At 50.9% G+C, this 69,913-nt stretch overlaps 2 protein-coding genes across 6 annotated transcripts; one reads left to right on the plus strand and one right to left on the minus strand.

Moving 5' to 3' along the window:
• Positions 1–329: 329 nt before the first annotated feature.
• VWA5B2 (von Willebrand factor A domain containing 5B2) lies at positions 330–42,879 on the minus strand. Its single transcript, XM_075004139.1, has 21 exons — positions 42,741–42,879; positions 41,232–41,393; positions 34,940–35,159; positions 34,130–34,284; positions 30,044–30,175; positions 29,373–29,497; positions 28,945–29,121; positions 19,497–19,607; positions 18,838–19,040; positions 16,110–16,224; positions 14,676–14,858; positions 14,263–14,461; positions 13,655–13,944; positions 6,032–6,257; positions 5,541–5,882; positions 5,328–5,465; positions 4,802–4,921; positions 4,153–4,230; positions 3,279–3,348; positions 2,807–2,915; positions 330–1,023 (listed from the first exon to the last, which is right to left on the minus strand). The coding sequence occupies exons 1-21, from the start codon at positions 42,877–42,879 to the stop codon at positions 361–363; spliced, it is 3,957 nt and encodes a 1,318-aa protein (XP_074860240.1). The 3' UTR covers positions 330–360.
• A 16,407-nt stretch (positions 42,880–59,286) lies between these two features.
• Positions 59,287–65,496, plus strand: LOC142018326 (uncharacterized). 5 transcript variants are annotated; one of them, XM_075004051.1, is made up of 4 exons: positions 59,287–59,476; positions 60,195–60,317; positions 61,064–61,289; positions 63,213–65,496. In XM_075004051.1, exon 4 carries the CDS (start codon positions 63,232–63,234, stop codon positions 64,414–64,416), a length of 1,185 nt encoding a protein of 394 aa, XP_074860152.1. In that variant the 5' UTR covers positions 59,287–59,476; positions 60,195–60,317; positions 61,064–61,289; positions 63,213–63,231; the 3' UTR covers positions 64,417–65,496. The 5 variants fall into 5 exon arrangements, with proteins under 5 accessions (XP_074860152.1, XP_074860150.1, XP_074860149.1 ...); XM_075004049.1 differs by having other exon boundaries at positions 59,288–59,476; positions 61,064–61,192; XM_075004048.1 differs by having other exon boundaries at positions 59,288–59,476; positions 61,064–61,134.
• Positions 65,497–69,913: the final 4,417 nt, after the last annotated feature.

Consider the following 69,913-nt stretch of genomic DNA (forward strand, 5'->3'; position numbering starts at 1 on the left):
AAAAGCATTTCTCCCCTTCTGTCTCCGGGCCAGTGGACTGCCCCAGCCACTGGGGGTTTGGTGCAGCCTACGAAGGCCCTGGATTGGAGGAGCACAGACCAAGGGGGAGGGGTGGCTTTATTTGCTTCCTCTGCACCTCACTTGCTTCCAAACCCCGGGCTGCCCGTGGCTGGTGCGTGACTGCCCCGGAGTAGAGCTGTGGGCTGCTGGGAGCTGGCTGCTGCAGCCGGTGGAGCCTGCCCCTCTCAGAGAACCATCCCCTGGGTGGCAGTGCAGGGCAGGAAGCAGCTGCAAACCCAGCCAGGTGGGAACCACACCTCTTTATTGGTGCTACGCAGAGCCCCAGCCCCAGCCTGGCCCTCACACGTTGCTGGGGTTGTAGCACAGCATGTTCAGCTTGATGTTCTCGTCCCAGTGGCGCAGCAGCAGGAAGAGGTGGCGTGCAGCCCCTTTCAGGGAGCCCACGTCCACTCCCTCAGGCAGCTGCTGGGCCCGGAGCCAGGCGTCCGCCTTGGCAGCCAGCAGCTCCCATTCCACAAAGAAGCCGGCGCAGCGATGCTCGAGCCAGGCCAGAGCCACTGCCGTGGCCCAGCTGGTGCTTTCCAGGTCCCCCTCATCCCCCTCAGAGCCCACCTCTTGCAGGCTGATGCTGGCCTCAGAGGGGGCAGGCGAGTGGTCGCAGGCGTCAGTCTCGGAGCCGCGCCCGCTGTCTGCCTGCGGCCAGATGCTGGCACTCGGGACCTCGGAGCAGGTGCTCTGCGAATGGGGCAAGCCTGGCTCTGGCGCCCCCTCTCTGGCAGGCTCCATGCCCTTGGGAGAAGGCTGGCTGGCCGCTTGCTTTGGGCCGCTGTCAGGGCTGCCTTTGGCAACCAGCGCCCAGGGGGAGGTGCATGAGCTAGGGCTGAGGCTGGCGCGGTGCGAGGCGTAGGGTGAGGCGCGGCGCAGGCGGTCCAGGGGGATCTGCACCACTTCAGAAAAGCTTTCTGTCAGCTGGAAGGTGCCCAAGGCCTGCTGCAGCTGCACCTGGGGACAGGGGAGGGCATTCCAGGGTGCTGGCTGGGGCGCAGCACGGCTCCCAGTCACTGGTCGCTCGCTGTCGGGAGCCCGAGATGGATCCTGTACCTGCTCAGAGGCCTCGGGGGAGTAGGGGGCCCCTGGCTGCAGCCGGGCAGGCTCAGAGGCACTGCTTTGCAAGGGGCCGGCAGTCATGCTGGAGCAGCTCAGCCCTGAAGCCTGGACTTTGTATGGATGACTAAGAATGGCCAGGTTGGACCAGCCCAATGGCCATCTAGCCCAGTGCCAGGTGCTCCAGAGGCACCGAACCAAACGAGCGCTCATGGAGTCACTCGTGCCCACGGAGGCTATAGGGACACCCAGAGCATGGCCGTGCACCCACGGCCTCTTGGCTCATTCCCACTGCTAGCCCCGGCCTCGGAGACCGTATCCAATCCTGTTTTGAACCCCATTATAGTTCTGGGTTTCACTGCATCCCTGGCAATGACTGCCCCAGGCTGACTGCGATGGGCCAAAAATCCTTCCCTTTGCCTGTTTTAAACCCGTCATCGGCTAACTGCACCGCCTGGCCCTGCTTCTTGGGTTAGTGACGGCTTTGCTCAATGCCCTTTGCCATCTCCCCACCAGGCCTGGACTGAATAGGCCTCGGTCCCATCCCCTCGTAGGCATCTCTTTTCCAAGCTGAGACGGCCCAGGCTTGCTAAGCCTGCCATGTGCGGCAGCCGTTCCAGGCCCCTCACTGTTCCCGTTCCCGGCTTGCTGAGCTGGGCTGCGCAGAGCAGTGTTTGAGGCGTGGGTGTACCCTGCATCAGTGTTGCCAATTGTATTTGGCCATGGAAACCTTTTAAACTCAGGACTTTTGCGAAACCCCAGTCCAGGCTCTACCCCTGAGCCCCCAAAGCCGCCCCCCGCCCCATCTCCAGGCTTAACCCCGCTCAGTTCCAAATGCAGCCCCAGGACTAACCCCTCCGTGGCGCTGGCTGAGGAGCCAACGCCTGATGGCCACATGCACCCAGCAGAGGGAAGGCTGGCATGGAGGTGTTCTGCAGGTGGGTAAGCCAAGCCACATCCACCAGAGGGGTGCGGCTGCTCGGGTAGCAGGGCAAGAGAGGGGCTCTCTGGGCTCCCTGCCCTGCTGCCGCTGAAATAACGGAACTACATTCGCTTGGTTTAACAGCCGGCTGCCTCCTGTTGGCCGTTAAACCGATTAACTGCAGCTCTCCTGTTTCAGCGGCGGCAGGGGAGGGAGCCGCAGAGGCGTTTTCTCCCGGAACTCTTACTTTCACTCCTGGGAAGCGCTGCTCTGTGGCGTTGTGAGAGGTTCAGGGTTGTTATTTCCCCTTTGCCTGAGGGTTCCTGCCACGGCGAGCCTGTGCGCAGCCACCGCACGCGGAGCGGATGTGTTCAGAGAACCACCGCTGCCCCCAAGTTCTCGGTGGCCAGCGGTCAGGGCCTGTGTAGCGCTGTGCCTGTGGCAGGCACGCCCTGGGGTGGAGCAGGGGAGGGAGGCTGTGGCAGCAGCGGGTTCCCCTGTACAGCGCTGAGACCTCCTTGTGGGGCACGCACACCGTGCTGACGGGGCTTTGGAGCCTCACCTATGGCAGTAGCACCCAGCTCTGCAGGAGCCCTGGCTCCCAGCAGCCCAGGCTGCTCCCTCTAGGTGGGAGACTGGTTTGATCGCAGATCCTGGGGCTGGCAGGGAAGGGAACCATCCCCAGCCCTGCTGGGTTGGGAGCAGCTCAAGGGGAGGCGCTGGGCTCAGCAGGGTGGGGCGGCCGCGCCGGGTCCTTACCAGGGGGAGGTAGTCGTGGATGGCACTGTCTTTGGAGATCCCACTTTCTGGGGCCAGGCACTGTGGCCGCAGCATTCGGCCATGCTCCCTGATTTTGCTGAGGCTGAACCTGCCGGGAGAAGAGGCGGGTGAGCAGCGCAGCCTGGACCCTGCTGGCAAAGCACAGCAGCAGGTGTGCAGCCCTGTCCAGGACACAGAACTCTCCAGCTCCTTCCTGCCAAAGAAGAGGCGACCGAGCTGCAAGGGGAATGCCGGCCTCTCTCCAGCAGGCTGCCGGGTCCAAGTGCAGGGTGGGCTGGCACCAGCACTGGGGGCAATTAACTCCTGCTCTGCCCGGCTTGTGGGAAAGGGATAGTGGCATGATCAACCCCTGGCGGGCTGGGGCCTTTCCTGCGGAAAGCAGGGTCCCCTCTCATGGAAAGGGCCCCCAGCTTGGCCCCCCAGCCCCAGCGAGCCAGTCTGGAAAGCCTACCTGGAGCCAGCAACATTCTCCCCGGATCTGGGGGATCCCACGGAGGTGGCAGAGGGACTGGCCACAGGACCTGGCACGGGGAGGGAAGGTCACGCACCGGACTGCACTCCCCAGGGCTCCCCGGCTCTCTCTACTCCCTCAAGCTCCCCACCTGCGAGGGAAGGGCTCAGGCACACTCGGAGGTAACGGGGCTGCAGGCCGGGCCCCATCCACAGGGCCAAAGCAGACTGGGCCCTCTCCCCAGCTGGGCCCCGCCTGGCCATTACTCCATCCCCACCAGGTGCAACACGGTGCAGGATGGGACATGTCTGACCCAGCCTGGGCTGCCTTCCCAAACCTGGCACCCCCCACCCCCACCAGGCGGCTGCAGGTCATGCAGGAGCTTAGGGAGGAGTCTGCTCTGGCGCAGCATCTCCGACGTTCCAGGAAACGGGAGCCACCTCCCCATCAGATGCTTCATCTCCACCAGAGAGCCAGCACCTCGGCGCTGCCTGGAGCGGGGCGGTCAGAGTGCAGCCCCTTCCAGCTGGTCCCGTAACCCCACAGGTTAGTGGCAGGGGCTGGGTCCCCTCACGTGGACACACCCCAGCATGGGACAGGGGGTTGGGGGAGCATCTAAGCCAACTGCGTTACACATCCAAAGGGCTGAGCGAGGTTCCTGGTGAAGCTTCAGGCTTCCCGCCGCCTGCTGGGGATGTGGCAGCAGCCGCCGGCAGGCAGGGCACAGCGGCTGCAGTGGAGGTGCAGAGGGCAGTGGGCCCCATCTGTCTTAAGTTTCCCTCGGGGGGTCGAGCAGCGCAATAGCGAGGCCCCCGTTCACCTGCTCTCCCTGGTCCCCCAGCTCCAAGCCAGGCTTGGCCACGCATGGACTCACCGTCGGGGCCGCTCTGCCTTTCCCAGCTGCAGGCAGCAGAGGAGGTGCTGACGGGAGACACCGGCGTCTCTTCGCGCTCTGGAACAGAAGCAAGAATGCAGAGATGACGCCAGGTGCCGGGATCCCGCAGCCCCTGCTGCTGACATGAGATCACAGCCGCCTTGGCTCGGCGCACGCGGGCTCCCGCTGGGACCCCACGGCAGCCGGAGGTCTGAAATGACGTCCTTGGCTGCGGCTCCAGCTCAGGCCCAGGCGGGGGCCCCTGGGGAATCCCAGCCCTTGCCGGGGGTTGCACTAGAAGTGCCAGCTATGGGCTTCAAGGGAGCACATCACCCCCGAGCCCTGTACGCTGCCGGGGCTCCCAGCTCAAGGGGGTGGGGGTGTCCCAGAGAGCCCCTCGTGCCTGGACCCAGGCTACTCAACTTCACCTTCCCCTCCTGGCTGAGGTCAGTGGCTGCCTGAGCTGACAGCCTCTGAGGTAGCCGCTGGGGGCTAGGCAATGTGACGAGGGGCCCAGCCTGAAATGGAGCCTGGCACGGCCCTCGCGAAGCCTCACTGGTTTGCTGGTCCCAGGGGAGCTGCATTGAGGCCGTTCAGGGCCGTGGGGCGGCGTGAGGGGGATGTTACCACGGCAGCGTTGCGCTGCTACCTGCAGAGACAACAGCATCATCCAGCTCCTCTGAGTCATGCCGTCGGCCCAGGCCCCCGGAGTAACTGCACAGGCGTCGGCTCCCAGCCTGGCTCCCTCGGGGATGGCCGGAAGGGCCCCCTGGAAAGACTCACACTCACCATGTGCTGCACCCCAGCCCAGGCAGCTCAGGCCCATATGAAGTGCCTAACTCCCTTTGCTCTCAGTGGGAACCAGGCTCCCCGGTACTCCGGAGGATTTGGGCCTGGCTTCCTTTAACGTTTCTCCCACACTCCGCTTTCCACGCTGGGCAGCTCCTGAGAGTCTAACCAGCCCCGCTCCCATCACCCGGAGCTGCTCTCTTGACACCACTCTGCGCCGGGGCCCCAGACACGTGAACAGGCAGGTGCATGTGGGGGGGCGTGTGCCAGCAGGGAGCCAGACAGGTGCGTGGATGGAGCCAGGCAGAGGCATATGTACACACACACGCAGGGGAGCCAGAGGCAGGGAGGGAGCCCAGTGCAAGGGTGTCTCCTGGGAGCCGCACCTGAACTGCGAACTTCAAGAGCCCTGGGCAGGGCCTCCTGGGTGGAGCAATCCACAGGCACCAGGCAGGTGTAGACAGAAGGTGTGTTGCAGGCCTTGCTGGACTGGATGGCCTTGAGGCGGAGCCTGCGGGAGAAACCTGAAAGAGAGAGTCCCCAGGTGAGGCTTGGAGAGGAGGGGAAGCTACAGGGCCCGTAGGGAGGGACCTACCCACCATGTTCCACCTCAGCTTCCCTCTGGGCCACGTTCTCATGGTCCCGGATGACGGAGCTGGCCGTCAGCTGGTGCAGCAGTTTGTCCCAGGCCTTCCAGGACGGTGGCGGTGGCTCCTCCTCGCCCTCCCCATCCCTGGCATGGAGCAGAGGCTCCAGGAGGGCGGTCACTTCCCAGGAGACGGGCTTCCCGGCACTGAGGGCATGGATCACCACCTGGCATCGCAGGGGCAGGCAGGCCGCCCCCTCACCCTCGCCACGCTCGGCCGCTGGCGACGCGCTGAAGAGATACGGGGGCTCCACCAGCGTGTCCCAGTCCAGATGGGACGGTGAGAGCAAGTTACCTAGGAGACAGCAGGAGCGGGGTCAGGGTCCGAGTGGAAGACAGCAGGCAAGGCCTTGTGCCACACTGGAAACGAGACTGCCCCGGGTGCCCTGCCCCATCCTAAGGAGGCTCTCCTGAGGCCTGGCCTCCTGCTGTGACAACACTCACTGGAATCTGCCAGGCTCCTCCGCAGCCGCTGCAGCTCCGGCCCGATCTCGTCCAGCTTCCCTTCCAGGGACTGGTTCCGCTTCTGGGACACCTTCTCCAGGGCCCCGCGCAGCCGGTGGACATCCAGCTCGCCGTGTGGGGACGAGAAGCTGCGTCCGGACAAGGCAGCTCGTGCCAGCACCTTCTTCCGACGCGCCAGCTCCTCAGAGCTCAGCGCCATGCATGCCTGAGCAGGGAGAGATCAGTGTTTTAAGGGCCCTGTGCCAGGGGGCAGAGGCTGAGGCGGGTCACTGCAGGGCATGAGCTGGCTCATCTCTCTAGAGTTGTCCTAACCCATCTCCATACAGGAACTCAAGGTGGACTGCTGGCTGGGACAGCTGCAGGCCAAGCCAAACCAACGGAGCTCAGAGAAGGCTATGAGGCAGCTCAAACACTCGAGATACACGCAACCAAGTTGTGCGTGTCTTGGGTTAACGTGACTGCCGCCCCGACACGTGGGAGGAAACCTGACTCGCAGCTGCCGTCCCTGAGAAGAGCGGTTTCCCACATGCTGGTCAGTTTCCCAGTCCCGCAAGTGGCGGGGAGACAGGAACCAAGCTGTCCCCTGGTTTCCAGCCCCATAACTCTGGGAGCCAGGAAACTGACCAGCCCATCAGGACTGGTTAGTTTCCCAGCTCCTGCAAGCCCAGGGAAGCCAGGAACCAAGCTGCAGCCTACTTCCTGTCTCCCCTAGACTTGGGCAAAAATTTGAGTTGCGCGGGGGTTGCAGGAATGCAACCCCCATGTAACTTGAGGTTTCACTGTATCTGGCAGAGTCTGACATGGTACCTCCCAGCCTTGAGTTCCCTGGATGTGCTCTAGCTGGCAACGGGTGTCGCAGCTGCATCCGGGGGCGGGAGAGGGACAGACCCTCTGTACAGACTGAACCTCAGCCCACAATTGAAGCACATCATTTTCAGGACAAGTGCGCTTAACTAGTTTTAGAGCTGCAGGTCAAATACTCAGCTCACCCTGGCTGTGCTCTGCCCCTTGCTGTTCTAGCCTTTTGGCTAGCACAGGGGTGACCAACGAGTTAGAGACAGAGCTAAACTAGTAGTGGAGAGAGCACGACGAGTCTCATATTATATAGTTATTTGTATTTATGTGTATTTATCTAGCGATACATAGATAACTATAGATTGATAAAGAAAAACAAATATATAATACGTGGCTCAATGCCCCCCCCCCAGAGCCAGGCACCCCTCAGCCCCCCGCCAACCCTGATTCGATGCCGTTGACTCACTGGGCTCTTTGTCAAGTGCCGTCCCTGCCGCCACGCACTTCTCCCACCAAGCGGTGTGGGGCGTGTGCATGGAGCGGGCAGACGGCACTCCCAGCACGCGGCTCTGAGGATGAGGCGCATTTAAAGGCTCAAAGAGCTGCAGGTTGGCCAGCCCGGACTAGAATGTAAACATACCTATCAAGGAGCAAGACTGAACAGTCTGTTCATTCGGGGCTGGCAGCTAAGCCAAACTGCTGCATTCCCAAGTTATTAGATAAAACCAATGAGGAATTGTTGCTTTGACATTGCTCTCATGAGATTAACTTGATGCTTTGACACTAGCCCCTTTTATTGTAGTGCGATTGCCTTAACGCTAAACAGCAGCACAGTCCCAGTGATTTTTGTTAGTTACTATACATATAAAACTCTGAAAAGCAGACACTATTCTCCCAGAGGTCAGAGCCTCGAACTATAGGACTCAGCCTTCAACTTCCTGAAAGGGGGCTCTAAAGAGGAGGGAGAGAGGCTGTTCTCAGTGGTGGCAGATGGCAGAACAAGGAGCGATGGTCTGAAGTTGCAGAAGGAGAGGTGTCGGTTGGATATTAGGGAAAAACTATTTCACCAGGAGGGAGGTGAAGCACTGGAATGAGTTACCTAGAGAGGTGGTGGATTCTCCATCCCTAGAGCTTTTTAAGTCCCAGCTTGACAAAGCCCTGGCTGGGATGATTTAGTTGGGGTTGATCCTGCTTTAGGCAGGGGGCTGGACTAGATGACCTCCTGAGGTCCCTTCCAGCCCAGAGATTCTACGATTCTATGACAAAGGCCAGAGATAACTCAATATGCCACCTAGTGGTGATCCATATGACCTGTCCCCTGTAGTTCTCACACTGAAGCTTCCCAGGAAGGGCACCTTTTAGAAATAAATTTGTATTGTGTTGTATTGATTGAGATGCTGATTACTTTTTGATAACTGTCCTTTTAAAACTTGGTTTTTGCAAGTTCCAGCTCTGCTCCAGAGGGCTCGCTGTCAGAAGAGCGGAAACCAGTTTCTGGAGAAAAAACAGAAGTGAGAGCCAGGAACTATTGGGAAACTCTGTTTGCCTGCAGAGCGGAACTACCCCTGTGCAGTGAGGCTGGGCTGCAGCGGGATGATTCGGACAGGTGGATTGTATTTTCTCTCCTCTACGGCTTTTGAACGACCTGGAGAATTTAATGGACGGGTCCCTAACGCAGGGGTGGCCAACCAGTTAAGAGACAAAGAGCCCAGATAGCAGTGGATAGAGGGCAAAGAGCCACATATTATATATTTATTTACTTTTATGTTTTACATATCAATATATTGATATATAGAAATACGGATCTATAAAAATAAATATAGATCCATAAATATAGAAAAAGAAATAGATAACACGTTGCTTCATGTCCTCCCCCTCCTCCAGAGCCAGCCCCCCGCCGCTGTCTCACTCTAACCCATTCAGCCAGGTGGTGGGGCACGTGAGTGGATCAGACAGCACTCCTGGAACGTAGCTCCAAGGAGGAGCTGCATATAAAGGCTCAAAGAGCCACATGCGGCTCGAGAGCCACAGGTTGGTCACCTCTGCTCTAGTGTAACTGGCAAATCAGTATTCGAAGGGCTCTGCGATGGGGTGGACAGGCGCCATAACAGGCCCACCCATTTGGTTTGTTTCAGAGTCACCTGCTCAAATTAAGATAGATTTGGAGAGCGTTGTAATTTGAAGCAGAATCCTTCAGCATACTGTCAGGAGTAAAACAAGGGCGCCTGTTGTCACCTTTCCTGTTGGTGATCGCAGTGGACTGGATTATGAGAGGACAGCAAATAGCTGATCAATGGGGCATTCAGTGGACACTTTTCAAACAGCTAGAGGACGTTGATTTTGCTGATGATGTCGCTCACCACCTGGCAAGTATTATGGGCAGAGATGAAGGAACAGATAAGGATATCAGTGCCAGAACAGGGAAAGCAACAGCTGCACTCAAGACTCTCCATCCCATATGGAGCCTACAAATAATATCTGTGAAGACGAAACTGCAGATCTTCAACACAAATGTGAAGAGTGTGCTCCTGTATGGATGCGAGACCTGGTGTACTAAAAACTCTTCAAATCACAAGCTACAGACATTCATAAACAGGTGCCTCAGGTCCATCCTTTACCTCAAATGGCAAGACTTTGTCACAAATGAGGAGCTTTGGAACAGAGCAGGACAAGAACCAACTGACTTTAAAATCAAGAGAAGAAAGTGGGGATGGCTAAGCCACACTCTCAGAAAACCATCATCCAGTGTCATCCATCAAGCTCTCACATGGAACCCACGAGGAAAACACAAAAGAGGAAGACCTCGGACAACGTGGAGAAGATCTACTGAGCCTGAAGAACAACTGGGGCAACTCCTGGGGTCGGCCAAAAGTTTTGTCCCAAGTCAGAGTGAAATGAAGGAGACTTGTAGATGACCTGTGCTCTGCTTGGCATACAGGGGTTAAGTACTCATAGTAGGAGTAGTAATTTAAAGCTGTCATGTATGTATTTTTCATTTCATCACAGAAAAGCAATCATGGTCTCAAGGAGATGTTGCTGTTTTGCCTGTTATCAGGAAGGGATCATCATCCCATAGGTTAAAAAAAATGCTTAAAATCCATTGTAAGATGCTGGAAACTGTAGCCCATCATTTTGATGCTTTCTCCAAAATAAACCAAAATACAACACACTTATCCAATACATAAGCTCCAAAAGGGATGCCTTAAATTTGACCCTAATCAGGTATTTATATTTATTAGCTGTCTTTTAATCATGAGCGAGCCAGGGAAGGGTTGAGCACGTAATTGTATGTTTCACAGCAGAAATTGTCTAGAAGAATTTAATACAACAAAGCAGGAGACCTAGACTTCTGTGTAGACTCTGAAAGCCAGGGCTCAGACTGGGAGTAGGCAGATGACAGTGGTGAAACGGATGAAGACAAAGAGTTATAAACAATGGGTGATGCACATGTAGGTTTTACTAGAGCTTATGGATTTCAGATAATGTGTTTTCAAGACCAGTGCTAGAGCCCTGTGTGAGATAACAGGGACCTCTGGTTTCATCTTGAGATGATGCCTGCCACATTAAAGCTATATAGAGCTCAGATGTCAGCCAAACTGAGGCAGTGACGCCCATCCACATTCAGTGCTAAGTCCCATGGGTGGCCTGAGCCAGGGGATATGGGGAGTTAGCCCTCTGTCTTGATGACAGTAGAGATTCAATTGGGGGAGTCTTGGAAAGGGTTGTCATGAATTTGGGAACATAGGGTAGGTGGCCTCCAACCATGTGACCTTTAAATCATTGTTGGGCTGTACTTTGCTATCATTCCTCTGCCTAGAGATTGCTGCAGAAGTGGCTTATGAGTATAGGTTGATTTCAGGAGTGGAAACGTAAGGAGCCATAGGCATATTTCTCTAGCCATGTTGTAAGGCATAAAGCCTACGGCCTTCACCGGGAATGAGACTGAGAAAAGCAGCAGCCCTTGGCTGAGGAGCAGGAATCACATCCTCATTCCATTTAAATCATGTTAAAACAGTGTAATACCAGCCTGGTAAGAAAGAGACCCTGTCCTGATGACCCCCAGTATCACCAGATAAAGAAACAGATTTTAAGAGGGTTAAAGAAAAGAAGTTCATAGGCAACGGGTCGAAAAACAAACAAAAGAAGTACTTCTGTACACAATGCAGTCAGCCTGTGGAATGTGTTGTGGGATGTTCTGAAGGCCAAAACCATAACTGGGCTCAAAAAAAAATAGACAAACACATGAAGGACAGGTCCATCAATGGCTATCAGCCAAGCTAGTGATGGACACCACCCCTTGCTCTAAGACTGTGTTTTTAGGGTAAATCTACACTTACCAGCCATCGACTGCAGCGTTTGATCTTCCAGAGTTTGATTTTCTTCCATGTGTGTTAAGATGCAGCAAAATTGAGGTCTTTGGGCTCAGCCATTGACCCTATCGTGGGGCGTAAGGGATGGTGGCACAAGCCTTAAGGGTGGGGAAGGATAGCTCAGTGGTTTGAGCCTGGGCCTGCTAAACCCAGGGTTGGGAGCTCAAATCCTTCAGGGGGGCCATTTAGGGATCTGGGGTGAACTGGGGGGTGGGAGGGATGGTGCTTGGCCCTGCTTAAAGGGTAGGAGACTCAATGATCTGCTAAGGTCCCTTCCAGCTCTGTGAGATGTCTGTGTGTGTGTGTATATATATATATTTAGCCATGGAATACACTAGGGCAGAAAGTCGATTCTGACACATCAATGCTAGCTAACACTAATGGAGTAGCTAGAACTGCATGTCAGAGATCAACTTTGTTCCCTAGTGCAGATCAACCCTTAAGCAGTGTTCTGCAGAACACTGGTCTTCCATGAACAACTCGCAGGTGCGGTGCGAGTGTTCAGAAAAATACACGGATGATCTATATCTTCTGTTCTTAAAACCAGATACAAAGATACTTCTTCATTGCTAGGATACCTGATTAAATGACTTCCCTTTGGTGTTGCTGTTTAGGTTGGTTTTTCTTTTTGGCCTGACAACGATTTTTTGTGAAGAAACTGTTCATAGGTGTTCCACATAAAACCATTATTGTTTGGTATTCTGTATCTCAACAAGTTTAAGAACCACTGCTCTAGGACCCCCTAAACTTCTGCCTGCCAGAAGCTGAGATGCGATGACAGCTGATGGATCACTCAAAATCACCCTGCCTCTTCACATTCTCAGCATGTGTTAGGATAAGGCCTTTTTCTGAAGCAGAGGGAGAAAGTTACACCTGAGCCTGAGGAACGGGCAAGAGGATGTGCCCCTTGAGTGTGTGAATGATGGAGAATTTTGTGTGGATAACAGGAGAAGGCTGTTAACTGAAGCTATTGCTCAGGGCACCCCAGGAAAAGCTAGGCTGTTAGCTCTAGGACGGGCAGACAGCTAATGTGATGGCAGAGGGCCGGAGAGTGTGTGCTTCTACCTTGAGAAATCACATTATGTTCATCTGCATTTTTGTAAAACGTAACAAGCTGTGTTATCCCAGACTGGAGGGTTTTACGTAACCCTAATGTTGTGGGGGAGCAGAGGGCAAGAAAGATTTGTCATTACTTGAAGTCCTATAACTAGCACAGGTGAGAGACCGTAACTGGTGCTGTAGTTTAAACACGAAAGCGGAGTGACCCTCCCTCACGAGTGCGCTGTAACTTTGGGGCAGCCAGCTACACAGAGACCGCTGCCGTCCCTAATGATTAGATTAAGCCGAGAAGGAACTGGTGGTGTACTGGGTATTCCTTATCTGATAATGAGATTACATTGATGGTTTGAAATTAGCCAACTTTATTTTAATTTGCTGGTTTCGTGCTAAATGAAGACTAATTTTAAGTGATTTTTATTGCAGGGCGGTTTTTAAAGGATGTAGTTGAGTTACCAAATTCCACCTGACTGGGAAACTGCCCTCCAGACAGCCCTTCTCCAGCGATCAGGGGCTAGAACGCACGGAAAGCAACATAGCTCAATAAACGACCTAGCAGTGGTCCTTAGAGCCTATCCCTACAGTCTTCACACCAGATTCAATGTTACGCATTGCTCTGCTTTCTGGCGATTGGCCAACTGGGGAGCACCACTGCCCCAAATCCATAGCCCAGTCGGAGCAGCCCTGTGCCACTGCCCAACCAGCCCCCTGTTCTTCCAGCCTGGTTGCCTCCCCCCGGGCAGCATGAATACAACCAACGTGTTGAATGCTGCCCAATCCCAACAGTGAAAAAAATGCCACTGCAAGGTACTAGCCAGCCCAGCCCATCTAAGGAAGGGCTCCGCAGCCGGTGTGCTGTGGCGCGCTGGTGTGCCTCAGAGCCGTCCGCCTCTCTGCACACGCACCCCACCCAATGGTGTGAGAAGGTGGCGGCTCCAGTGAGTTGCCGGCATCGAGTTAGAGCTGGGGGATGGGGAGCTGGGGGTGCCCATCTCTGGGGGAGGGGAGGGGGATTGGGTTAGAGCAGGAGGGCTGGGGGTGCCTGGCTCTGAGAGAGCGGGAGGGGACTGGGTTATATACACGGGCAGTGGCCTGAAATCACGAGTGCTGAAGTGTGCCACAAGGTGATAAACATTGCTGAGCACTAGTCTAGGGGATCCTTGTGAGCTTGCCAGCACCCCAGGAAACTCAGGCTCTACCATGGGGAGCCCAGGAGAACACCTCTGTCACCAGGAGAGAGGATTCAATCTCCGGCAGGGTCTGAGTGCGAGAGCCAGAAGAAACCCACACCCGTTTGTGAGCCGGGGCCAGGCAAGAGGAAGAAGCCTTTCCACTCACAGCACTCCCAGGCCTGGCCAGCCAGGGGCTCAGCCCACCTCACCTTGGTGCCAGCAGCCAGCCTGGCCTGCGGGAGCGGAGCAGATTTGGTGGAGGAGTCGCACAGAGAAACGCTCTTCTGTCCCTGCTGAGAGCTGGCTTCGAGGGTAGGGGCCGGCGAGCCACCCTCGGGAGCTACGTCCCATGAACCAGTGGACTCGCTGCTGGTGGAGCCATGGGACAGCAGGCCCTGGCTCCGGTCGGTGCTGATGGAGCAGTGTGTGAGCACGTACTGCTCCTGGATGTAGGAGGCCTGGTAAATCCGCTTCCAGATGTCAGAAACGGGATCCACACCTGCCCAGGAGAGACACAAGCAGCAGCCCTATTCTACTGGGGAAAGAGCTCCTCTCCGTCCCCACACAGCCCTCCCGCTTTACAGCCCCCGCCCCTGCCTGGCAGGGACTCAGCCTCTGGCCGGCTCTCTCCAGGGTGGGTACTGCAGAGCCTGGCGGGATATACACACACAGCCCCGTCTCCGCAAGAGCAGAGAGCGAGAGACCGGAGGGGTCAGGGCTCAGCATCCTGCCTCCACAGTGTCCCTCCCCCTGGCGCATCTCCTTAGCCACACCAGCCCCACTCCCACGCCCCCTGCTCGCTCGCTGCTCCACTCACTTTTCTCAGACTCCTCCACGCCCCCAGCAGAGAACTCCAGGGAAATCTCACGGGAAATCTCCTGCAGGGCATGGCTGATGTCCTGGCTCTCGCCAGCTGGGTACAGCTGAGCCACGTCCGGCTCACATGCCTCATCCTGGGACTGGAACGCTGATCCCACCGAGCCTCGCGAAAGGCTTCTACACACCCGATCTCTACCCTGGCAAAGCAAGAAGACAAGGCAGCTGCCACAGCCACAGACAGAGGCCGGCCTGTTGGCACCAGCTCACGGGAAGGGAAGAAATACACCAGCACGTGAGCTTCTTTGCCACAGAGCCCAGCAGCAACCTCCCTCAACGCGGCACCTGTCCCCTCCCCACTGCTGAGCATGCCTTGCTGGAAAAGCCTCCCCCCGCCACCAAGAGGGTTCTTACTGTCTTCTTGTCCCGGAAGCTGGCGATGTTGTAGAGGGTACAATAGCTGATGAGCCGGTCTCCGGGGTACAAGGCTGCGATTTCACTGGGCGACAGCAGAGCCTCCATGGTGTCAGGCACGTACCAGTCTATGGTGATGTCGCTCACAGCAGGCTCAATTGCCTTCTTCAGAGACTTTATCAGCTGAGCAGGGGGCAGAATCCAGACTCGTCAGCCCTCAAATGCTCACAGCCTCCCCTTCTATATGCTCCACTGCCACACACTCCCAAGGGGGCCCGAGCCCTGTGACCTACCGGCCCATGGCTGGCCATGAGAATCAGACGACTGACCGTGAGCCATCCAGAGCAAACAGCACATGTACTGGGCCTCCCAGACGCACAGTGCAGGGTTACAAGATAACACAGAAATACTGACAGCAGGAACCAAGCTAGAGTTGGGGAGGAGGCTAGATCTAGGGCTCCCAGGGCTTGGTTCAATGCTGAAGGCCAGTGCCTGGCTGAATCCAGGCCCAGAGCTGGCTTGGTGGTTCCCAGGGGAGCGCCCCCACCAGTGAAGCCTGGTCTTGGCACTAAAACATCTTTCAAAGTCATTCAGAGCGGAGGAACTTAATGCTTCTCCCCTACGCTTTCGAGAGCCCGCATCTGACAGCATTCCCGCAGCTCACTCCAGAGCCCAGTATATCACTCTGAGCACCAGCCGAGGTCCTGGGGCTGCAGTGGAGGCTGAAGGACAAAGGTGGGGAGTAGGGAGAGTGGTGAATGAGTGGCCATGAGGTTAACGCACTGGCCTGGGACTCAGGAGAGCTGGGTTGGATTTTTGGCCTTGCCACTCATTTTTGCAAGGTCTTTGGCAAGCTACCTATGCCCAGATCCTCCAATCCTTGAACGTTTCAGTGGAAGCGAGGAGCCTAACCACCTGTACAGGCCCGAATCTCTCTCCCACCCCTATCATAATACCACCTTGTCTGCTGGGGTTGTAAGCTACTTGGGGCAGGGACCATTTCTCGGTGTGTTTGCAGTTTATTAACATAGCATCTTAGCTACCTGAGACTGCACATCACTATGCGTACAGGCACCATCCTGCACAACACAACCCATCACAGCCAGGGCCATGTGGATGGGCACTGCCAGCGGGTGTGCCGCGTCCCCATGCTGCCTGGATTGAAGGGGAGCGCTCTGTGCTGGAGACCCATGGGCTCTCCCGTGGGCCACACAGCACACGCCACAAGCTGTGTGACGTGCCAAGTCCCCTGGTCTGTCTGCAAGCCGGGCACTGCAGACAGCACTGGTGGGAGCTTGGTGGAGGCTGCCCCTCTCTATGAGAGCTGGCAGCTGACGCCAGCACCATTCTATGCCCATCAGGTCCTTGGCAGACCTCAGTGCTCGCACCGCCACAATCAAGTCCAAAACAAGGGTGCAGAAGGAGGGCGCCTACCTTGGGCTGCAGCCTCTCCTCAGGGCTGAGGAACTCTGCTCGACCTTTGCTCACCTTGGCCAGGCCTCTCAGGAGCCTCCGGCAGGCTCCAGAGCCCAGGCCAAAGCTGAAACACCTGCAGGAATCAACAGAACTGCTTAAAGGCAATCCCAGGACTTGCGGGGGGGAAGGCTGTCTCTGAGGGGTGGGGGGAAAGCAAAGTGAAGCCGGACAGCTTCAGCAGTGTTAATGAGCATGCTAAGTACAACCCAAGCAGCAAACCTAGAAGGGCACATGACCCCATATGCCCCTCCCATGTCACCTCTGCTGAGGCCTCCTCTCAGACCCATCTGCCCTAGAAGGTAAGGTCCCAGCCTGAACGGAGGAGACTGAGCTGCCACACCCAGGTTGGCATATTTGTAGGTTTTCTTGAACCAGGTGTGATGGGGTTCAGGGGTCCCCAAGCTCTGCACCCCGGCCGCAGGCAGGAGTGACTCTCACTCAGCAGAACAGCAGGTTTATTAGCAGACAGGCCACCGCGCCTTACAGAAGAGTCAGTGCAGCCAGCAGGGACAGCCAGTCCAATCCGTGCTGGGGAGAGGAGGCCCCGAGGGGCCCCGGAGCTGGGGCCCTGCCCCCTCCTTTCTCACTCTCTCCCAGCCCAGCCTAACTGCTTCCCAACTCCCAGTTCCAATTCAAACCCCTCTGGCTCCACCTCCCCCTTTGTCTGCAGCCCAGAGCTGTCACCTGGTCACCTTGGTTAAGCAGGAGCTCCACACCCTGTGTGAGCCCCACACATACACACACCTATCCCCCACTACATCACACCAGGTCTGCTCTGGAGTCTTTGGCCGAGGAGGCTCCAAGACCCCTCTCCAGGGGTCTGAGGTCTGAGCTGGTTGGAAATGTTCCACTGAAAACTTTTTGCATGAAAAATGCCTTTGTTGTCGAAATCAGACCATTTAGAAAGACAGCGTTGGCATGCTGGTCCCCAGACGCAAGAGGACAAGGCCGGATTGTTAATGCTTTTGGAGAAATGTGTCACTTTAAAACAACAAGAAGTCTTGTGGCACCTTATAGACTAACAGATATTTTGGAGCATAAGCTTTCGTGAGCAAAGACCCGCTTCATCCGATGAAGCGGGTCTTTGCCCACGAAAGCTTATGCTCCAAAATATCTGTTAGTCTATAAGGTGCCACAAGACTTCTTGTTGTTCTCAAAGCTACAGACTAACATGGCCCCCTCTCTGATCACTTTAAAACAAAATCTCAAACCAACGAATATTCTGAATTTTCACTTTGAAATTTCAAAATTTGGTGGCTTTTAATTGTGTTCGCATTCGTATGTTTTGTACCATTCCTCATATTATTTTGTGACATCTGTCAGCAAGAATGCGTCACTTGCACTTCTGCTATAGACGTGTCATTCTATGGCATGCTATCAGAGTTACAACATCCTATTATTATTTCATTTTTAAAAATCATTAGAGGGCAGCTGCCCCTTTGTACTGCTTGAAACAGCGCATTTTCGTTTCTAAACCCAAGTCTCCTGTTTGTGTTTCTAAGTAAACAGTCTGATACGCTGACGCTTGAAGAAATGTAAAAATAATAAACATGACATGAAAATTACACTTAAAAATCAAAGCAACATTTCCCAATTCCTCCAAAATATTTGAACAAATATTTTCGAGATCCAAAAAACTTTCAAAACCCTGTTTTACAAGTAACAAAGAGAAATATGCCATCATGTGCCAACAATGCCCAGATGCTTTGTATATTGGACGGACTTCAAACTCTCTCAGACAAAGAGTTCATGGGCACAAAACAGACATCAAAACACTCCTGATCCACAAACCAGTTAGTCTACATTTTAATGGAGTGGGGCATTCTGTCAATGACTTAAGAGTTTGCGTCTTATTGAAGAAGAATTTTCAGTCTGCTTTGGAAAGAGAAACTGCTGAACTCTCTTTCATATTCAAATTTGACACATTAACATGTGGTTTGAACCAGGATGCAAATTTTCTGGGACATTATAGGGGCTCGTTTGCATACTTGGCTTAATCTAATTCTTGACTCCCCCCTCCCCGCCCCTCTACTGTCTGATTTTCTCACCTTGGTAATTCTTTTCTGATTTGTCAACTTTGATTACTGTTTTGGTTCTCTGCGCCTTAAATATTGAGTCTGTTCTGGTCTGGCTATGGTCTGAAGAAGTGGGCCTGTCCCAGGAATGCTCACCTAATAAATTATTTTGTTAGTCTTTAAAGTGCTACTTTCTTGTTTCACAAGAAATTCATTTCAAAATGTGGAGATCTAGTGGGAAACGGGAATTCGGAGTTTGGATCAGCGCTCTCTGAGCTGTGGTGGGGGACCGTTATTCTCTCATGAGTGGACTGGGGTATAACCAGGGCTTAAATTCAAAGCTCTGGTAGATATTTTCAAACCCACAGGGCTGAAGCCCCATGCCTTGGTGCACCCTGTGGGGCTTTAGCCCTGAGTCCTATGCCCCACAGCAGAAGCCTGGGACCCTGTGGCGGGTGCTTGTGGGGGGCTCTGGGAAATAGCCTAGGAGAATTTAAGCTCTGGGTATAACAGGACTGGTGCTGGACCTTCTGGTCATCCCTTCTGGCTCCAGGGGCTGCAAGCTGGTTCCCCATCCCTTCAGCCACCCTCTCTGCAGCAGATTCTTGCCCTGCCCCTCTCAAGTTCTTTTCCCTCCCCTCTCCTCTCCCTCCCCCCGCCACACTTCATACCTGACGGTGCTGGCCTGCCTCCTAATCAGCTCAATGACCTTGCCTGCATTGCTGACGCCGGCACCCATGAAGACAAAGAGCTGGCGAGCGTAACCGCGGTGAAGAGGCTGCCCCAGGATCCAGGTCAGAGCAGCCAGGAGGTTGGTCCCATGCATATCTGCCCGTAGCTTCTGTATGTGCTCACAGGCCAGTCTGAGGTTCTTCTGCTGACACAAACCATGTGGATTACTGGGCACCCCAAGCCCCCAGAATCACCCCCATATTCTCACTCCCTTCTCCGACGAGTCTACAACCCCAAAGGGCTATGCCCATGTTGGAGCAAGGAGCTGGAGGAGCGAGCACAGATCTGTCGGTCAGTGCCGCTCAAGCCAGGAGGGTTAGAAAACGTTCCGTTGAAAAGCCAGAAAAAAAATGATAGGAGTGTTAAACAAGCGCCCAAGGCCCGTGAAGAGGCATGAAGGGGTTGTGCTGCAGGGGTGTGCATCTGGGGGCTTTGCTCTTTGGAGGGGCTGGTCCCAGGGTCTGCCAAGGCAGGGAGAGGGGTGGAGGGGGCTTCAGATAGGGCTGAGTGAGGGAGATTGGCACATGGGGGCCTTAAAGCCAGGTGGTGATGGCATCTGGTCATGAGGGCCAGGAGTCCTCGCGTGCCCCACACTCACATTGCTGCAGGGTTTGCTTGCTGGGAAGAGGGGTTTGATGTGGGAGCCGAATCCAGCGATGTTCAGCAAGGTGCCTGCAGGGAGACTCTTCACTGCCACCAGCAGGGCCTCCTGGGAAGAAATGAGATATAACACACACTGCGGGTAAAGCCAGCAACAACGGGGGGCAGGGAGGCTGACAGGCTGTGAGCAGGACTCACCCTGCCCATGAGCACACACCACTCCCTACCCGGAGATCTACTAGGCTGTGAAACTCTTCCAGGGCAGGGGCCAAGAGCCCCACAGTTTGGAGTGTTCGGCACTGGACCAGACAAGCCACAGCATGTAGGCTAGAGAGAACACTCCTGCATCGCCCCCAGGGGTCTGCTCAACTTCTGACTTCTCTCATTGAGCACGGTCCCTGGGCTCCCTCCCTCTGTGGCACATGGCGGGAGCACCTGCTCTGCGGAGGCATTTTCCCAGCACTGGCGCTCCTGGGGCAACCGAGCCAAGTCACTTTCCTCCTCTGAGTTTCAGATCCCCCCACCGCCCTGGTCTTTATGGCTCAGTGGAGTGAGGAGCTCCCTGCCCAGAGGCCAGCACAGCAGGAGGCATGGAGACTACAGAGGGAGAAGCAGATAATGCACAGCTGAGGCTGAACTCCCAGGCAGGTGGGAAGAAGGCAGGAGGCAATGTGACAAGAATCCACAGGAAGCAGCTGGACCACGTAGGCCTTGAAAGGGAGGACAAGAACCTTGCGTCTGAGGCAGGGGAGAAGGGGAACTGGCCCTGGAAGGCTGAGGGGGGTAAGCTGGGGGCAGCGTGTCAGGTGATGCAGACGATCCTAGCCTTTGGAATGGGCTAGAGGCAGAGTCATGCGGGCATATTTCTGGGTAAATCCGATGCAGCATAATCTTAGCTGCTGAAGTGCTACTTCAGCCACTGAGGGTTTGTCTGTACTACGGGGAAGATCAACCCGTTGAGGGTCAGTCTTCCAGAATTCAATAGCGCACATCTGGTAGAGACACACGAAATCAAACGATCTGTGGCTCTCTTGTTCACCTCTCTTTGTGTGGACGACCAGGTAAGTCAATTGCAGGTAAGTCGATTTTAGCTCTGCAACTACCATAGCTAGAATTGTGTATCTACAATCAACCTACCTGACTAATATAAACCAAGCCTCAGTTACGGTGAAGCTGTGTACTGATGGAGCTGAACTGCCACGATGTATTTCTGCACGTTAGACCCAGGGCAAGGACTCCAGGATTTCCCACACAAGGCCATCACATCCTGCACCTGTTTCAGTCTCTCCCCCCAGGTAGGATAGCTCCATTTCCCCATGATGAATCTCAGTTTATTTCCAGCCCATTTTTCTAATCTCTTTAGGTTTTTTTATATCCTCTTCCTCCCTTCTCTGGTGCTTGTATCACCTCCTCAGTCAGCGTCAGCTGTGAACTTCATTAACATGCTGTTTACTGCTCTTACAGATCATTACAGGAAGATGATGAGGATTAATTAGCTCATGTTGATACAGCACCTTAACTAGATGAAACACTATGTAAATGCTAAGTGCTACTATCAGAGAGACAAGGTGGGCGAGGTAACAGCTTTCATTGGACCCACTTCTGTTGGTTGGAGCTCAGTGTAAACTCAAAATTTTCTCTTTCACCAAAACTACTACTACATAACCCTTGTACTTTGAGTGGAGCATTGGTCATCTACAAGTCTCCTCCACTTCACTCTGTCTTCGGACAAAACTTCTAGCTGACTCCAGGAGTACCCTGGTTGTCCTTCAGTCTCAGCAGATCTTCTCCCCGTTGTCCGAGGTCTTCCTCTTTTGCATTTTTCTTGTGGGTTCCACGTAAGAGCTTGATTGGGCTATGCTGGATGATGGTCAAGCCATCTCCACTTTCTCCTTTTGATTTCAAAGTCAATTAGTTCTTGTCCTGTTCAGTTCCAAAGCTCCTTATTTGTGACAGTCTTGCCATTTGCTGTGCAGGATGTTTATGAACGTCTGTACCTTGTAATTGGAAGACTTTTTAGTACGCCAGGTCTCACATCCACACAAGAGCGCACTCTTCACATTTGTGCTGAAGATCTGCAGTTTCATCTTCGCAAGTATTATTTGTGAACTCCACATGGGACGAAGAGTCTTGAATGCAGCTGTTGCTTTCCCTGTCCTAGGACTGATATCCTTATCTGTTGCTCCATCTCTGCACCCAACTAGGTGAACTGCGTCCTGGTCATCCCCTCCCAGTGCGCTGTTGTTGTTGAACTGGTTGATCCTCATTGTCCTGGTCTTTCCCTTCTTAATGCCCAGTCCAGTCATTGCGGCTGCTTTGTCTGGCATTATGACCTTTTCTTCCATGCTTTCATATCTGTGTGAAAGGGAGGAGACACCGTCAGCAGAATCAATGTCCTCTAGCTGTTTGAAAAGCGTCCACTGAATGCCTCGTTGATGGCCACCTGTTCTCCTGTGATTAAGAACAGGAAAGGTGACAACAGGCACCCTTGTCGCACTCCCATCAGAATGCTGAAGGATTCTGTCAAGACACCATTGTGAACCACTTGGTATGTTGAGGGTTCATACATTGAATGAATCAAGTTAATCATTTTGGAAGGGATGCCAGGGTGTTGCAGCAGTTTCCACAAAGTGTCTATCAACGCTGTCAAACGGTTTTTTAAAGTCTAAGACGGTTATGTACGGGGGAATTTTCACTCAAGCAACTGTTCTGTGATCACTTTGAGAGTTGCTATTTGGTCAGTACAAGATCTCTTGCTTTGGAAGCCGACCTGTTCTCCCCTGATCTGTCTATCAATCTCTGTCTTCAGCCTCTCCAAGAGTATCCTACTGAACACTTTTCCTGGAATAGACAATAATATGATGCCCCTCGAGTTCTTGCATTCCTTCAGGTTGCCTGTCTTTGGAAGCTTGACATGTGTGGAAGCCAACTTATATAGAAGCCATTTCTTGTTTCTTATTTCTGCACATACACAAGAGTTTGAACTTTTCCTCACCTATTTGGGAATGGCAGGGAAGATGAGCTAAGTGGAATGCATTAATGAACTGTTTGGATTTGGGGCTCTTACTCCCTAGTACCTGTTCCTCCTTGCTGATAACGGTTTTCTCTCTGAAAATGATTGATATTTCTCTAATTAATTGCTTCTGGCTCTGGACTTGTTTGTGTGAGGGTATAAAATACTAGAGTTAGCTGCATCAAGCAGACTTGCTGGACCTGGTTTTACTGGCGTCCATTTAGGCTCATCTGTTGCCTTATTGAATTCAATAAAGCTGTTTGTTAGCCACCTAAACACAGAAAAGTCTTTTCCTTCAACATATGGTAGCCACATTTCCAGTCTTGTGGGATCTTCTCAGTGTCCCAGATTTTCCCAAACAGATTACACATCATTAATAGTGACAGAGAAACAGCCAAGTTAGTCTGTATTCTATCAAAACAAAAAAGCAGTCAAGTAGCACTTTAAAGACTAACAAAATAATTTTCGTCATCACCTAATAAATTATTTTGTTAGTCTTTAAAGTGCTGCTTGACTGCTTTTTTCTTTTATTATACATCACGTTGACTGATGTCTCATTACCTGCCTTGATTGATTTTGTGGGGCTGTTGTCTGCACCAGGTGCTTTTCAGATGGGCAGTGGCTTTTCTGATTTCTTCTTTTGAGGTCTGCTGCTGTTAATTTGCAGAGGTATATTTACAGGTGGTAACTCAGGAGGTTCCACGTGGCCAGGGTGGTTCAGTAGCTTTTCAAAGCGTTTCTTCCATCTACTGAGCTGCTCAGTTGGTTTGTTCGCAAATGCCTCTCCTTATCCTGTACTGGCTGATTCACTGTATGCCGTGACCCAGTTAGCTTCCATGTGATGTCTTAGAGCTCTTTCAAGCTTTTCTGTCCTGCAGCTTGTTCAGGTTGTTGTGGAAGGTTTTCCACAAAAGTTCTTCTTGTCCCATTTTACAGCCTTTTAACTTCTCTGTTGGCTTCTGAATACAGCCTCTGAGCTTCCGCCTGTTGCTCTTGTTTTGCTGCTGTTGACTGATGTTTCTCTGTCTTTTCGTTCCTTCGCTTTTCTCAGAGTTTCTGCTGTGATCCATTCTTTGCGGCCCCTTGTCCTCCTTTCCCAATATTTTATTGCAGGTCCCTTTCCAGGCTGCTCTGGTGGGTTCCCAAATTTGCTCCACAACAGCATCTTTTGGGATGAGGTTTGCCAGAAGTGCCCAACCCTTGGACTGCTCCACTTGGAAACCAGCTCTCGTCTCTAAATCCTTCAGCTGCTCCATGTTGAATCTCAATCCCAACTTGGTCACTTCTGTGGTGTACCTCTTGAGCTTGAACTTGAGTTTTACCATGACCAAATGGTGGTCTGAACCTACACCTCCTCCTCTTTTAGCACTCACGTCCTGCATCGCTCTTCTGAAAGAACTGCTGATACAAACATGCTCAATCTGGTTTTCTGACAGATGGTCCAGTGAAACCCAAGTGGCCGTATGGATCCTTTTGGCCATGTCTACACTAGCCCCAAACTTCGAAATGGCCATGCAAATGGCCATTTCGAAGTCTACTAATGAAGCGCTGAAATGCATATTCAGCGCTTCATTAGCACGCGGGCAGCCGCGGCACTTCAAAATTGACGCGCCTCACCGCCGCGCAGCTTGTCCCGACGGGGCTCCTTTTCGAAAGGACCCCGCCTACTTCGAAGTCCCCTTATTCCTATGAGCAGATGGGAATAAGGGGACTTCGAAGTAGGCGGGGTCCTTTCGAAAAGGAGCCCAGTCGGGATGAGCCACGTAGCGGCGAGGCGCTTCAATTTCGAAGCGCCGCGGCCGCTCGCATGCTAATGAGGCGCTGAATATGCATTTCAGCGCTTCATTAGTAAACTTCAACATGGCCATTTGCATGGCCATTTCGAAGTTTGGGGCTAGTTTAGACACGGCCTTTGTGTGGAAAAACACTGCCGCCTATCACCCAGCCACTGAAGGAACGGAAGTCACTAACGCACTCTCCATTTTCATTCATGTTTCCTAGGCCTTTTTCTTCCCCATAGTCTGTTCTCTGCCTGTAGTTATGCTTCCAATTTTCGCACTGAAGTCACCCATCAAAATCAACACATCCTTCTTTGCTTTCTACTTCACCACTCTTTGTCGTTTCTCATAGAAGTCTGTTCTACGTTCCTCAGCTGCTTCATCGGTTGGTGCATCACACTGCACCTTCTGCACGTTGGTGTAGAATCTGGCTGTGATGACGCATGATGATACTGCTGTCCTCTCCATTAAAGCATCAGATGCCGCTCTTGATAACGTCAAGCCCACGCCTTCTGCGTGCGGTGAGCCTTCTTCTTCATGTCCTGAGTGGATTAAGGGTGCACCTGTTGCCAGGCATAGCTGCCCAGGTTGTGTCTCACACAGGCCCCAAACTGCAAGTTTGTACTGTTTCATCTCCGCTGCAATCTGTGCTGTCTTCCCCGCTTGACACATGGTTCAAACATTCCACATACCAAACTGGGTGGTTGTCCTGGGTGAGCGTAGAGCCATCTGCGGGACACTTTCCGTTCAACTCTCCTTACCACGCTTCATACTCTGCCCAAGCGGATTGTCAACTCCTCCCAAGACTTGCGTAGTTGTAGGTTTCTCTGGTCCATTCCTCATTGTGGGGAGGTGGCTTGTGTGTCTCAAGGACCAGGAGAGATATCCCAACGGGAACTGCAGCTCTTGGAAGGGTCACCTAAACTGGACAGGTCAAAGGATGGAGACCAGACAAACTAGGATCACCTCTCCCCGAGGTAAAGGGGGTTGGCTTAAGGCTAACAACCCTATCCGTAAAAAAACAAAAGTTACAGAAACACCTTCAGAAGTTGGTTCAACTAAATATACTACCTCCTGCCACCTGGTCTCTTCAATATCCTGAGAACAACAGGACTACAAACACCACTGAAGACAAGTATCACTTAACAGGCATCAGGGTAGCCCTGTTCGTCTGTATCTGCATCTGCAAAAACAATGAGCAGTCCTGTGGCACCTTAAAGACTAATAGATCTGCGGGTGTAGTGTGGTGGCTGTCCCACTGGGGCAAGGGAGAAGTTAAAACCAGGCTGGCGAGAGCTTGCTAAACCCCTCCAATCAGGGGGAGGCTCATAGGAAGCCAAACAGAGGGCAGCTTACTAGGACAGCCCTGTTTATAAGGAGCTGCTCAGCAGAGCAGAGGGCAGTTGGAGCCTGACAAGCAAGGTTGCAAGATAGTGATTTAGACAGACTGGGACACGTGGGTGGGCTCTCATTTAGAGCAGGAGCTATTAGGGCCACCACTTCCCTCCCTCCACCACTCTGGGGGTGATAGATGAATAGGGTAGAAGACCTGGAAGAATGGGGGGTGAAGAAAAGTGCACCCCTACGTGTGCTGTCCCTCTGCCCAGCACTCGACCAGGGAGCAGGGTCAGGCAGTGGAGTTCTCTCAGCTCCAGCAGGCACGAGGGAGTCCTGCTGTGGGTGCTTGGCCCACTCTGCCAGCCTGGTGCTCTTGCCATGGTCAGGCCGCAGGGGTTTGCCCCACTCTGGTGTCCAGCTGGGAGATGAGGGTTGGGGACTTACAAGCCACCATACCCCAACCTCTCTCCCTAGCAAAAGCACTGGGCAGGCTCTACAGCTGGAGCACAGATGGGCAGAGCAGGACAAGTTTTGCACCGTGACCCTAGACTTCAGCAGCAGCACCGGGCAGGCGCCTGAAGCCAGACCCCTCTCCTCTGCTGGAGCCGGGCAAGCCTCGGCACACCCTGACCCTGCTCCCCAGCAAGAGCACCAGACCGGCTGAGCAGAGCTGGGACAGGGCGTGAGTGGGCTTGGAGGATAACTGGGTGGCCCACACCCTATTCAGACCCACCTGTGGCTATGCCACTGGCACAGCACTGGTTCCCAGGGAGAACCACCTTAGACAGAGCCATGCTGGGCAGGCTCAGGGGAGTTGGAGAGAAGCTCCTGCTTGATACCTCTTCGGATGAGGACATTGGCATAAAGGCTGAGAAGGTGCTAGGCTCAAGGGGAAGTGCCCCAGAGAATACTGAGGGCAGCTAAGGGGAGTGAAGGAGAGCAGGACAAGGCTGCTGCCAAAGGGTCCCTGGGCCAAGATCCAGGGTAGTAGTTGGGCCTGGGTCCTCCCTTCCTCCTTGTACCACACTTTGCCACTAAGGAGCATGGCCGACACACAGCAGCTTGCTCCTGAGGCAAGAGGCTAGACTTCTGGGCTGCAGTTGGCCATGGCGTAGGTGTATCAAGGGAGGACTGCTGATACCTCCGGAAGTCGGTGGGAACCGAGCGGTGGGCACTACAGAGGGCAGTGTCCTAAAGAGGATGCCACAGTCCATGGAGCAATGTGAATCCAGAGCCAGAGGGTGGAGACAGCAGAGTGACAATAGGCGTGATGCTGGCCAAAAGGCAGCACAACAAATGGAGCTCATACCTATCGTGACCAGCAGGAGATGCCCTGGCAATGAGTTGACCCCGTTACAGTGGGCACAAGCCCGTTTTCAAAAGTCCTTAAGGTGCGACAGGACTTCTCACTGTTAATGAGTTAACTCAGGTCCTGACTACAACCCCTACAATCCCCACTGAAAACTGCCTCACCGCCATACCCAGGGCCATTCTCAGGCCTCCTTTGTTAGTCTTTCAGCCAGTTTTCAACCCAGGCACTGTTGTTCCTATCCAAGCCAATTAAAATTAATGTTACAAGCAAGATTTCATGGGGCAAAATCAAGTGCTTTCTTTCCTGAAGCTTCTCTCAATTAAAAACTGTCGTGACCCTTCCAGTCATTAATTCTGCTGTTCTGTTAGAAAAAGCAATCAAATGTTGCTTGATGCAATTTATCCTGTATAGTCCTCCCACTGCCACTTATTGCTTATGGTCCTTTTCCCCAATAAACAGTACTCTCAGAGGACATCCCATCATTCTAGCAGGGGGGAGAAGTCAGACATACAGGCAAGTAATAGCCAGGATTACTCTCCTGGCTTTTTTTAAAGACTGGTATCACATTTTTCTTCTGTCCTCTCATCTTTCCAGTTCTCCATGACTGTATAGAAATAATTCAATGATCAAATGGATTAGTCATTTTATTCTCCTAGTGTGCTGGGGTCTGGACCATCCAGACTGGCTGATCTTATAAGGTCACATTATCCAAGTACTCCCTCACTTGTTTTATCAACACTTCTAGATTTTCTCTATTCCCTACGCAACCACTCCCTCCTGAATAACTGGGCTGTGCAGATGTGTAAGGCCGATGTGAAGCAATCATTCCATAAGAGGCAGAGCAGCTGCAGGGCCATTCTGCAAAGACCTTTCAGTTCAGTTGCTATTTATAGTAGCCTATTCAGGGCATTTATGTAGCCTCACCCCCTGGACAGAAAGGAGATGAGATGATCCACACATCAGCAGATCCCCTGGTCACACCTCAGACTGATCCACTTCCCTCTCCCCACTCCTGTGTTGTGCAGAGAGCTTCACACACCTACTACAGGGGCCCTCTGCTTCTACACCTGTTCGTACAAAATGCAAAGTCCTCCTGGTTCCAAGGTCCAGGGGCTCTCAGAGGAGACAGATGGATTTGGCCCTGAGTGTCCCTTCCATCCTCATTTCCTTCCTTCAGTTTTTTTTTTCCCTGGGTAGCAAATCTCACATATCTGAGTCAGCACTGGTGTCATCCCCTTTTCATTTCCTAATGGGTCTCTCTCTCTCTCTCTCTCTCTCTCTCCCTTCCCCCTATCATTTCTCTAAAAGCCCTTCCTGTTAACAGCCTCAGGCTGCCTTGTCTTTTCGCTGTCGCAGGGACTGATGCTGCGCACTGTTGAGCGACCTCCTCCCTTCTGTTTCTCATAAAGGCCCCTCTGTGTGATGTCTGTCTGTCTTCCTTCCAGTCTAGTCTCTCAAGTCTCTCTGCACTGGACAAAGCATTTTTAGAAATAACTGAGTCTTGCCCCTCCAAGATATCCCTCTGCCCTACTATGGGCAAAATCAGGAGCAAAGGAGGGGTCTTACACCCTGCCAGATGGTCAGCAGACTCAGGCTCTGGTGGACTCAGTGGAGAAGCAAATTGCAGTCTGTCCTCTTCAAAGAAAATGGCATGACCCAGCCCCTCCCCACAACATTCAAATCCTGGGATTGCTAGTAAGTACCAGGGCTGGCCTCAGATGCAGCAGGAGCAGCACTCGATATCAAGGTAGCCGGCATGTTAAGCAGCTGATCAGTCAAGGAATTAATGGTCTCTGTGTCCTACTAATAAGGAGGAAAGAAGCCTGAGGGCTCTGCAGGACCTAATCTCTCCTTCCTCTCATCTAAACCCTAATGGAAAAGCTCGAGACAGGTCACTGATTCACCTGAGGGCTCAGAGCCCACGTGGGCACTGCTTGTTCCTGGCTTTCTTCCCCCAGGTGGGTATTATGCCCCCATACCTGAGCTGGGCCCTTTTCCCCCTGACCTTGAGCCTGCTGATGTTGAGGCCGCTCATGCTGTCACTCTGGTCGATGAGGAAGAGGATTTCCCGGGTGACGGTCTGGAGGTCGGTGGGCATGCTGCCCACCTCAGGGCAGAAGTTCAGCATTAGGACGGGGTTGTGGAAGATGTCTTTGTGGAACCGCTTCTGGACAAAGGCCACCTGTGAGCACGAGAGACAGGAGAGAGCTGGGTTCCTCAAGCCTGACTTCGCCCTGCCCGAGGAACTTCCGGCTGAGCCTCACGCATTGTTGCCCGAGGGTAACTGTATGTGCTGAGCCTCAGACCTCTCCTGGACCTTCTCCCATTCCAGTCCTGTCACTGGTGGAGACATCTGTCATTCCAGTCCTCCAACTGGCCGTGGCACACCCCCCTCCAGGTCCACCCTGCCAAAGACCCTCCAGGGCTGCTCACTTGTCTCTCCCCATCACTGTCCTTCTTGGCGATTCGTGTGTAATCCCGACGTCTCCTGATGTGCGCTTCATACTCCTGGTAGGTCATGGTACCTGCCTCGATGACCAGGTGAGGGTGGTGGGGCTCTGAAAAACATCAGAGAAGTCAGTGCTCCCGCCCAATAGCCCTGGATGACTGGCAGACCTCTGGAATCACGAGGATCCAGCAGTTGGGAAGTGAGGTGTTGGAAGGAGACCGGTGTCCATGAAAGGCCCCTTCCCTTAGGAAGTGGCTGCAGAACACAACGGGCCCCGGACATAGGCAGCTCTTCGAGGACTGTGAATCGTTCCAGATGGAAAATGCCTCTGAAATACTAAATATGTCTCTAATAAGAGAACTGGGGTTTAATCCACTGGCGGCACCTCCCTGTCACTAGGCGAGGCAGGGAATAAAGCAAAGGAGAGCTCTGCCATGCTTAGCACGCCTGCTACTTTCTCCATAGCACAGCAAGCTGGAAGGGTCTTGGACCTCAGGAACCAAGAATTTCCTGCTGCCGGTGCTCCTGTTAGGAGAGGCCTTGAGCTCCCAGAGCCAGTGCTGAACTTTCCCTGCAGTGCTTTCGGTACCCTAGCTGTGGGCCCCATGTTACAAGCATGCTCCTTGTGTAATAGGGCTTCACGTGTGCCTCTTACCGCAGGGGTACAAGATAATCTCCAGAGTCCTGTCACACTGGTGGGCCTCTGCCAAGGTGACACAAATGGTGGAGGCAGAACTGGCATAGGGGTTTGCATCAGCCCGTAGGGCATGTGATGGGCTCTCCAAGCCTGCAGGGCAGAGGAAGAATAAGAAGCTGAAGTTACAATTACTAAGGGGCTGGCACAGGTAGTGGGGAAGGCCCAGGGTCTGTTGGGGTTGACGGTATTCAGGCATAGCTGTACTCTGATTTGTAATGCATGACCAATTAAGGAGCCTAAATCTCATTGTCAAAGGTCATTTAGGAGACAAAATTCAATTGACTACCAATGGGATTTAGGCACCCATATCAGGTAGATGTCACTAGACCGTGTGGGCTTGAATCTTAGCTCTGGAGCATCATTGTGCTTCTATATGCAGCCCCCATCGCAGGACGCTAGGTCTAACCTGTGGTGCTGAGTCTCACAACCTGAATACAGACTTGGGCTTAGGTGAAACTGCTAAAAAAATAGCAGCGTAGATTTTGCCACTTGAGCTGCAGCTCAGGCTGTAAGATCCATCCCCCTCGATAGGTTTCAGAGCCCAAGCTCCAGCCAAGTGGCAACGTCCACACAGCTCAAGGCTGCAGATAGCAGTTCTGACTCACTAGCGCACGCAAGTTTTTGCAGTGTAGATGTAATCAAAGTCCCTGTTGCAGCAGCTGGGTGCTTCTTTTTTTTAAAGACTTGTGGCATTTTAAACTGGTTCTCTACTCCAGCCCCTGCTGTTCCTGCCCTGCAGAAGACATCCAGAGATATTTGGAGCAACAGCAAATAGATTATGATTACACCCAAAAAAACCTATGTTCAAAGAAAACAAAGGTTGCAAAGAAAAGCACTGAACCGTTAGGAGGCAACAGAACTCAAGTGGCTTTCGCAATCTGAATTCAGCTCCCTAGTGCACATGCATTATGACATAATCGTTAATTGCATGAGCACTTCCTAATTTTTCCAATGGACCCCTGCCTTATTGAGTAAATTAGATATTATTGATTATTTTTATCCCATTATTTGTTGCCCCAGACCTTACTTACTCCAAACTGCTCAAGCCCAGTCCTGAATTCAAAATGGTTCATTCTCTCCTGAACATTTTTATGATTCTCTCACTTTTGTGGCTGAAGCCTTCACAAGCTTTCTTTAAATTACCTTCCTAACCCTCCTATGGAAATAGGTGCTATCATGCCCATTTTACAGATGGGGGACTGAGGCACAGAACAATTAAGGCCAAATTGTCACATGTTCACGAATTTGTGGGCCCAGTGTGAGACACCCTGGCCTGATTTTCCAGGGTACCAGCACTTTATGTCAACAAAGCATGGCTCCAACAGCCTGCGGTTGCCATAGTGAGTACCCTGTGCATCTAGCCACAGGTGTCTTATTCAGGGCACCCAGAAAAAGGAGTACCATGCAATTAGTGGCCAAGCATGATTTAAGTGACTTGTCCAGAATCACCCAGGAACTCTGGTGCAGAAGTAGGGACAGAATATAGTTCTCTGAGGTGACACTCAGTTGCCTTAACTATGAGAGCATCCTGTCTCATCCCGCAGTCCCCTGCTCATTCACAACCCACCTTCCTACTTCATTCCCTGAGCACAGTCCATTCAGCGGAACGAATGAAGCTTTAGTCATCACGTGATTAAACACTGTACCACAGTGCATACACAAAAGGAGACAAACTGTTGCGTTTCAGCCTTGAGAAATGATGTATTTTTCCCTGGGCAGCATGAATGAAAACAAAACGTCCCTCAGCCCTTTAGTTCTGTTGTTCATGGGCTAGATCAGAAATGAGGATCACAGATGGAGACCCAGAGGAGCAGGCTTAGCAAAGAGATTGGACAGAGGGACAAAACATGGATTTAAACATATTTGCTAAGAGGGCCAGTGAAGGTTTGGAGGCCTTGCAGAAGGAGGCAGCACGTTTTGAAAGGGCTCGAAGGAGGAGAGGGTGGAAGCAGATGGAAAGGATCAGGAAAGTGGTTCTGTGCACAGCGGGGGCAGTATAGAAGAAAGCCACAGGCTATCTACTACGAGACCTCTGCCCATCCCAATCGGCCATGGCCTTCCTTGAGCATTCTTCCCTGTTCACCCTCACCCCACCCCAGCCCACACTCACCTGAGTGTGGCCTCCACTGAACCTGCCACTGGCTAGTCACCACCCCGTGGAATAGTCACAGCAGTGCTGTATAGCAATATCCCTCCCCACTCAGTACATCTGGAGAGGCAGAGAAGAGCCTCTCTGAGGTCTAGAAAGGACTGTGGGATGCTCCCAGTGGGGCTGGGACTCCTTGGCATTCCTCTTCCTGGTGCACCTCCCTCTCCTACCAGAGAGGAGCCTACGGCGCACTGAGCACCAGCCGACGCTCTTCCCAGATTGATGCCTGGGTAGGCTGGAGTGGAGCACCTCAGAGAGACAGATGGACCTTGTGCTGAGGTGAATGGGACTGGTTCCCCTAACCTCTCAGGCACATGCTCCAGCCTCAGTGCAGTCTCACCCCTTCCCCAGAGCTGCTCCTCACTTTCTTTTCTCTGAGTACAGGAGGGTATTGGCTAAAATAAAGAGCTCAGCTTCTACTTCTGTGTCCAGGCGGTGGAGGACAAGACCCCACCACGTGTGAAGCGAGTTGATTGGTCTCAGTCAGCTATCCCATAAATCCCTGATATCCCATTTGGGGACAGGAGTAAGTGGGCTGGCTCTGATGCCCTTGGATCCTTCCTCCTTTCTCTGACTCACCCCAGAGCTCTTTCTGTTATGAATGGTGTCCTTACATAACAAAGTGGTTGGGGTCCTCAGCTGACCCTTTCGGCTATAAGGCACTGGGACTGGCAGAGATGTTAATCGATTCCAGCTGGCTATAACAGAGTGACAGTAGCTCTTTGGCCTGAGGTATTTATGAGTGATTTTGTCTTCACTGAGTCCGCTGAGGAGGTGGCCTGGGTTGGAATTTTGTGATCATAAATTCAGCAAAGGAGGGAATGGGTTTTGCCTCGCTCAAGTTGAGTGCATTGGACCACAGCAAGAATGTGACTGGTTCATAGCTTGGCACTGATAGGCAAACATCCAGTCACGGTCTAGAGGAGCTTAATCAGAGCTGATATGTCCCTCGGAGAGGTAACATCAGGTAAGGACACTGGGGAGGGTCAGAGGGACCAGGCCAGCATGTGAGAAATTCCTTGGCTATGCTGGGATCCCATCTTGTTAGGTCAGCCCCCCAACCCTTTGGTTTTATTGTTCATGGTCTAGAGCGGAAATGAGGGTCACAGAAGGAGACCCAGAGGAGGAGGCTTAGCAAAGGGATTGAACAGAGAGACAAAACATAGCTTTTCACTTAAATACCCAAAGGAAATATCTGCAGGAATGACAACGAGAAGTCCTGTGGCACCTTACAGACTAAAAGTCTGTTAAGTCTATAACGTGCCACAGGACTTCTCGTTACTTTTGAGGATACAAACTAACACGGCTCCCCCTCTCATACTTACCTGTAGGAATGGGGTGCATCATCAAATAGCCTTTGTTTTATGGGATGTCTCTATTTTAGCTCCGAAGTTATCTACATTCCGCACAAATTCAGGGTCTCCCCCTAGCTTTAATTGCTGGAAACCGTTTCCATCAGAAACAGACCCATGAATCTGAATAAACAGAGAGAGCCACGTACACTAAGGGAAAGAATCCCATAAGTGCAATGTAATGGTAACTTTTTGTGTTCTTAATTTTGGGCCTTTGCCACATTCTGCAACCCCTGTTTGAGCCTTGCTAGATAACGGGTAGGATCCATAAGCTCTGGATCTAAGGAGCTGACAGCTGGAATAACAGGCTCTGGTGGTCAGGAGAGCAGGCTGTGAAGTGAGCGGAATGTCTCGACAATGCCAGGGCTGGAGCAGCCAAGGGAACTGCAGAGGGGATTGAGGAATGCTAGATGGGCTGTCGGGGGAGGCCTGACCAGTTGTTTCCTACATTCTGTCTAGCTCTATTGGCCCTTCACTTCCAGGAGCACTGAGGACCCCCCAAAAAAGAGAAGAAAAATAAGCTGAGTAACGTCACCCTCGTACCTGCCAGCAAGCAGGGCCCCTTGACCAGCAGCTCAAAGGAGAATTCATAGGGATAGGGGTTGTAGACCTGGCCCCTGAAGATGTCTGTGCTCTCAGGAGGCATGATGAATGACTGTTCACTGCGCAGGCCAGTAGCTCCAAAGCAGCTAGTGGGACTGAAACAAAAGGCAAGTCAGTCATTAGTGGACTGCAAAGCAATTGCTAGGGGCGGCCATGGCCTGCTGGGGAACCTTAACCTTGGCAGCACTGAGCAGCCTGCAGGGACCCCTTGACTCCGTGTGGTGTGCTTTTGCCATGCTCTCCTTGGCATCCCAGTGGCTGGAAGATTAACAGGCTCCTCTGGTGATACCCTGGAATGTGCATCCAACTTCAGTGCACACATGGGTATCACAGGGAGTTCACAGGGACTCCATTAGCACCTCAGGCCAGATCCACAGTTCATTGGGGGAACATGAAGCATCTTCCTGAATCCCCATGTCCACCTGCATTTAACTGTCAAGTAATTCCAGCTTTGCCGCAGCAGTGAACACACAGCTGGGGACAAGGGCAGCCGGAGAATGTGGGAATCCACAACTGGGGAGACCTGGGCAAACCCCTTGGTGTGCGACTCAGGTTCATGAGTGTCCAGGTTCGGTGAAGGTAAGGTGCTCTGGGAATCTCCTCAGAGCTGAGATGACCACAGAGCCACCCCTCTGCTCCTTATCCCCCACTCCCCTGGAGCTCCTTTGCTTTCTTTCCCCACCATAACCTCCACAACCCCCGCTATGGCATAGACTCCGAGAAAGCCATGAAAATCACCATAGGGCCAACCTGTCGTCACACAAGCCTCCCGGCTCACTCGCACTGTCTGGGATGGACACCACGAGGGGCGTGAGAATGGAGGGAAAGGTGATGTGGAGTGAACCATCTGGCAGGGTTGACAGCTCCTGGGTGCTGCTGAAGACCACAGTCAGGATTTCTGAGGGCCCAATGGGGCCTGTGCTGAGGATGAAGGTGGAACGCGCTACATCTTCATCGAGGATCAGATGACCTGGGCAGGAAAGGAACAAGAGGGAGTCTGCTGGCAGTTTCCACAGGACGAGCATTTAGAACATTGAACTGGTGTTCACAATGACGGACGAGCACCAGGATGGGGGATCAGGTCCTCAGCCCTGGACTGTCTCAAGCTGGAACAGTGAGGAAAGCGGAATTATTATTCATTATACATGAAGTGCTACCAGTGCGCTCAGCAGTGTGCAGACATAACAAGGCACAGTCCTTGCCCCGAGGAGTGTGCAGGTCTGATCGCATTGGAAAGGAACGCTGACGTAAGCCACCTTGCATTGTCTGAGTTGTGTGGGTGTCGACACCTGCATCTGTCTCTCACCACTATTAAGTGCCCCATAACAGTGATGCAGTAACCCCACCTCCCTGAGTGGCACTCAGCCGTCGTCAATGTGCCAAGGTCAACACAGTGTGAGTGCAAACACTGCATTACTCCGCAGTAGATGCTCCACAGTGCCCGACACTGATCGCCCAGGTCGTTATTGTTTCTATGGCTGGTCCAGAGCTGGGCATGCACAGTGTCTTCTCTCCACAGCTGCAGGAGATCCAACACTTCCTTTCTCCTCCGAGCCAGGGTGCATCCGGAGCGCATAGCCAGCAGGGTCAGCTGGGCAGCTGTGCCCAACAGAGGAGAACTGCTAGTTGTGCTTCCCAAGCTGGACAATGAGGAAAAGGCACTTCAAAAATTCACAAGGCTTTAAGGGTGAGGAGGGACAGTGGAATACACAATAGTGACCAGTGCAGTTCCTGTTGGGCATTGTGGGACAGGACCTGGAATAGTGGGTGGGCCCACATCAAACATACCCCTTTGTCACCACTCACTACTGAGGAGGAAGTGGCTAGACAGTGGACTGCCAGGCCCCTGGAAGAGGGGAGATTTGAATGTGGCACAGCCTCGGGGCTGTGTCCGGAAGAGGATGTCACAATCCTGGGAATGACATGGATCTTAGAGCAGAAGTGACAGTGGTGAGATGTAATAGACCTAATTCCCCAAATAGCCAGCAGGAGGCATTGCAGTAGTGAGTCAAACCGTCACACTCCATTACACCTCTACACACACATACACACACGCGCACCATTCTACACAACATTCTGCATGAGGGGTGCATCCCTCTCCCTCCACTTTACCCCAGGGGACACCATGGACAACAATGACAGCTTCACATATACTGACCTGTGAAGGCCACAGTTGCTGTATGAGTAGGTCAATGCATGCAGGTAGGACATGAATGTTCCTTCCCCTTTTGAAGTTTGGTTCCTTTAATTTATTAAGTTTTCAACATATTTGCTTTTAAATTGCACCAGTTTTCTTTGTACTGGTTTTTCTACTGAGTAAAATTATATTGTTTGGAAAATAGTCAATTTTTATTAATTCTTAACATGTTGCAGACTGCCTAGCAATTCTGAAAGCACCTATTGACTAACTACTTTACAATGTGACATAACTCACAGATCAGTCACACACAGTTTAATAATCACACATGGACAGTGAGGAGTGCAAAACTATTAGATTCATTGACAGCGTTAGAGTCAAAGATATACCAAGGTACAGTCGAAGATATGCCAAGAACCACATAATTCCAAACAAGCTCCAAGACAGCAGGATGAGGCAGAGCGCGATACACGGCAATTCATTCCTGTTAAAGTGCTCCTGCACAGTCTCTCTGAGCCACAAAGCCCGCTTTGAGATCCTCTCACAGCCCTTGCATGTGGCTGTTCAAACTCAGCGGACACCCACTCCACTGCCACCCCAGCTGCTACTTTTCCCCTTTTGTTTCACAGATATTGTGCAAGACACAGAAGGCAGCTTTACTCACTGGGATTTTTTTCACCGAGATCTAACCCTGTGAGTAAACAGCAGCAGCATCCCTTCAGTCTGCCAAAAGCACGTTCAAATGTCATTTTGAACATGCAGAACAGATAGTTAAGTCTTTTCTTGGTGATGCTGAGATGCCTGGTGTGGGGCTTCATGAGCCAAAAGACAAGGAGTGGGCTGGATCTCTGAGGATCACTACAGGCATTTCAGCATTACCAGTAATCCATTGGTCGGGAAAGAAACTAGCTACAAGTAAGTTTCTGAACAGTCCCATGTCCTTAAAAATTGCATCTTCCCTGACCAATGTACATTAATGCCAATGAAGCATCTTCAATGATCCACCAGTGCTTGCATGACCATAGACAAGTATCAGTATGCATCTGATGAAGCGGGTCTTTGCCCACGAAAGCTTATGCTCCAAAATATCTGTTAGTCTATAAGGTGCCACAGGACTTCTTGTTGTTCTGATAGACAAGTAATCATTTGAGCTGATTTACTCTGTAGCAAGATGCTCTAGTGCCTAAATAGGAAGATGCATGGTGTCTATCAGTCCCTGCCCGTTCAGAAATCCCATTTCTCCTCATCAATCCACTACATCCTGTAAACTGCCAAGAGTAACAGCCTGTGTAGCAGGAAACAATTAATGGCCCTGTACAGGTGCAAGACAATAGCCCAGTGCATTTTCCATTTCCAAAATTATTTACAGCAGACCAGTAGCAATCCAGAATAAGTTTCCAGCCTGTGATTGGCACTCCTCTCTACACTCTTATTGCAGCTCCATTCTGGTAACCCTGAACAGGGTCTGGGGCAAACGTGGCATCCAGATCCACAAATGTGGCCTTGCACACTCAAAAATTCTGCGGTCACTGATCCTTGCCCCAACCTGCATTATGATGCATTTCCACCAGTCAGTGCTCGCTCTTCATGCCCAAAAGTGGCTCTCTGCCATCTGCAGCTGCTCTGTGAACACCTCCTACAGCTTTTATTTGGTTTTCATTATGTCCCACAGCAATTTTTTGTCCATCAAGAAATTGCAATATTTCCCACAGATTCCATTCTTCTTACAGCTTTGCAAATACTGGAGGCTCAGGCATCCTGTGCTTACAATGTTCATGAAAATAGTGCAGAGCTGGGCAAGTTCCATCCTTATGTCAGAGATGGTGGCCTATAAGAGCCCCAGAGGTTCATGGGATTTTTTTAAAAAAGGCTTGAAAATTACGGAATACAGATAACATTATGGGATGGAGACCACTGCATATTGGGAAATTGACCCTTTATGCCCATTGGCCATTGCGTAGCTCCTTTTTGCCCCACATTACATCGCCAATACTTGTCAAAAGATAATGGGCTGGATGAGAGCAAGCTGCACACAGGGATAACTACCAATACCATGCCTAGTGTGCTCATCAGTGCAAAGAGCCCAGAATGCACATGCACAAGCAATATACTATTTGCAACAGCTTATGCCAAACTGATAAGGAAGGGGAGAAGCAGCCAAATGAAGGAGTTCAATCAGAGGAGTGGAGTGGTCAGGAAAGGAAAATGGATGTCAGCTTCAGTGTTAGGGATGGAGAAGAAGGGAGAATCTGGGAGGCCAGAGGAGAGGAGACGAATGCAATCATGGCAGGAGATGACAAAGAGCAGGTTCTGGTGGGGAATGGAGAGTCAGGGATGGATTTTAGCGATATTAGAGAGCAGGCACTGAAAGGATGTTTTTACTCTGAATGGTGGGGAGCAGCAGACAAACAGAAGGGAACTGAGGATGCTGCCACAGAATGACGACTTCATAGCTGCAAAAGGAGGGGGGTGGCTGCAGGGAAATACATAGAATTCACATTCAAACATAGCCTCCCTCAAGCTCCACATCTAGAGGATATTTGGGCAACCAGAAATATAGAACTAAATTTTCAGAATGAAGTACTGTATTGGCAATGGGATATATCCAGGAGGGACAACTGCAGGTATGAGATGAGCCAGAGGCAGTGATGTTGGGGATGCAGAGTTAAACTTGGGAATCTCTGGCAAAGAGACAGCAGTGGAAATGATTGGAACAGGTGAGATCACCCAAGGAAAAAGTACAAAGGCAGAAGAGAAGGGGAATGAGAACATTGCCCTAATCTTGAGGGATGTCAATTAACATAGGGGGGAAGAAGCCGCTAGGGGAGACACTGACGGAGTACACAGAGATAAGAGGAGCAGTAGGACTAAAGTGAGAATCAGATGTCCTGCAGAAAGAAGCACTAGTGACTGATTATTATGAAGAGCAGAAGACAGAGGAGGGGAAAAGAGAGGAGACCCTGAAGGTAACTAACAAGCTACGTCAGAGCAATTTCATTGGCAAGGGGAGGACAGAAGCAGGCTTGCACGAGATATAAGAGGATGTCAAGGCAGCTGGAACTGGTGGCACATTCAGCTCGCTCAAAGGTGGTGCTCACAGGAGCAACGCGGAGTCGCAGAGTGGTTTCTGGGGATCAGACTCAAAAGCTAAAGGAAAGCAATTAAATGTTAGTGAGGACGAGAACTATCACTTTGTCAGACACAGCCTGGCCCAGCACAATGCTTTCAGAAGAATCATCTCTCATCCACGGACAAGCCAGCTGGCACTGGGATGCTGGAATCAAAGGGATCAACCTGAAATTGCAGACTGTCTAACAATGGGACAGGGGAGTCAGGGAGGAGGAAGAGTTTACTTCAAAGAACTCTTATGCCTCATCATTCCTCCTACACCCAGGTAGGACAGCTCTTACCTCAGTGCCTGCCATGACTGGAAGAGGAGTCATTTTCCTTTTTCCTGGACACACCTCAAAGGATTTAGTGCTTCAGTTCCCTTGGCAGCACTGGGAAAGTCACATGTTGCTTCTCCAAACTTTATTGGTTGAACTCAGGAGTGGAGTTTCTGGCAGACTCCCAGCACCTCTTGATTCCAGGTGTGTCAGCTTTGCTCTGGGAATCGCCTGTCTAGGGGAGGTGAGGATCCCCAGACCCAACTAACACCCAGAAGTGCAAAGACAACCTTAAAAGCTACATGGAATTTCGCACCCCTCGGAAATCTCTTGGATTCCATCTGTGCTTATTTGATCTGACCAGTCCTTGGCTTCAACATTGCTTTAGCCACACCTTTGAAAACTGCACACAAATGTGATCGCCTCATCTCAAAAAAAAGTTACCTTGGCATTAGAATAAGTTCAGAAAAGGGCAACAAAAATGACTAGGGGTTTGGAACAGCTGCCATATGAGGAGCAATCAATAAGAGTGGGACTTTTCAGCTTGGAAAAGAGACAACTAAGGGGGGATATGATAGAGGTCTATAAAGTCGTGACAGGTGTGGAAAGAGTGAATGAAGAGTTATACACTCCTCCCCATAATGCAAGAACTTGGCACCACCAAGTGAAATTACAGTACAAGACCCAGGGGTGACAGATAATAAAAAGTACCAGTTATTCAAGCGGGGGCCATCAGTAGCCCGGCTCTGCCTTCTGGCAGGGCAGTGGGCAGCTGGCCCTGGCTAGTCAGCCAGTCCTGTGGAAGCTGCAGCAGCCAGCCAGCCACGCAGAAGCTGCAGCATTTGTGACAGCCAGCCCCACCCAGCCAGTCAGACCTGCAGCAGCCACTGCAGCTGGCTCCAGCAGGTCAGAGGACCCTGGTGAAGCCAGTCCTGGCTGGGCAACAGGCCTCATAGCAGCTGCAGCAACTGGCCCCAGACAGGCAACTGGCCATGGCAGCTGGCCCTGCAGAAACTGTGGCAGCCAGCCCCTGCTGGGCAACCAGCCTCCCAGCAGCCAGTCCCAGCAGGCAGGCAGGTTACCTGAATCTGAGGGCTCTCTGGGTGGCAGACAATACAGCTTTTACTGTAATAGGCAGCAGCTTTAAAACAAAGTACTGCTTCATGCAGTGCATAGTCAACCTGTGGAACTCCTCGCCAGAGGATGTTGTAAAGTCCAAGACTGTAACAGGGTTCAAAAAAGAGCTAGAGAAGTTCATAGAGGTTAGGTCCATCAATGGCTATGAGCCAGGATGGGCAGGAATGGTGTCCCTCACCTCTGTTTGTCAGGGCTGGGAATGGGCAGCCGGGGAGGGATCACTTGATGATTCCCTGTTGTGCTCATTCCCTCTGGGGCACCTGGCATTGGCCATTGCTTGAAGACAGGAGATTGGGCTAGACGGACCCTTAACCTACCATAGCCATTGCTATGTTCTTGGCATAATATGGCAAGATGACATCTCATCACCCACCCTACTTACCACCGGGGCAGAGCAATGGCTGGCCCAAACTGGGGCTGCAGTCAGCACAGCAGTCCTCTGCTCGGTGTCGATTCTGGATCTGGAAGGTGACGCGTCTGCTTCCTGTCGCAGCTTCAAAACCCACTACTACCTCAGACTCCTCCAGGGGATAGACGAACACTCCTACAGAGGGCAGTGGAGAAAGAATTCTGAGGCTGAAACCTCAGGTGCCACCAGACAGAAACCGGCCCGACTCAGAACAGGTTAGAACTTCAGCCTCAATACTGCCACTCTGCACTATGTGAGGTATTCGCTCTTCAGCGTAAATTCTGCTGCTGGTCCTAGGTCCTGGAGAACATCCATCTCCACGTATTCTCAGCTCAGCTCCAGCACAGGCAACTATACCATGTGCTTCCCCATGGTTCAAACCTCCTAACATGTCTTATCTCTGCCCCTCCTGGTGCAGGGAAGAGTTCAGACCTGGTTTGTTTATTTAGCCCATGGCGTCTCCGCTGAGGCACTCAGCAAGGGTGTCAAACCTGATGGCAGGCGCTGGCTTCTGGAAAATGCATTGAGATTCGCTAACTCGCTTCACCTAGGCCACTGGGGGGAAGGATAGCTCAGTGGCTAGAGTATTGGCCTTGTCAACCCAGGGTTGTGAGCTCAGCCTTTGAGGGGGCCTGGGACAGGTTAGATTTAAAAAAAAAAACTGTCAGGGATGGTGATAGTTCCTGCTGTGAGGGCAGAGGACTGGCCTTGGTGACCTCTCCAGACCCCATCCAGCTCTGTGACATATGTATAACTCTATGTTTCACTACACAGTCACACTGAAATGACTTCTTGTCACTATTCCCAACAAGGCCAGAATGGAGCAGCTGACTTAGTGAAGCAAGGTTTTGTATCCCACTTCCAGTCCCCTCTGAGCCAGCCAATCCTCTGACAAGGGACTTTTAACCTTCAGGATGCAGTGAGGCAGGTAGAGAATTGCTCCAGATCCATTTTAGTATCTGCTTAATGCACAAGAGGTTACTTAGCCATTTAAATGGACAACAACCTGGCTACCTGTCACCTTGCTGACAGGTGACTGGATCAGAACCTGCTGGATGCCAACGAGCCCACATTCACCTATAATAGAGTTAGGGAGAAGGAAAGCCCAGCGTTTCCACCTCTTCTAATTCATAGGCTGTGCTGGGTTTGGGAAAAACCCTTCTGCCAATCCAGCATTTATGTCCGGGTTCAAGCATGTATATTCCACTGCCTCCTACTGGAACATGCTGGGCTTGTCTGTATGTGTGTCAGTTCCCTATACTGACTGTTCTAGGGAGTCTCCTCCTTTAGCTCAAGAAGTAGAAGCAAGAGTTCGAGAGACCAAGGATGAACAGATAGAGGAGGTGCAGAGACCGGTAGCACTTCCACAGGAGTGGCAGCACTGCTTCACTCCAAGACAGGCTAGATCTGCTTCAATATCCCAGCAAGCTGCTAGTTAAGTAAGCACAATTTATTCATTAGCGCTACACAGAGGCATCTTACCTTCCACAGGATCCTCCTCTGAGTTGATGTAAGTGAGGTGAGCAGTGACTCCCAGGGAGTACCCATTTGCACAAGCCTTTATGCATGAGCTCTTCAGAGGGAGAGCTGTCCACGTAGCTAGAGAATATAAGCCTGGCATGGTCACTAGGCACAGCTACCAGGTCCTGCCGGCCGGGGCTATGGAGAGAAGGTGAAAAAACACGAGCACTGACGTCTGCAGGCAAGAAGGCGAGCCGCTGAATGCTGTCTTTATCAGCGGAGGTTCAGAAGTCTTCCACAGACTCACTGTTGGGGTTTTCAGCCCAGACGGTAATGAAGTGGGGGTAATAAGTCAGCCACAAGATTAGAGTATTGCACAATGAAGCTAGTGATTTTACAATATTCTTCCTTCCTCAGTTCCTCCCCACCCCTCCACCCCACTTCTTGAGCTTCCATGATGCTTTGCTTTGATGCTTTCTATAATGCTTTGAACCTTCCCATCTTTTCTCTCTAACTCCCTCGTCTGGCCCCTTTCTCTATTACCCTGGACAATTCCACTATCGTCCAGCACTAGTGTCTGGGGAGATCCTTAAAACTCGTTTTGTCCCCACTTCTCCTTACATCTCAGTTCCAATCAGTTCTTGTCAGAGTAAACTCTTTCATATCCAGCATTCTATCGTCCGGAACTCTCAAATAACCAGGATTTTAACCATAAGTAAGTAGTAGTAATGTTTTCCCTAAGTACAGTACATTGAGAGTAAACATAAACAAATACAGAAAATACAGCATGAGTTTACAGCGGACAGTACCACTGGTTTTGGTAGATAAAGTACTTTGCATACATTTAGGTTTGTTTCTTAATATCTAATCTTGCTTTACTTTAGTGTTCAGTAACTCTCTGAGTTACACAGGGGTTGCGTTCCTTGCAACCCTGGGTGACTCAAAATCATGTAAGTTGGGGAAGGGAGACCCCTCCCTCCTCCTCCAGGCCCCTGTGAGCCTTGCACCAGGCACAGCAGCACCAGGTCACTTTCCAGGCTCCTGCTCAGCCGGGGGGGAGAGGGAGATGGGAGCCAGGCATGGCAGTGCCTCATCAGTTTCCCAGCTTCCCACTGCTTGCAGGAGCCTGGAAACTGACCGGGCACTGCTGCACCTGGCTCCCAGCTCCCTGGGTCTCAGGGGCTCCCGCCACCACCTTCCTCCTCTCTCCTCCTTCCTCCTCCAAGCCCCCAGGAGCCAGGCGCAACAGCGTCTGGTCAGGGAGCCAGGAAACTGACCAGGCACTAGTGCACCTGGCTTCCTGGAGGCTCAGAGGAGAAGGGAGTGGGGAAGATGCAGGTGCAGGGGGAATTCCCCCTGCCATCTCCTTCCTCCCAGCAGCAGCATCCCTCTGGCTTCCCCCAGCTGCAGGGCTGCTCCTTTCAGCACTCCACCGCCGGCTCCAGCGCTGAAAGAGGTAGACACGGGACTGGTCTTTTCAGCCCTCCACCGCCGGCTCCAGCACTTGGAGCTGGCAGTGGAGCACTGAAAGGAGCAGCCCCGCAGCTTCCCCCTGGCTTCCCCCAGCTGGGGGAAGCAGGCGGCTGGAGCCCAGGATTTCGATATTCACGTTAATAGGATTAGCGCCTGTCGAACTCACGTGAAGCGAGAATTTACTGTATTTCATTGCTAGGTGCACCTCTTTATTATCCAGAATATCTGAATATCTGGCAACCTCCAAGTCCCGGGGCTGCTGGATGTGAAAGCATATACTGTACTTTGTACTCCATAACTTCCCTCCTGTCCTTTCATCTCCAACCTACAACCTTTTTCTGGGCCTAGGTCCTCTCTCACCTCAGCTATTCCATCTTCTCCTCTCCAGCTTCCCTAAGGGCAGGTCTGTACTCGGCAGCCAAGTTGACTGTAAATACGCAATTCTAGCTATGGTGATTGCATAGCGAGAATTGACTTATCTGCAGTCGACTTACCTGGACATCTTCACTGAGAGAAGTTCACAGGAGAAAATCTCCCACTGACCTCCCTTCTCCTCGTGATATTGAGGAGTACAGGGGTTGACTGCTGAGCCCCAATAGTTCGATTTTGCTTGTCTCTACCAGGCTTGCAAAATCAACTCCAGAAAAATCAACTCTGACCAGGTCAATCTTCTGTGTAGTCTAGATGTACACTCAGGTTATCCTGCTTCTCTCTAATCTATCCAAAGAGTCATACCACATTCTCCTATCACACTCCCCAGCACCAAACCACCTTCTTTTCTGCTTTCAAATCCTTCTTCGCAACAGTTTTGTGGCACACCTTCCAATAAATGAGCATTGCATGATTTCTTCAGCATTTCAAGCTCACACCAGCACTCACTAGACTGGTTCTCTCAACACTGCATTTTCTGCATGTGAACTTTATTGCAAGACTGGTCCTTCTTCTATGGCTTTGTAGAAGGCTGAAGCATATGTACTGCTCCTTCTCCCAAAACAACCCCGAAGCAGAGATCCTGGGTAGGGACCTGAGGAAGGCAGGGTCCTGCTGCCAGGTGGAGCAGCCACACAGGGAGAGCTCACTGGCCACAACAGCAGCAGAGCTAAATAAGCCCACATGCCAAGCAGGGCCAGGATTCCCTCAGACCCAAATTCAGCTAAAATGCCAGTTCCTGTGGCCCAGGGGCATGGAATCTGACTATAGTCCCCGAGAGGGAAAAAATAACACAAGGACTGATTCTAAGCTTTGTTGGAATCGAATAGCCGGGTGCTTAGTCTCTGTTTATTTTTCCATATTAGCAGCTGCAAAGCACTCAGCCTAAAATTTCCAGTAAAACTAGTGTTGAAGGCTAAGATCCCCAGAGCAGGCCTATATAGACCCTGAAGGTAATACAAGATTCATCTGCTCCATGCTCTCTTCTGCTGTCTTTAGGAGCTGGACTTCAGGAGACACTAAACCATCCTTCGGCCTCAGAGCAGAATATCTGCTGTTCCCATCTCTGCCCACCACCCACAGAGGTTACCAGGGTAATGTATAAACAAGCAAGGGGGAAAAAAACACACTGTGTAGCTAGGATAAAATAGAGACTGGAGTCTCTGTTTGCAGGGGGATTAATAATTAACAACCAGGTCAACACTAAATCAGAGACCACAGTAGGGAAACAATTGTAGGAGGGAGGATGCAGCCCAGGACAACAAGGATCTCAGCAACACTATCAGGCACAGAGTCCTTCTGGGTATAGGAGCCCCCAGGCTATTCCCACCTTCTACCTGTGTTCACTTGCACCTTACTGAAAGGTTAAAGGCACCAGCTCATCCCTCAGGCCACCAAATTTTCCCATCCCATTACTACTTCCAGTTCCCCTTCTTGACTGAGAAACATTTCCAGAACTACTCTCCTGGTCCAAGGGTTTTCCTGAACTAGATGTGAAATGTAATGTTTATTTCCCCAACATGCCTCAAGACTCATGTGGAGGGACTGCCTGAACCAACAGGCCTCACTGCTCACAAGGAACGACTGTTTGGCCTCTCTTCCACCAACATCCCTCACTCATCATAAGAAAGAGACTGCTTAGTCCTGTAGTATGAAAAGGATTCTGGCTCCGTTTCCAACCAAAGCTGAACTTCTTCACAGCTGCAAGCGAATGGATCCCAAATTGGTCAAATCAACGTATTTCCATAAAACACCTGGATAATCTGTAATGCACCTTCCCTGAAAAGAGATGTCTTAGATCCCTCTTCTCCAGACACATGCAGGATTTAATCTTTGCTCATCCAGCCTGCCACATGCCCCACTCCTGATTCACCCAAAAGCAGAATGGCTAGAGACATAGCAGCATCTCCACCATGTGCCACAGATTTAGCTGCTCTGAGTGCAACAGGCTAAGGAAAAGGGCAAGGCCACATGGAAAAAAGCATCTGGTTTCATCTCACACCAGTGGCCTTCATCTCAGCACTTGCAGGCTTATGAGACAGACTCTGCCCACAGTTTTTGGAGTCAATGATGCATCTGCTTGGAGCACCTCATGCCACTTGGGAAATGGAGACACTAAAACAGAGGACCGACAGGCCCAAAACAAGTCTGAGGAGGCAGACATGCGATGAAGTCAATCACTGTTAAGAGGGAAGTACCTACAAAGGATGGGGAGGATGTCCTGAAGCTATACAGATGAGCATGAGAAAGTCTGTACAACTCAGGAAAATACAGATTATGGGAGATTGCCATCACCATGCCATCCACCTACACATGTCATAAACTGTAATTACCAGACAACTAGATTACACACGGATCCTAGCAGCCTGGGGTCATGAATCTTGGTAGCAATTCAGCCCTGGATATGGACCCTGCTGCACTCAGGAGATGGGAGTTTGATTCCCAATACTAGAGTCCTGGGGTGAAACCCTGGCTCCATTCAAGACAATATCAAAAGTCTCATTGACATCAGTGGGGCCAGGATTTCACCCTGACGTGCAGGTCCTAATGGGATCAGGGGTTGGTGGGTGAGCCCTGGCACTACTGTGGTACTGAAGTTTTAGGTATCATTAATATTGCTCTAAGGATGATCACACCAGGTTTGCATTAGACTGCTGGTGTGGTTGTAGAGCACAGTGGTTCTAACGGGGAACTGCTGGAGGAAAACGTCCTCTGCTCAAAGTGCCGGCTAGCCCAGGGAAGCCAGGCTGGTGAACGTCTGTTCTGACCCTGCCCCAGCTAGGATCCTGAGAGCGTTAGCAAAGAGAAAAATATGCACCAAGCAGACAATAGGAAGCTGCAGGGAGCTCAGACACATTTCACCTCCGAGCCATTCCACTTGTTCTCAAGACAGTGTGCTGAAGGCACAATCAGAGAGCCCGTTATTTGCCCGGCCTGACTGGCCAGAGCCCCATTTAGCTGTTTCCTGGGGACTTACCAGAGAGGCTGTACTGGCTGCTCTTTATCAACAGGCTTTACCTGAGTTCTATCAAAGTAAACAAGTCCCATCTGCCCCTCTCATGTTTTATGTAGGCTGCAGTAAGCCAGTTGGTAATGAATAAAAACAGAGCCACAGTCCGCACCCTGTCCTCCTCCTGCTACTCCCCCACCTGGAGACAAATGATCTGTGGCGGTGACTGAAAAGGCTATGGGTTCCTGCTGCTCTCTCCACAGCAGCCCCTGCAAGACAGGTCAGGTCCCCTTACCTGAGCAAGGTGTCAGCCCCTTACTCGTATTCTGAACTGTCTGTCACACAGCACAGAGGGCAGCACCACTTACTAGCTCTTCCTGTCTCCTATCCCACACCTGCTTGTCACCTCTGCCCATGGGAGCTCCAGTTAATATCTAGCTGGCACAGGTAAGAGAGTTGTAATGTAAAGAGCCAGCATCCCTGCTATGGATCAACTGATTCAGAATCCAGGGAAACAAGCTGCGTGTTGGGAAACGGCCAGAGGTGAGTGGTTGGCAGCATCTGATGTAGATATTTAGAGAAAAGGGCCAAATCCAGGCCTAGTGTAAGGAGGTGGAAATCCACTGAAGACAACACAGTTAAATCTATTTAAACCAGATCTGATTTTGGCCCAAAGTGTCTGTGAGATCAGGCAGAGACAATGAAGTATACAATACTTTAGCTTTCTTCATACATAGCTCTCAGAACATTTATTAAGACTCACAATGTCCCTGAGAGATTATTTCTATTGTACTTTTAAAAATGAATAATAACTTAACATTTCTGTGGCTTCCTTTCACGTTAATGGATCCCAAAGGACTTGGCTGATTGTATTCTAGGTAGGGTGATGTGAATAGCTAGGAATGCTCAACGCTTACATTCTGAAGGCTCATTTTCAGACGTTTACAACTTTGTCCAAGTTTTCTGTGGTCTGCTGAATTTCAGCATGTACATTTCTGTCTGATTTTCCCAAGTTATAATCATTTTGCACACGAAAAGGGTTTTCTCTGCAATATGATAAAGCTAACAATCTGTCAATGTTTCATTTGTACTGTATGCAGGCAAACTCAGTGGAAAGTTCCACTAAAGAGACAATCTCACCTCATTACGGTCAACTGTACATGCAGGTGTAAGAAAGCAAAGCAGGAAATCAAACTGAAATCCATGGTGTGTGGGGGATATTGTCTGTGAGGGGAGATGTAGAGTTAATGAAGCCAGGGCTTATACCTCATTAATTTCACAGGACAGAGCTTTTGAACACTGTTTAAAAATTCAATGTGTACAATAGAGGGGCTTTATTCACTGTAAAAAAAATAGGAAATTTCACACAAAAGGGTTTGATTTTCAGCTGATGAAAATCAGGGCAGCATGTCAGTTTATATCAGTTGAAGAGTTGTTCCATACTCTTTAATTATATGATTACATACTTGTACTTCCCCCAGCCCCCGTCTCATTTGTGACCAGGGTGGGCATGGAACGAAGCAAGAGAACACAGGACCCAAATGTCGTTTGCTGCTGAAGTTTTATAGCAGGTAACAAATTAATCCATGAGCCACAGAACCACTTCCTAGCTCGCTGCAAGGGTTGGAAGATGAGCAGTGCATGGGCCCAGAGGCCATAAACTGAATGAAAAGGATAAGAATAAATACTGAACAGCTGCCTTGTTTGCTGAGCAACGACTGTCTAGTACACTGTGTGAGGCAGGGATCCTGCAGAAAAGCTGTACGTATAATTACAGGTTATCATAAGGCAGGCGCACAGAGGAGCAGAACAAAAGTTGTGCAAACAGCCTAACTTTGAAGGCTTCACTTTGCAACCTTAACACTCTTTTCTTTTTAAAGTAGGCTATATCGGGGCGCTAGAACAACTCACATAGTGGGGTTGCTAACAGCCACTGAACCAAACTGTAAACCCTGGATGTAATTAGAGATCTGAAATGGTTGTCTGGCTAAATGATAGCACTGAACCAGTTAACAGTTTTAACTCAGGTCCAGCTGCCTGGCCCTGCCACAGCCTTGGCTGTGGAATCCAGTTCCTCGGCTGTGGGATCCAGCTGCTAGCCTGGATGCTGCCAGGGTCCTGCCTCCTGGTCCCACCACAGCCAGAGCTGGCTGCTGCCAGTGTTAACTGGCAAGAGCCAGTTAACTAGTAAGCACACTGGTAAGGGTCGCACTTACCAGTTAACATCCCTAGATGTAATGGAAACCACTTCAAGCCAAGGAGTGCAGCAGCTCTGGGATATACAGGTCTCACCTCCTAAAACCAGTACCCTCTGGTCCCGCCACATCTGTGGGAGCAGTCAGTGGATGGAGTCGCACTCCCCAGCAGCCGCCTGGGGGGGCAGCCCAGGCCAGAGCTGGCATTCACCGGCAGCATGGCAGGAGGGCAGCGCAGGGATGGGGCCGGAGCCCCCTGTGGCAGCATAGGCCAGGGCTGGAGTCCAGCCACCCCCCACAGCTGCTAGGCGAGCAGCCCAGTGTGAGTGTGGGACCAGGAAGGATGCTTGCTGGGCTAGCAGGCCCCAGGCAGGGGATGTCCCTGGTCCGGCAAGTTCTCTTGTTAAGGACTGGTCAGGTCCCAACCATGCCAGACCACAGAGATGCAACCGGAATAGAAAAATTGCAAAACTCACCGGTGATAACACTCCCGCCCATGGGATGAAATGAACCACTGTTTAACAGTATCTCGCAGCAATGCATAATAGTTTAGGGCAGGGCATGAACAGAATGTTATTGTCCAGCTGACTCTGGGGGCACAATCTGGGGAGAGAGAATGTAATCACACACGCTGGAAGTTAGCCTGTCAAACCCCAGTTCATGCAAAACCAGCTGCAGGATCCTTACTGAACATAGGTGGTCAGGACTCCACAACCAAAAGATGGCACCTCCAGAAGCACCACAGCCTCTACCATTAACTACAGCAGACTTTTACCTCCTATCTACCTTCTGCTACTAGTTACAGCCTCCTTTTTATTGGAGCTGTCTCTCAGTCGAGCTTCAGGGGCTAAAAGCTACACTGAGCCACCAGAGGGATCCCACAGTTTTGAGCATGTGTGCCAATACTGAGGCCCACAGGGAGAGAAAACTTCCTTCACAACTCAGGATAGGGGCCCCCAGGTCTGGTATGGACACAAGTTATCCCTCTTGTCCCTAACGAAGTCTGTTTCCACCCAGCCCAAGTTCAGATGTTTGCACATCAGCCCAGATTCCCTAAGGTATTTATGCCCCCATGAAAGCTCATTACCTAATAAATAAATTTGTTAGTCTTTAAGACGACATTAGAGCATTAGGAGGAGCATTTCAAGCAGATCCAGAGAAGTGGTTGTTCTCCTCTATTCAGCACTGGTGAGGCCACATCTTAAATTCTGTGTCCAGTTTTGGGCCCCCCGGTACGAAAAGGATGTGGATGTGCTGGAGCAGGTTCAGCAGAAGGCAACAAAAATGATAAAGGGGCTGGAGCACATGACCTATGAAGAGAGACGGAGGGATTTGGGCTTGTTTAGTTTACAGAATAGAAGACTTAGAGGTGATTTAATAGCAGCCTTCAGCTTCCTGAAGGGGAGCTCTAAGGAGGAGGGTGAGAAACTGTTCTCAGTGGTGTCAGATGGCAGAACAAGGAGCAATGGTCTGAAGTTAAAGAGGGAGAGGTGCAGGTTGGATATTGGGAAAAACTACTTCACCAGGAGGGTGGTGAAGCACTGGAATGCGTTGCCTAGAGAGGTGGTGGATTCTCCATTCCTAGGGGTTTTTAAGTCCCAGCTCGACAAGGTCATGGCTGGGATGATTTAGTTGGGGTTGATCCTGCTTGAAGCAGGGGGCTGGACTAGATGACCTCCTGAGGTCCCTTCCAGCCCTGTGATTCTATCATTGTATACAACTAATTTCCACTGGTATCAATGGGAGTCAGACACCTGCAGACCTCTGAGGATTTCGGCCACAAAGGGTGTGTCTACATGGGCACAAATCTTCAAAATAGCCATGCTAATGGCCATGTCAGAGATTACTAATCAGGCGCCGAATTGAATATTCGGCACCTCATTAGCTTTAGGACGCTTCCGGCCGTGGCGGTTCGAAAGCCCCGCTTTCGAAAGCGTGCAGCTCGGCACAGCTACACGGGGGTCCTTTTCAAAAGGACCCCACACCTTTCGAAATCGCCTTATTCCGATCACTGATCAGAATAAGGCGATTTCGAAAGGGGCAGGTCCTTTCGAAAAGGACCCCCGTATAGCCACGCCGAGCCGCGCGCTTTCGAAAGCGGGGCTTTCTAAGTGCCGCATCCGGAAGCGTCCTAATGCTAATGAGGTGCTGAATATTCAATTCGGCGCCTCATTAGTAATCTTCAAAATATGGCTATTTCGAAGACTTGCGCTCGTGTACACACAGCCAAAGTGCTCATTTTTGTCTTCTAATCTCTAGTTGTCTCTCCCTCAACTGCACTCAGCACTGCCGGTGTCAGAGACCCACCTGAAAATAAAGGAGGACTTGCCTTCCCTAGCAGTGTTCGACATCAGTTCCCTCTCCTGCTTTGCACCAGGCAATATCTTATGAAATCCACAAATCACCAGGTCAGGGCTGAGCATACAGGCGTGGATGGCAGGATCAAACCAACCCTGATGCATGAAACAAAACACTTTGAGGCAAAACAAGGGCTAGGTAAATGTGTAGGCAGCAGTGAGTGAACACAAAAAATTGTCTATACTTGCAAGAAGTGAGCATATGTATTCTAGTTTCCCTTGCTGAGGGCTGGACAATGGGTAGGAGTCAGGCAGAGTGAGGTAGCTTGGGGAAGAGAATTTTCCTGGACACACTACGATGAGGACATTAGGCTAAGTATGGATTATCCCTGACCCCTTTATGTTCTTCACAAAGACAACAGTCACCAGATTTCAAAGAGGCAGTGCCACTAGTGACTGACAATGCTCTCTACCCCACCACAACACTTTCCTGCTTGTGTCCACAGCCACGTCTTACTGGCAAAGACGGAAGCTGTCGCAAAAGGTAAAATAAGAAATGCAGCCCTTAGTCTACCGAGACAGAGTCACCTGCACCCACAAATTAATATACATCCTGAGCATTAAAAATGGGCTCTCCTGCTGCCACCCATAGGAGTTCCATCTGTTCCCAACCACATTGTTCAGGTGGGCAGGAAAAAATGTCATGTTAACCAAGCATCAGACACAAACCCGCACAGGCAGTGAGCGGAGCAGGCGAGGGGGTTCCTTGCCTTCCCTGAAGTCACAGGTAAAAAATACAAAGGTTTACAACAATAATCAAATGCCAGGAAAGAGAGAGAACTTTCTTTCCAGCCTACCATCAAAGCTGCTCATTCACATCATGCTGCGGAGCCCCAAACTCAGTACCTCTTAACAAAGGCACCCCAAACCACTCTGGCCACTTCTCAGCAACATCTGATGAGCCAAAGCAGTGCTGTATGGAGAGGCACCACATGCCTCAGATAGTGGGGATGTGCACAGTGCAGACCGGGGAACATTTGCTAATATACTATAGAGTATTATCATAAATAATTAACACGACACTTGTCAAACGCTTAAGTGCAGGTCAGTCTCCAATGCTGCAGCCTTGGCGGGAGGGTTATTTCTTTGTGTCCGTTTGCTTTCTTGCTAATTCAGAAAATGTGTCACCAGTCTGCAAGGAATCTCCCAATCATCAGCCAAGAAAAACACATGAAAGCAGAAGTCGCCCCCTGCCCTCGTTTAGGAGGTTATTGGCCACAATTTACCCCCAGAGGGAGGGAGTCTGAAAAAGGTCTCACATCCATTCTCCCATGGCCAGACCTTGTTTAACCCCTCCCCAGGTCCTGCTCTGCAAAGTTGCCTGGCAGGACTGAGTGTGAAGCACTTACCAGGAGGATGACACAGACGCTGCAGTTCCAACTCGCCCAGCTTCAGAGGAATCAGAAATAAATAAGGAGGAGGAATGAAATCAGCCCCGTTCTGGATGGTGTCCTGCCAGGGACACACACCAAAAGCCTGGTCTTTCCTGCCACCCAAACTCTTATTTCTCCTCTTGGGAGGGAAATGATGGGTTCCCTCCCCAGCCTGCTCTCTCCCTCTCTTTCTCTCTGCAGCAGACTCCCTCTCTCTCTGGCACTAGCTTTCTCAGTACGGTAGCTACATCTCTCCCTCCTCAGTGCCAGAAGTAAGGGAGCTGAGCAGCTCCAAGCCCAGCCTAATTAAAGGGCCATACGCACTGGTCTGGCTGCAACTGGGAGAGCATGGAGCCTCCTCCGCATGTGCTGTCTTGTTTCTCAGGGGGATGGTGAGCCTTGGCTGAGGTATCTGAGGGACAGGCAGAAAAGCAGTAGGCAGCTCCAGACTTACATGCACAACAAGCAGATTAAGGCAGAGGCAAGCCTGATCCTTTTGATCCTCATCTGCAGGCCCAGGTCAGAAGTGTCAGGACAAATGCCTGTTAAGCAGTAAGGTGAAATCCCAACACATTACTCGTGTGCAGACACCAGAGAGCCCAGTCCCACCCAGGACTCATTTACCAACTTTCCTGGCCCGTGGTCCCGGCATGACACTGCCACCCACTAAAACCCTTCAACTCAACAGGCTGAACTCTCTTATCTAACTATACCAGCCCCATATTTCAGAGGCAAGAATCCAGACAAGCCCTATCAAAGTAGCAACACATAGCCTTGTGTTACAATCCCAGAAGTAGGTCTCAGCTCCTTCAGAAATCCCCATCATTGCAAAGCTGCACTGTAACTAATGGCAGCCAGTATCTCCAGATTTAAAAAAAATAAAACATCATAAGCTGTTTGAAGAAAACTTAGTTCAACAGAATTGTGTCTTGGCAAGAAACTAGCAATAGTTGGGGTTACAAAATCCTCATTTTTTATTGTCCTGTCATTATGGCCCCCACTTCCCTATTGTTGATACTGGGCCATTTCCACCTTGCTGAATAGACCCTTGTCAGCTCTGGCCCTCCCTCTTACTGTGACCCCACTCTTTAAACACCCCTCTGAAACCACCCCCCCACTCATGCATCTGATGAAGTGGGTCTTTGCCCATGAAAGCTCCAAAATATGTTAGTCTATAAGGTACCACAAGACTTCTTGTTGTTCTCGAAGCTACAGACTAACACGCCTACCTCTCTGACACTTCCCTATTGTTTATCCGTATAATCTCTGTCTGAGTTTAACTGTTTCTGTCCGTTATAGAATTAATTTTGCTAGGTGTAAATCAATTCAGGTGGTGGGGCATGACTGGTGAGATAATTCAGCAACAATATGTGAGAACTGGTTGGTAAGTTTTAGTAAAATAATTGGCTTAGATGCAGCTAAGCAGGACTCAAATTTTACTTCATAAACTGGGTTCAAAAGGAAGTTCTTTGGGAACCGACTACAGGACGCAGCTCCAAGATCAGAGCTGCTAGACCTCAATTCTGTACCAGTGACATCATGCAGAAACTGGAGTCTCCCATTTGGACCCGATTCTGACTGGCCGTCAGGAAAAGTTCATCTCTCATTGGGAATGGTGAGCATTGTATGCTTAGCGCATACGTTCTGCTTGTTGGTGATTGTTAACTAACAGAGATTGAGAGGGATATTGTTACTGTGTAAGGTTCTTTCATTGATAAAAGACCCCATGAACCCACAGAGTGTAAGATTAGACTTGAACCCACAGACGGGTGAGTGTCGACGTGGAGAAGGTTTGCCCTCGGAATGGGTAAGGGTGCATGCCTATAGCGAGAATGTTACGTCGGAACCCAAGAAACAGGTACAGATGGGTTTCCCCCAGAGTGTGTGAGTGACAGAGAATTTTGTGAAGGTAACATCTTGGAAGAATCTGATACTGGCACTTTGGGGCTAGATCAGGGTCAGCAACCTTTCCAAGGTGGAGTGCCACCATTTGACCTCTATGTACGGTCCCAGTGCTGGTGATACTTTTAAAAGTCACTAATAGTCCTACTTACAACAGCTTCACTAATAAATACATTAAGATGGCGAGCTCTACCACTTAGATAGTATTAGCCGGTCTTTTGTTAATCCACAGGCAGCATGGCTTTGAGCCAGCTACCAGCTGCATGGGGGCGGAAGGGCTGGGCTGACCTTCCACCTCACATGCCTACGAAAATCGGCTCACACGCCACTCTCGGCACCCGTGCTCAGGGTTGTTGAGCCCTGGGCTAGACGAACCATTAGTCTGACCCAATACAGGCATTCTTATGTTCTTATGAGATTGGGTTCTCTCTAAAGATTAGTATCAGAGTGGTAGCCATGTTAGTCCGTGTCTACAAAAACAAGAAGAAGTCCTGTGGCACCTTATAGACTAACAGATTTCTTGGAACATAAGCTGTCTTGGCAAAACTCGCTCATCGGATGCATCTCAGGAAGTGGGTCTTTGCCCAGGAAAGCTTATCAGTAGCTAATGTGGAGGTGTGAACATCAAGAATAGAGAAACTCCACATTAGTTACTGATAATGGGCCACATCCTCCCTGACTGAACTGACTTGATTTCTCCTCTTGATGTTCGCAGCTCCACTTTAACTGCTGATAATGGGCCGCATCCTCCCTGACTGAACAGAGCTTATCAGCTCTGGCCTCTCCTTAACTGAGACTCCCTCTTTAAACCCTCCTCTGGAACCCCCCACTCATGCATCTGCCGAAGTGAGTCTTTGCCCATGAAAGCTTATGCCCCAAAATATCTGTTAGTCTATAAGGCACCACAGGACTTCTTGGTTTTGAATGTAGGCCTTCTACAGGTGACACTCCATCCCAACCTGAGCATGCAGCAGGGAGGGAAAACAGTGTGCAGCCCCAGCCGGCGTATAGGGAAGAGGAAGGGACGGAAGTGCCCAGTCCCCCGAGAGCTGGCAGCATGGTCCCAGCCTTGGCAGGGCTGAATCCCAGAGGGAGACACACTGAAAGGGGGCAGGTGGCTGGGAGCAGAGCATGGATGGGGCCAAAGTCACAGTAAATCCAAGGTGGATACTTTAGCATAAGGAAATTCTGTAGTACATATTCTGGGATCATGGTCCATTAACACCTCTGCAGTCAGAGGACAAAAAGAAGGGGTTAGTAGGTTACAGGCTGTTGTAATACAGCTACTGATCATGGTGGAACAGAATGGCTCCACCTCGTCCACTCTTGATTGTGCTAAATTTTTATTACACCTGCTCCTGTCCTATCTGAACGGTGCTGAAGTGGGATGTCCCCTTAGTTTTTCATCTGAATTGTGCCAGAGGCAGAACAAAGGAGGTTGTATGTGCTCAGCAGCCACTGTAGGAACATGCCTTCTTGAGTGGCTGGACTTCCCTCCGGTCCACAGATTTTTAATCAGGGAAGCAAATCTCTCACAGCTGCTGCTAGACTCCCATGGCAACTGTTATTGCCTTTTGACATTAAGCAACGAAAAGTGAAATTGACAAGGATCTGCTAATCTGCTGCTTTCCTGAAAGGGATACGGTGTTCTCCAGAGCTCACCTGGCTGCCGCAGCCAGGAATCCAGAGGAGTGGAGAACAGGGTAATCCTGCAACAGCTGGTAGTTTAGAAAATAGGCTTCACCATACTGGTCAACTTCCTAACAGCACCCCCTGGAGAGATGCAAACAACCTTAAAAAGGGGTTGGAATATTTTGAAATAAAGAATTGTCTAATATTGACACTGAGAGTTAATACATTTGATCCAGAGCAAAATTTCACTTGTTCCAGCCTGGCTCTATGCAACAAGATTAGACACACACAACCCCATCCCAACCCACTGAGGAAACAAAGACTGATCCCAGAATTTCCCCCTGTAGAAGGCCCTTATACTCGAAAATGTTTGCTTTAGCCACATAAATGCTGATGCATAAACTTTTTCATATGCAGCGAGCAAGGACCCAGCCTGCTTTCCAACAGGGAGCAAGCCTTCCACAGACAAAAGGGATTTTTACTCTTCCTTCTCTTTGCCAAGGACTAAGGGCAGCAGCAAGCTCTTTTAGAAGGGGAGCATCTCTGTGCTACTGCTATATATTCAACAGGGCATAGTCAGTCACCACCCTCTAACAGAGGGCTACTCTTAAAGGACCTCAGGTCTGCCTGTTCCGCTAAGGGCTCTGCTATTTGCCTATATTTGAGTGAGTGACTCCCTCTAGTGGCAAATGTCAGTTACACCCATGAAAAAACAAGTCCTGTGGCACCTTATAGACTTCACAGATATTTTGGAACATAAGCTTTTGTGGGCCCACAAAAATAGTTGGGCTTCTGCTCCAAAATATCTGTTAGTCTATAAAGTGCCACCGGACGTCTTGTTTGGGAAGATACAGACTAACACAGCTACCTCGCTCATACTTGTCACCCAGTCAAAAGGCTCTAGCACCCAGCCAATGTCTACAGTTCTACCCTGGCTGTTCTGCTTGAGCAAGGAGACCCTGCAGCTGGTAGCGACTTGGCATCAACCTTAGGCAGGGTGAGCTTCAGCCCAGGGACTCCTCTCCACCAGCACTAATGCATACAGGCCCTGCTGACCTTGCAGTGCTACGGAGGATCCTCAGCACAGGGCTGGACGGCAAGAAAATGAGGAATTTGTCTCGTACCACTCCCTCTCCCCCGCCCTGGGTTTCTCCTGCCCCATCAGCTTTGCCGTCACACTGCCCACCTCGCTTTGGTCCTCTTCACTCTGAGCACCCTCACTCTGCCCCCCCAGGTGGGACCCATCAGCTTTGGAAATGTTTCATCCCACACCTGATATCCCAGCTATCCCCCCACCTCCCCACCACAGCCTCTCCCACCCCGGGCCTCTGCCAACCGTGTGTCACAGTTCTCAACCGCCCCTTCCCCGTGACACGTTCCCCCTGTCTCTCTCCCAATGTGCCTGCCCTGTCCCTGGGCCACGGCCCTCGCTGCCCCAACCCGCCCCTGTCCGCTGCCCCCCCCCCGTCCACCCTACACTTGTGCCACGGCTCCTCCCCCAACGCTCCCGTCCCTGCGTCAGAGCTCCTCCCTCCCAGCCCCACCCCCACTCTGTCCGCGTGCCACGGCCCCTCCCTCCCCAACCCCACCCCCACTCTGTCCGCGTGCCACGGCCCCTCCCTCCCCAACCCCACCCCCACTCTGTCCGCGTGCCAGGGCCCCTCCCTCCCCCCCCCCCAACTCCACCCCCACCCTGTCCGCGAGTCACGGCCCCTCCCTCCCCAACCCCACCCCCACTCTGTCCCTGTGCTACAGCCCCTCCCTCCCCCCCCAACTCCACCCCCACCCTGTCCGCGAGCCACGGCCCCTCCCTCCCCAACTCCACCCCCACCCTGTCCGCGAGCCACGGCCCCTCCCTCCCCAACCCCACCCCCACTCCGTCCCTGTGCTACAGCCCCTCCCTCCCCAACCCCACCCCCACCCTGTCCGCGAGCCACGGCCCCTCCCTCCCCAACCCCCCCCCCGTCCTTGTGCCACGGCCCCTCCTTCCCCAGCCCCCCCCACTCTGTCCCTGTGCTACAGCCCCTCCCTCCCCAATCCCACCCCCACTCTGTCCCTGTGCTACAGCCCCTCCGCAACCCCCCCTCCCTGTCCGCGAGCCATGGCCCCTCCCTCCCTGTCCCTGTGGCACGGCCCCTCCCTCCCCAACCACCCACCCCCCCGTCCTTGTGCCACGGCTCCTCCCTCCCCAACCGCCCCCCCGTTCCTGAGTCACGGCCTCTCCCTTTTCCAACCCACTTTCCCCAACCCTGGGTCATACGACCCCTCCCCCATGCCATGGCCCCCTCCTTGCCCCTCCCAACTCTCAGGCGGCGGCTCCCCCGCCCCTCCAGCGGCCCGCCCCGGGAGGGGGCGGAGCAGCCACTCTGTCCGCAGACACAGCCGGTGGCGGGTGCGGGGTGAGGAAGCGGCGCGGTACGGCCCCGGGCGCTGCGCTGGGACGCAGGTAGGGAGCGGGCCCCCCGCCGGGGTGGAGTGGGACTGGGCTCCCCGCTGGAGGGGGCGGAGGAGCTGAGCTGAGCCCCTGCCTGGGGGCGTTCCGGGGTACGCGTTAACCTGGCGGTCTCAGATCCGGGATGACCTGCAAGCCAAAAGCTCCACTCCTGAACTGTCCGTACCCCTTCCGGGCTGCGGCCCTCTAGGCCTTGTTATCCACAGACAGGGAGGGCGCTCAGACTAACGTGAACCCTGCTTCCTACAACCCGACGAGCCTTCAGCGCAGAGGGGTGGTTTACTGAAGCCCACCGCTAGCTGAGCAAGCCTCTACCAGCAGACACAGCATTAAGGACAAGCCGAGCTGGGAACTGTATTTCTAGGGGGGAATAAGTTTCATTTTAAGCTCCCAGGGACTTGTCTGGAAGAAGCTACGAAAGGTGGGATGGTACAGAGTAAGCAGGAAAAATTCCTGTGAATTTCAACTGTAGACTGAGGTATAAATGATGCTTCTTTCCCTCAGTCTCATGCGCGAATGTAAACTGGAGCAGTTTCTCCTCCTGACAGATATGCCTGGGCTTGTTAGCAGAATGGAACATGAGTCACTGGAGTCTGGTCATCTTGTCATGCCCCTGGCAATGCACTTGAAAAGAAGGGTGGGACTAGTGAGTGAAACAGGGAGGCCCAGGGAAGTCAGTTTTAGAGATCTGAAAGACTGGTATCACCCTTAGATCCGAAGAAAATGTCACCTTTCTGAAGCTGATCAGAAGATAGCTGGCCCTGTTTGCAAAATGACACCAGTATCCAAAAGCACAACAGAGCCCCTAAACTGGAGGGTTACTCACAGGGATCAGGTACGTGGCAGAAGTCAAAACAGAATACTTTTTCACTTCTTTAATTACATTTTTAAAAAGTTCATTATCACCCTGTTAGGAGTGTTCATGCTATCCCTTCAGGTAACCCTGAGTCCCAGAACTGATGAAATTGACTATCTGTCCTTCCAAATGTAAGATTCCTGAGCATGGAAGAGAGAGGCAGGCCAGGGCACGTTTACCGAAATGGAGTCTATTGTTGGCTCTTAACAGCTTTTCCTGCCAGAAAGGGGAAGGGAAATCCTAGAGTATGTGTCATTTCAGAGCTTTGATTTCTGAAGAGTCATGAAGAAAGCAGGCCTTTGACAGGTTGCAAACACATAGGAGAAAGTGGGCATTTGCCATGGCTCTAATTACTTTGGGGCTCTGAAGCACTCTAATCCCCTTTATATACCCTGTACTGCCGCTGGCCAGGGCCCTTCATAGGCCAGCAAAGAGGGAGTCTCTATTCTCTTGAGCTTCTTTACTTAATAAACAATCCAGTGAACACGGGGCCACGTAAAGGTACACATTGTATAGACAGATACAGCTTGGGCTAGTAAAAGGAGCACTGGAGTAGGGGGTCAGGAAATCAGACTTCCACTCCTATCAGGCAGCTGCTCTCCAGCAGCCTTGCACAGAGTGAAGTGACTTTGCCCTCTGTTTATCCTGCTGGATCTTGGAGAAATGATATGCATCTCCAGCTTACCTGACCTTAATTCCTGCTGTCACTTTTGCATTTCTTGCAGACTGGACAGGAAATCTCTGTGCAGACCTGGAAGTTGGCACTGCTGTTGAATTAGAATTGCACATGCTACAGGTGAAGATTGATTGGTTTAAAGGAAACAGTTTTTATAAGAGTCTTGAGCATGAACCAGGCAAGTTGGAGTTTCTCTAGTATTGAGGGAGCATTTTCAAGGTGGAAAGAACCAGCCGTCAAAACCTGGCCCAGACCCACTCTCTGGATGATCACCAGTATGTTGATTGTATTGAACCATTAAATCCTACCTTTCTGAGCCCCTTGGGTCTGGATAGAGACAATCACTGGTCCTAGCTCTGGGTCCTTCAGGCATATTGCCAGGTGCAGACCCATTTCTGATACCTTTCCTGAGCTCCTGAAGACAGTGGCACAATCCAACCAGTACCCCCCAGTTCCTTAATCACATTCCCCCAGAGTTCTGTGGGAGCTCTGATTTTCTAGTTAAACCCTTCAGTGTCAGCATGGCACTAGGCAATGAAAACAGGCTTAGGAGAAGCACTTCTTAAGCCCAAATATTTTACTCTTTAAAAGGGCCAGAGAGGTACAGATTTGTGGAAAACAAACTGCTGAAAACAATACTGTCTTGTCTGATCTTATCACTCATATCTCCTGAATTGGGTCCAAGTCCTTAAGCCTGGCAATAGAATAACCTTCTTTCCTTAGAAAAGCACCCCGCTTCCTCATGTGTGCTGAAAGAAGGTCCAGACTTCAGCCCCAACCCTCTGAGGTTCTGAGTAGACAGACAATCGCTAGCTCCATCAGTAGGGGGGAAAAAAAACAACACTTGTTCTAGTACTGAAATTGCTCTCTCAGCTTTTCAGTTTGTCCACTAGATCTCAAGGCTGTGCTACAGAATGGATGCTCTAGTTAAAGTTACATTCACAAATGGTGTCACAAAACAAAACGGGATTCATAATGGCTCAGAGATCTCACTAAGCTCTCATGACAATTATTATTGCATCCCTTCCCATCAATCACAGCTCCAGCTCTCATGACAGAGCCCCAGCTTCATACCCTGCCTTTCTCTGAACCCTCTCAGGGTCAACTCCATTTCAGGTCGGAGCTGGCTTCCCCCGGGGCAGAGCCATGCATCCTCTGGAGTTGCAGGACACAAGAACCAGCTGTCTGAAGGGAGGTCAGACATTACAGAGCCACAAAGGAGGAGGATAAAGGAAAGCATGGCACACTGATGTATTGGCATGCTCCTTATCCCTAGCTCAGCTGGCAGATACCACAGCCTGGCGGGAAGAATTTTGCACAGGGACTAAGGTGTCAGAACAGCTTAATATGTAAATACCAAGTCTTGCAGAGGGAAGTAGGGACTCATGCTCACATGGGACATAATCCGCCTCAAGCCCACAAGCCCTTGTCAAACCCAGGAAATTGTGCTGGTCTGGGAATCAATGTTTTCTCTAATTTTGCCCACCTGACCAACACGAATGTTATGTGCATCAATCGGGAGGTGATGTGTGACATCACCTTCAGACTGGTGCACACAACAACATGTCTGTTGTGGGGATGGGGCCAATGGGTTCTGAATGGGAGAGGGAGAGGGCTCAAGCCTAGGGCAGAGGATTGGGGTGCAAGAGTGTGAGGGCTCTGCTGGGGAGGTGGACCCGAGGGTGGAACTGGGTCTCAGAGGCTCAGAGCTGGGACAGAGTTGAGGTACAAAGGCTCTGGCTGGAGGCACACATCTGTGGTGGGACTGGACATGAGGCATTTGGGTTGCAAGAGTGGGGCTTTAGATTTGGGGAGGGGCTCTAGGCTGGGGATTGGGGTGCAGGAGGAAGTACAGGCTATGGGACAGAGGCAGGAATGAGGGTTTTGGGGTACAGGAGAGTGCTCAGGGATGGAGGGGAAAAAATCAGGGTGAATTGGGAGGTTGGGCATGGGTGGCCTGTGCTGGGGTTGGAGGAGGGGGAGCCCTCATCACCAGCTGTGGCAGCTTGGTGCTGGAGTCAGCAGGGATGCACTCTTGTCCACCAGCTGCAGCAGGTTCAAGGCTTGGGAAGAGAGATCTCTCTCAGCTACAGCCCCGAGTCCCTGCACAGGGCTTAATGGGAAGCTGCGTGTCTGTACAGCTTAGGGAAAAACCTATGCTGAGGATGTACATTTACCTTTCTCTTGTGCCCACGCAGCGTGACCTGACACTGAACAATGGTGAGACCTAGGAAATCCTCTGACAGCACAGCCTCACCTCGCCAGGCTGCAACCGCGCCCAAAGCTACCCCAGCAGCACCCCTTTCTTCTGCCTCCTCTACCCAGGCCAAGAGGACAACCACAGCCAGCCAACCTAAGAGCGCTCAGGCTGCTGGGGGTTCGGACACCAGCAGAGGACATACAGACAAGCCAGCCAGCAGCACCACTGCCAGAGGAGCAAGGCAGATCTCTTCCCAAACAAGGGCTACTGCAGCACATGGCAGTGATCAAGGAGACACCAAGATAAGCTACAGAGTGACAGCTAAGAGCCCCTCAGTAACAACTGGAGGGAAATCTTGCTCCACAGCAGAAAAAGCACCTTCCAGTGCCGACTCCTGTCTGAGAGGGAGTCGATCCAGCCGCTCTCAAGCCAATACCACTGGTCAGGCCAAAACAAGCAAATTTCCTTCTCTTCTGACTAGCGAAGACGTGGTGAAAGTAGAGAGAGAAACCCGGGGCCAGAGGGACAATCCCAAGTGGCATGAGTGGCGTGAAAACCGTATCACAGCCTCAGTCGCACCCAGGATTGCAAACAGCAAGTTTGTCAATGGCAAAACCTCAGAGGTGCCCCAGTCTTACCTCAAGGCTGTGGTGAGCTCTGGTTCCAAAGTGCAGACCCCAGCCATGTCCTGGGGCACCCGAAACGAGAAGGCAGCAGTGCAGGCCTATGAGGAGCTCCAGTCTAAGACAACAGGTAGGCCTGTGAAGGTGAAGGATTGTGGCCTTTTCATTCACCCAGGGAAGCAGTGGCTTGCAGCCAGCCCAGATGGAATTGTCAGAGAAGCAGATACAGGGAAGCTACTGGGACTGCTGGAAGTCAAGTGTCCCTATAAACACAGGGACAAGACTGTGAAAGAGGCCTGTAAGGACAAAGCTTTCTGCCTTGAAGCAGATGGCAAATCCTACTCCTTGAAGAGAGACCATCCCTACTACACTCAAGTTCAGTGCCAGCTGGCAACAACAGGCTTTGACAGGGCTGACTTTGTAGTTCACACCAACAAAGATACAGTCATCACCTCCGTGAACTTCGATGCAGAGTTCTGGAGGAGAACTGAGCTGAAGCTGGAGAAGTTCTACATGGAGGCTGTGATTCCTCACCTGGAAGAGAGGAAAAGCAACTGTCTTTGGGCTAAGGAAGAATAAAGTAATGGAGCCATCATGCCACACTCCCATCATGGACTTCTGCCTTCACCAGAGGCCATTAAAGTAGTTTAATGGATTATCTCTGGTTCTGCTCTAGAACTATGGGATCCAGAGCATACCTGCTAAGGCCTGGTTTACCTCTAATAATTACATCTATCGAGCTAGGTTTGTGCCCTACATGCTGTAGTTGTGTCTTCTAATGAGCTAGCTACAGCTCATATACAAAGCATCTTCACTACAGGAGTATGGCTGTAGTGACAGTAACAGACACCACTTGAGACTGGACTCTTCCTTCCTGTTTAAGTGTAAACTCCATGGAGCAAGTACTGTATCTACCACTGTCTTCTAGAGTGGAGACTCATGGAATGATTTAATGGTTCTTTTGCAACCCCTGGCATTTAGTGCTCTGGGACAGCTCTGAGTTCATCTTTCAGCAGACAAGTGCAATAGTCTCTCTAATGATGTCCTCTTTTGAGCTCATTCCAGTACCTGGCAACTGCAGCAAACTATCCCATCACTGGGGAAGTAAGTTGGTTTAGTTCACGGTGTAGAGAATAAAGGTGGGTGGGGAAGTCTCACCCATCTTATGTAACATGTTGGTCCTAGGATGGGAGAGACAACTATATAATAGCATAACTGTAATAACTGAAGGTTACTGGAGAGGGCAGGGATGAATTCCAGTTAACGATCTGGGGTGAAAATTCAGGACTAAACTTGAATTTCAGTCCACCAAGGTAGGGGCCTTCAACTGTCCACTTCCCTGAAACCCAGTAGAACCCTATGAGATTGTGGGGGAAAGGGATTATAATTTAGAGCTACTATTTCAGGCTATCTGCAGATGCAGGAAGACAATACTGTATTCATCAGTTAGCATTTCAAATATGAACCAACTATAACTACATAACCAAGAGATTCCCCAGAGACATTTTGAATGAAAGCTTATTTCTTCAATAGTTAACTCTGTGTGTCCCCCAAAAGTATGTACAGCAACCTGTGTCTTTGAAATCACTGTATTGGTTAACTCAAATTACTTGTGTTTTGGAAACTTAAGTGTCCAAATAAAATATTCACTTTGGCAGATTCTCGTGTGATTTGCATTGGGATCCAGTGGTGGAGTGATAACTAACCAGAAGCACTGCAGCAAATGCATTTGTTACCAGGACTGGGTGTCCCCTCACACACGCCAAAACAATGCACACCTGTTTTGAGCTGTTTGTACTCACATACATACCTTGGAGCATGGGGCTGTACCTGCTTCTCATTTTCTCCCATGGATGAACTGGTGCTTTTTGTGGGTTTTGGAATTCCCCCATTTCCAGAGTGTCCCACAGCACAATAGGAGCCAGACTTCCCCCATTCCCCCTGTAACCAACAGTGCCATTTACGTCTCAAACAGTAATCAAGAAAACAGCTGTAATTTCACACCTAAGTCCTGTTTCCATCACAGATGGAAAAGATACCATCAGTCCTTCATCCTCTGAGCCTGTGGCTGGCAGATACATTCTAGTACTCTGAAATGTTGGTGCTCCAGCTGATTGCCTCCAACCTGTCCCATTCAGAGACTGTGTCTGAGCCAGATTCATCTCAGAGCTCTGGGATTCTCCCTGCTCCTTACCCTGTGCTTTGGGTTGCTCAGTTTTAACTCATTCTGCCTAGTTTTATGCGCCTGTGCACCCCCAAAACCATTTCTTTTCCCAGGATAACAGGCTTGTTGTACGCTTCAAGCACATGTAGATAAACTCTTCCATGCTTTGGATTTTTAGTTCCCCAGCACCCACCAAGCTCCCAGGGAAACCGGGCAGAAAAGACATGGCTAGGGACCATTTCCTCCCACCCACACACTGGGAATAGTGCAATTAAAACTGACAAACTCAGGCATTCAATCAATTCCACCTTTAATTTGACAGTTTCCCCAAGCTGGAGCATGAAGTCTGGGCTCCAAATCCTGCACCAGGTGAAGGGGGATTCTGCGAGTGAGATCCAACAGTATGACTCTATACTCTGCAGTTCTGTTTTACCTCTTGTTGAGTCAGGTTAGAATTTTGATAGCTATGGGCTCCCCCACAGCCATGGATCCTATAATACCTTGAGCCAGAAGAGACCAATGTGCTAGCCATTGGAACAAGATGCAGCTTTGCAATGATAACAAAGCATTGACATAAGAACTGTCCCAAGCAGTATTACCATATATATAAAAAAAAAGACAGAGGCCACCCCTGAGAGGGAGTGTATCGGTATTTACCAACTCCCCTTGCGTTACTGTATTATAGTATATATAGTACATTAACACAAGGGGAGTTGGTAAATAACAGATACAGAGACAGTCCCTCTCAGGGGTGTCCTCTTTTTTGAAAGGTCAAATATGGTAACCCTAGTCCCAAGGTAGGGACCCTTTATAATAACTGGACATACAAAATTTACACTAATGGTGAGTTCAACTGCAAAAACTACGTTCATAAAAGGTCAGAATAGCCTACAACAAATGCTAATGGAAAAAGATACAAAAAGGGAGACAGAAAAACTGAACAAGAAAGCCTACAAATCTCATTCCAAAATTATTTAAAAAAAGAAGTATAAAACAAAATAAAAAAAACCCTAGTGAACCTAAATACCTATATTAGTGTCAAAAACTTGGCCCCATTGGTAAACAAAGTAACCAGAGCTATTCCTTCCTGCCCAAAATACTCACAGCTATTCCTCCCACCAACTGTTTTGTGGGCCCTTAAAGGTTTTGAATGCAAAGCCTGGCTACTACAATGAGCTACCAAGCCCATAATCTCCCAGAAAGCTGGAGTTTCAAGATCCTTAAAAATGCCCCGACCAGACTAAGCACAAGAGAAAGGGAGCTGTAACATTATTAGGTCCACCTGCTGAAACCTAATCACCAATAATGGAATACCTGATAAGACCATGCATTGTGCCTGTACTTTTCCAACAAGATTACTGGAATCAACATCATAGAAAGAAGTTGCATTTTTTGTGTTTGTTGTGCCTTTCTTTTCCCCTTCTGTGTTTTTGTCATTTTGGGAAACAGCTCCAGCTCATCTCCACTAACCCCACTCCCCAAGAGTCCCATCTTTAATACCAACTAAAAAAAAAAACCAAACCTGTAAAAATTAAAGTTTTTCTCCCCTCCTCTTAAAAGTGCTCTCCATCCAAAGTAAAGTTTTAACACATCTTTTATATACTTTAGATTTCAAATTAACTATTTTGCCTTCTTTGATAAAGTTTTTTAAAAATTGTGAAGCTGAAGTCTTTGTGTATCAAACTCCAAATTTTGTTTATCATTTACGTTAAACAAGTTAATACTTCTAGCCCGCTTATTTCCTCTAAATTAACAACAGACCACCACCACACATTTACTGCAGGCCTTTTAAAGGGCTCCATGCACAAACTAGCCTGCAAGCTTACAAATGAGCTGGGAGCTGACCGCTAATCCCTCCCTCTTGGCATTGTTCCAAGATATCCCAACAACTGGGGCTGCTCCTCTTCTCATGGCATGTTGCCTGCTCTTCTGGTTGAAAATTAATTCCTGCTGACACCTCAGTCCATTACACTCCGTGTTTCCAGTCCCTTTCCTCCTCCATGAGCTCCTCCCAGAGGGATCTGGGTCAAAGTTCACCAGCTGGGAAAAAACGAGGACTGAGCCACTTACGCAAAGCACCTGCTCCTCTAACACATGCTAAGTCTACCTGGTCACTTTACTGCACTGAAACTTTTGGGCTCAAAACGAGTGTGAAAACACCCCATCCCCAAACAGCAGCAAGTTACAGAGCTGTAAAGAGCCAGTGTGAACAGGCTCCCAGCACTGTTAGCTACCAGCCTCATGGAGATGGTTTACAAAAAGCACTGGGAGAGTTCTCTCCCAGCACTCCTGACATGGCCACATGTTCACTTTAAAAGGCTGTCGCAGCTGTGTTTTAATTTCAGGAGCATAAGCAAAGCCAGTCACTCTCCCCTTTCATGATAAAGCCCAGACTCCTGCTGCCAGGCCAGCCAACCTCACCTTTTTAAACATCTCTTGATCCAAGGTGAGCTTCTGTGCAGACAATTTTTTACTCTTTGTTTGCTGAGGCCAGAATATGTTTCTGGGAACATCAAAACAGTTCAAGAGTAAACTGTCCACTAGTACTTGGCACTTCCACTCCTCCTGTCACCTGGGGAAATGGAATGAAGCCCAACAGTCACTTTCCTGAGTGCTGCCTGTGCTGATCTGGGGACTCATGCTGCCTCCAAGGGTCCAAGGTTCATTTCGCAAGAAGAACAAAGAAAAGTACACTGGGCTTGTACAAGACCTCACCACAAATTTTTGTAGATGGGTAGAGGAAATAACACCGTATGAAGCCCCCCGCCCCCCAAAAATGTGCATTGCCTTCTCAGGAGAGGGAGTATAGCCAGCATAAGCCAGTACAAAAGGACAGAACTGGTTGATTGCCTCCAAGGTTCTTTGTCTTTTCTATGGTGCCTGGAAAGAATGACACTTTGTTGATTAGAGTGTAAGTTTATTCTCCAACTACATCTACTCTTGGATTTGCTGTCCAGAAAAAAACATGACTATTGTCTATTTAAAACCAAGCTGGCACTGACCAAATCTTATGCTACAAGATGCCTTTGTGAGAGTCAACAAGGACTTCAGACACTGAGTCAGACTACATTTCCAGCACATACGCCTAAGCAACATTCCCACAACCAAACCATACACACAACTAACTGCATAATACTACAGAAGCCTGCAGTACCCAGCCCACCTGGGTGAGCCTCCTTTCTCCCAAACCAACCCATATGTTCAGCATGCCTTTTTTTCTTCACACAGTCAACCTGTGGAACTCCTTGCCGGAGGAGGCTGTGAAGGCCAGGACTCTATTAGGGTTTAAAAAAGAGCTCGATAAATGTTTGCAGGTTAGGTCCATAAATGGCTGTTAGCCAGGGGTAAACTATGGTGCCCTAGCCTTCAGTACAGGGGCAGGAGATGGATGGCAGGAGATAAATCACTTGATCATTGTCTTCTGTTCTCCTTCTCTGGGGCATCTGGCATTGGCCACTGTCGGCAGACGGGATACTGGGCTGGATGGACCTTTGGTCTGATCCAGTATGGCCATTCTTATGTTATGTTCTTATAACTACGTGCCCCTTACATATATCCATAGCCTGCAGCAATGGCCCACAGTAACCCCCACTAAATCAAATCTTCATGAACACAATATGCAGAAAAGCAATCTAATACAGAAAGATTTGAATCTTGAATTTCTGCAAGGTTTCTAAAAAGACTGTGCCTCCAAAGCTGCGGAAGAGCCTCCCACCGATGAGCTCCATTTATCTGCAGGCATAAGCCAGGGTTGTTTGTGGCAGGAACCACGTTCAGCATTCAAGGAAATCTTGCTGTGAAATCCCAGTTGGAAAAGGTCTCTACACTAGCACTAAACCAGGAGACTACAGAATACAGAATACACAGACTTGGGCACTGGGTTCTAGGGAGCCATTCTACCTTGACTCCCTG

This window comes from Carettochelys insculpta, chromosome 10 (genome assembly GCF_033958435.1).
Source record: "Carettochelys insculpta isolate YL-2023 chromosome 10, ASM3395843v1, whole genome shotgun sequence".
In the NCBI taxonomy this organism is placed as follows: Eukaryota; Metazoa; Chordata; order Testudines; family Carettochelyidae; genus Carettochelys; species Carettochelys insculpta.

What these genes read in the sequence shown, in the direction of transcription:
- VWA5B2 (XM_075004139.1), bottom strand. Translation starts at nt 42,879, where the DNA reads ATGCCAGGCTTATATTCTCTAGCTACGTGGACAGCTCTCCCTCTGAAG. An exon ending in GCTTCCGGGACAAGAAGACA is followed by an intron (nt 14,462 to 14,675) that starts GTAAGAACCCTC and finishes TTGCTTTGCCAG; the next exon opens with GGTAGAGATCGGGTGTGTAG. An exon ending in GGCTGGCTGCTGGCACCAAG is followed by an intron (nt 6,258 to 13,654) that starts GTGAGGTGGGCT and finishes CTCCCTGCTCAG; the next exon opens with GCATGCATGGCGCTGAGCTC.
- LOC142018326 (XM_075004051.1), top strand. Translation starts at nt 63,232, where the DNA reads ATGGTGAGACCTAGGAAATCCTCTGACAGCACAGCCTCACCTCGCCAG.